At 36.0% G+C, this 72,089-nt stretch overlaps 2 protein-coding genes and 1 non-coding gene across 3 annotated transcripts; 1 reads left to right on the forward strand and 2 right to left on the reverse strand.

The window, feature by feature from the left end:
- Positions 1–42,605: 42,605 nt before the first annotated feature.
- Positions 42,606–44,215, reverse strand: LOC125232006. Its single transcript, XM_048137613.1, has one exon. The coding sequence runs from the start codon at positions 44,100–44,102 to the stop codon at positions 43,521–43,523; it is 582 nt and encodes a 193-aa protein (XP_047993570.1). The 5' UTR covers positions 44,103–44,215; the 3' UTR covers positions 42,606–43,520.
- Positions 44,216–51,726: 7,511 nt separating this feature from the next.
- Positions 51,727–51,798, reverse strand: Trnaa-cgc. The gene has a single exon. It is a non-coding gene; the product is annotated as a tRNA-Ala (tRNA).
- A 13,762-nt stretch (positions 51,799–65,560) lies between these two features.
- LOC125231977 (prisilkin-39-like) lies at positions 65,561–69,239 on the forward strand. Its single transcript, XM_048137584.1, has 2 exons — positions 65,561–65,707; positions 68,980–69,239. The coding sequence occupies exons 1-2, from the start codon at positions 65,693–65,695 to the stop codon at positions 69,172–69,174; spliced, it is 210 nt and encodes a 69-aa protein (XP_047993541.1). The 5' UTR covers positions 65,561–65,692; the 3' UTR covers positions 69,175–69,239.
- The last annotated feature ends 2,850 nt before the right edge of the window (positions 69,240–72,089 follow it).

Here is a 72,089-nt window from a genome sequence, read left to right on the forward strand (position 1 = left end):
GGGACGATATTTACTAGAAACTAGTATCTATGCAACTTTTAAAGACTAGGGACATAATTCATAAATGCTTTCAAAAGGTGTAGAGGGAAATGCTTGACAAACAGTGTTTGACCGGATTTTGAAAACTTTGGGCCAGATAGGGGTGAACATATCAAAAATCCCGTACCCCCTTGAACTGGGGCTTTGGTAACTCGTGACTAAATCGCTTAATGCCATTTCTCTAATTCGCCAAAATTTTAAATAGCAATGGTGTTATAAATCCTTAATAACAAAATGTTTCACTGTTAAAATGACAAAAAAAAATAATGACTTATTCGTAAAACCACCATTTCCCGAAATACCTAGAACTATACCGAATGAGATATAGGGCTAAATTCTAAAATAGCGTAGGTAAGTCTAGAATACCGGAAAAGCAAAATGTCACGGTCTCAAAATGCCTAATTTTTTTTCAATACAAGTGTGGCTAGTATCTTTTGATAAGCGATTACATCTAGAGGTTAAGGTCTAAGCGATGAAACTTTATGAATTTTAGGTATTTTGGTACTTGGTTGTTTTGAAAATGGGGAGTTTTGAACTAACGGTAATATCAAATTTCGTCATTATGATACGTGGGCATATTAAAATTTCGCCATATTAATAATTCGGTGTTTTGAGAAAAAAAAATTAGGCACTTTGGGATTCAGGTTATTTGACATTGGGTCGTTTTGAAACGTAGGCGTTTTAGTAACTGGGTAAATTGAAATTAGGATCTAATGAAACCAACTCGAACTGGGGAGCGGGAGGGGAGGATTTTTGCTAACTACATACTGTATTTCGACTTATTGATTCAACTTTTCTATTTCTAAAAAGCAGTGATGTAATTTCTTACTTCATTTAGTTCTACGATTTTTTTATTTTCCCCTCACTAGCTCGGAAACACGTGTTTTGTCCTTTAATACCAGCGGGTAAAAACGCATTTTATCCACTAGTGGGTAAAGTAATTTGACCTTGAATAAAGTCAAATTCACTGTTTTAAAATTGATAAAACTAGGTGAATCTAGTATTAAAGATGATTTACCACCTGTGGAACTACTTGGAAGCAGTGATAAACGCATTTCTTGCGTTGTAGTTTCCTCGCTACAGTGAGGGGAAAAGTTTTGTGTTACACTCGGGTGCAAATGTATTTTACTTCTCGTGTGTTAAAAAACTCGCAAGTTCAGGATTCTATTCTCGAACCACTCGCTTCGCTCGTGGTTCAACTAAACGTAACGTAACGTAACGTGGTTCGTGGTTTAAAGGATTCTATAATCCTTTCACTTGCTCGTTTTTCAATTCCACACTCGGCGTTAAAATACAACTTTGCCCCCTTGTATAACAAATAACTATTATCGTTTCTTTATTACTTACCTTATTTTTTCTTGCGTTACACTGATTGGCATAAAAGCCTAGTGACCGCTTTGGCAACTAATCCCAGGTGCCGTAGCCGAATGGCATTTCTGTGACGCGAAACAAAAACGAAACGCCGCGATAGGTAAGTCTGGCTCTGTCGCGCCAATACGCAAGAGCGATAGAGATAGATATCTACGAGCGTTTCGTTTCGTGGGCGTTTGTGACATTCGGCTACATCCCCAGACCGGCCCTGTTGGGATTTATTTATTACCTTTATAATATGTATATGCCATATGCACATCCTCTTCTAATACCTATATCGTTACTCATAATAAGTTCCTATATTCCACACGCGCCCTAGAGTGGCTTTTCTTGAAGTCGAATCACCTTTTTACCGCTGCGGTTGCCTTCCATTTTATGTGCGAATCCTTGCTTAAGGACACTATTTTCATAGATTACTCGAATAACACTATCCAAGTAGATACAATCACTAGTAATTTTATAATGATTTCGGGGAAATGAAGAATAGATAATAACCGGAATAAACTCAGACATAAATTAATGGTCTTATAATAAAATATTACAAAGTTGTTTAAATTACAGCTCTTAAGTACTCTAAATTTAGTTACTCAAATCTCAGTAGATATTTTTGGCATCTTAATACTTAATTATTCTATAAATTCAGTGGTATTTTTAAGTGAATATTGAAACTAAGATATCTTAAAACGTTAATGAATTGCGTATCTACTTAGTTTATATTAATTTATATCAATCAATTAAAATAGTCACGTTAACCGATAATTATCATTTGGATTAAAGAACTTTTGACCGAAAGAGTTCAAATGGGTTAAAGTCACTGTCTCCTTGGCGTTGCGGGACTTCTCGCGTTGCTGTGGGCTTAGGTCCGACTAGACTAAGTACCCAAGTGCTGGTAAATCTTTATTAGAACTTAAATTAAACAGTAATTAAGGCTATTTCGCAGTATTTAACAATGCCCGACGCGGAGGTCGGCCAGCTATTGCTCCGTGATTCTGTGATCGGGCGTTGACCAAAGACGATCAAATAGCTGTATAATCTGCTTTTGTACCGATTTTTATAATTGATAATTTCTTTATAGCATCTACCCCGCCCCTCCGTGTGGTGACGGGTTAAGAATTTCACCTCCCCTTTTCTTCCCGTAGCTGTCATAGAAGATGCGTGTGGGATGGTGTCAATGGCGTGGACGATGGGTTAGCAACCTGTCACTGCAATATCACAATTTCGTTTTCTTTTCCCATTCGCATGCTTCTTGCACTCTGCTTACCTTTTTAGGAATAAAGGCGTGCGTTCATGTATTTAGGTATGTTACAATTATAATCAGGTTTACTTTCATAGTTATGTACCACCAGGGGCGGCTCACTCAGCGATTCTATCGCGGCGCTACAAGTACATGCTGGCGGCCGCGAGTTCGCGGCCTAATCAGGGGTGACGCGCGTTCTCACAGAACGCACGTTCGGACTTTCTATTGTTACTTTACATCGCGATTTATTTTTTAAGGTTCATATGCGACGTCCGCGTGTGGAATGCTTAATGCTTAGTGAAATAAACGTCATGAATAATAAAGGACAATCTTACACAGATCTACTATTGATTAAGTCCCACGGAAAAGTTCAGTAAGGCTTGTGATGTTGGGACTTAAACAACAACGTAGAAAGTACCCAAGAATTGAATATAATAGTATAACATTTTATTTGAGTATTAATTCGTTTTAAACCATAGGCAACCCTATCGTCCGACGCAGCGCACGTGCGGCTCGTTTCTTTGTTAGAATTTTGTAGGTATTTAAAAAGGCGGCATTTCGTGAACATCAAAGCAGTGGGCCTTCTGTACTTGTACTATTATATATTCTGTGGTACCACCTAAACATTCATAAAAGCATAGGGCCCAGCGCAAACTACGTTCGACGTGTTGCTACTCTGTCACATCTGTATACGAATTTACAAGTGCGACAGAGAGGCAACACGCTGACCGTGGTTCGCGGTACGCCCTCTACTCGTCATGCCCTCGTCACGGTGTTGGGTGCGTGCTTAACGTAGTGCATTTACCTCGTGCAGTAGACGTACGAATGGGAAATTAGCTTTGAACATGTCGGTACTTATGTTAACGCACCGACTTCGAAGCTACGTATGGAACTCGTATAGCTGTAGCGTAATTGGATAATAGTAAAGTACCTAGCAGTATAGTGCCAAAGATACTCGTACTGGCAACTTTCCCTGCCTCGCGAAATTGCAATAAGCACCTAAGCGTTGCGTGAGAAAGTTGCCAGCCTGCAGCCTTGATTCATTAGCACGTTAAACGCCAGACCAAAATATTCAATTTTTCAAAAAAAATAAGTTGATATAAATTCATTCATTAGATTGATATGTACATAGATATATATTTTATTTCGTTATTGGAAGTGTAGTTAAAAAGTTATTTTAAAAAAACCTCCCGCGGCCACCGGTGGCCCCCATGGCGCTGTGAAGTCCATATTTCAAAAACCGTTACCGTGGCGCCACGCCGGTCCCCCCGCCGGCCACCTAACTAGCGCTGGAAGAAAGGTCCTTTGGCTGACAAGGAAATTTTAAGATTTAAATTAAAGACTAGAAGAGATCCAAACATGAAGTCAAGAAAAACCAGTCCTATGAAAGCAACCAGACGATTTTGTGTTCAATGTTGCGAAGATAGTGTGCAGAACATAGGCCGGAAAGCAGCAAAGAACAAAACAAAGAAGACTAATACTTGTTGTGTGGTGTGCAATGACCTCTATGGTCTACCTTGTTTCAATAAGGTACATCGTAATAAATAATACGCTCGTGGTACACAACGTACTCGTACTATTAGCGCCGGCCATCAGTGACCCCCACGGCGCACTAAAGTGAAAATGCCACCAATCCTTATTGCTACGCCACGCCGGTCCCTTTGCCGGTCATTATACTATCACAATATCAGCTGCTAAAACCGTGTACAATATAAAATTTTACAACTTGTGTCCTTGTGTGATAATAGTTTTGTGTGGCACTCCTGCTACTCGTTCAAGAAGATACGCTATTTTTGTTTTTTTGAGTTTAATGATACATTTTTTGTTAGAACTCATGTGCTAGGAGTATGTCTGCCTTGGGACATTTTATTTTTAACTTATTTTTGCTAATACTTGTATCTCTAAATAATGTTAAAATTAGTTTATATTATTTATATAATTATTTTAAGATGTAATTATATAAATTATTGAATTTAAGCTGTGATTTAAAAAAAATGTCTTGTTTTATTTTATTTTTTCAACAAATCTACTATGCCACTAACTGCACCCATGTCCCAAGCCACAATTTAACTAACGAGCGCCATGCCGGGCCCTTGCATACAGCGCATTGCTTATAACTGCTACACGCGGCGCAGCAAAGCATCTTGAAAACAGGTCTAACACGAGGTCACTGGTGCCCCCCATGGCGTGTTGGAGTAGACTCTGCGAGGTCACCGGTGCCCACCATGGCGTTCAACGTGTTAGTTGTTAAATATATTAATTATATTTTGAAATAAATGAGGAAGGAGAGAAGTGGATTTAGGATTCCGGTTTGTCGAGGGTTCTTGAGTTTCATCGGTGTCAGTAAGCGTGATGGTGGTGGCTACTAAAAGAGATTTGACAACATCCTTTACAAGAAGGTGGTTGCAGAATTTGCATATAAGGTATCTCAAGTCTGCTATATCTATATAGTATATACGAGTCAGTTAGACGTGCATATGAATTCATACGTCACTTGCCCGGTCGCCTATTATACACCGTGTTTTTATTCTTTTTCGTTAAAATCGACATGTAGCTAGGTTAATTATAAGGAACTACCCTGTACCTACATCACTTTTAGTTAAATTCGCAAAAAAAATGTAGGTATTTTTATTTTTTGGTAGTGAGATAAATATTTTCAAACTTGACATTGAATATGTATGTTTCATGTCTCAGACACTGGTTACGTAACTGCAGGCCCCGTAGCCGAATGGCATTTCTCCGACGCCAAACGAAAACGAAACGTAGTCCGGCTCTGTCGCGCCGATATGCAAGAGCGATAGGGATAGATATCTACTAGCGTTTCGTTTCGTGAGCGTTTGTGCCATTCGGCTACGCACCCAGGTTAGTCAATAAGAAAAGGTGAAATATCGATAAAATCAGAACGGGTTCTGTCGCGGAGGCGGTCACGTTACCCGGCACGGCTCCTAGACAACCTCCCGGGCATGTGCTCTAGGGCAAAAAACGTGTCCTTCGTGCGCTTTCTTGGGGAACGTGGAACACAAATTGCAGTTTATGCAAGCGTTACCCAATGCAAGTTCCTAATAAAATGTTATCTTATGCAAGTAGACTTCTCTTTACACTACCAAATATTTAAATACGCGGTGACTAGGCTCCGCCAGCCCACCGTTGAGTGCACAGAGTTTATTAGAAATGGCTTCTCGAGCAGACGTTTTACGACCACAAGGAGTTGTTTAGTTGATTATTGTGACAACATATGTAAAACCAATGGTTTAAAATATTGTAATACCTAAAATAAATGTAAATACGCACTAGTAGTAGTACATGGACATGTAATTTCAAATTATCAATAAATTATTATGAATTTAGCCGCCGCGAGGACTCCATATAACTCGAAACATGTCGTCAATGCTGTTTTGCAAACATGAGCCATTTTTTTTCACCCCACTTTTTTGGATTTGCAAATTTTTATGTGGTTTCCACTCAGAATCGCGAGCTCTTTCAATCCTAATAGGAGAAAATAAGTGTCTTAAGGTTTGTTTTCCATTTCGTTACCATTTTTTCATACATTTTGTATGGCGGAAATGTATGGGGGTAAAAAATGCGGGCGGAAAAAATGACCCACATAAGTAATAGTACATTACGATACGGTTGTCTATTGTTTGCCCGACAGTCATTTAACATAATATTCATTTGCCCGAATCTAACTTGCCTGAATTTCATTTGCCCGAATGATTTGTTTACCATAAAAATCATATGACATACTCGTTGTTTATCCGAATATTATCTTCCATAATCATACAATGCCATACTATTTGTTAGCCATATTATTAAGTGCAATAATATGGTTTCATAGAATATTCAAACGCCATAAGCAATTATTGCCATATTAATTGTTGCCCATATTATTACCTAACCTAACCTACTTTCTGATAGCAGTTTCATTTTCCAGGGGTCACAGTTCTAACCTAACCTAACCTACTTTTCCAGCAGTTTCATTCTCCAGGGGTCACAGTTCTAACCTAACCTAACCTACTTTCTGATAGCAGTTTCATTTTCCAGGGGTCGCAGTTCTAACCTAACCTAACCTACTGTCTGATAGTATTTTCATTTTCCGGGGGGTCACAGTTCTAACCTAACCTAACCTACTTTTCAAGCAGTTTCCTTTTCCAGAGATTCACAGTTCTAACCTAACCTAACCTACTTTCTGATAGCAGTTTCATTTTCCAGGGGGTCACAGTTCTAACCTAACCTTACCTATTTTCTGATAGCAGTTTCATTCTCTAGTCCTTCTAGTACATATTATAGTAGTTTTCGATTCTGCCAAAGCACATTATGGAAATTGACTTTTCTGGATGCTAATTTGTATGACAAATGATGGTATGGAATGTGGTAATTACGGATTTCGATGATTCTGACAAATGACATTATGGAAACTGACTTTATGGGATACAAAGTTTCTGGCACTAGATTAATATAGTAAACAATGATTATGGCATAAGATGTTATGAGAAACAATATTATGATTGTTGAATAGGATGGCAAATAAAATTATGGCAAATGAAATTCTGGCAAATGGGGGTATCCCACCTCTTTGACTTGTAAATGAAACCAAGACACAATATAGGAACGTTACGCAGCTGACAACTGTCAGTGTCAGTATTCCGTCCATGTGAACGTAGTTTGTTGATAAATACGTTTTTCCAACCTGTTTTACATTAAATAATAGTGAATTTTATCAGTGATGACGTAACTGAACATGTGATTAACCATCAAAGACATTATTTGTTAAAATATTCAATGAAATCCCGAAGGAAATATGCACCAAAAAGCCGGTCAAGGAAAAGTTGATTCGCCGTAAGTTCCACATGCAATAACGAGTCCATCTCCTCGTCATAGACGCTTGTTCTGTTACACGGGGCAAATCTCGACTGGGGGGCAAATATAACTGATCCATTTTTGCCATGTTTTACAATGTTTGCATTATTAAATAGAGTATCCACCGGCATATGGTAGGCATGTTCAGTGGATAAATGTAGAACTGAACATCATAGTATATTAATGGAAAAATGGATTAGTTACAATTGCCCCCCAGTCGAGATTAGCCCCGCTGTACCTTACATTAAAATATTATTTTAGGAACACCTTCCGTCCTGTGACGAGTATGGCAAACATTCTTTAAAAACGTAGAATTAGGTTGTCTATTTTTGATTACCTACCTACTTCAAATTGTCGTTCATAAATTCTTTAACTGACTATAAATATTTTTAATGGTATCAAAAGTTATGCATTGTCGGCGAACAGCTTATAATTACAACTTGCGATTCAAACTCTACATACTTATCAAATATTCGGTTGGCGAACTCTATTGGTAAGGCCGATACGGGTACTTTGTGTCAGGCCTTTTAGTTTTTATTCATTGTCAAAGGCGTTTTGCGACTCCATACATTTGAACCTTGCTACTTGCATTTAGTAATAAATTCAAAAATTCATAAATATTGATATGTATTTATACAATAAACAGTCAGCATTAAACAACGCATCAGAGGTGTCTTCCATTCAGTAACCTCTAAACAAAAAGAAAGCGAACTGTTCTGTAGTTTTACCTATATGTATTAAGAAAACTTTTTCAGGATGTGAAATAGCTATTTGTTTTACAAGGGGGCAAAGTTGTTGTTTAACCGCACGTGCTAATATTGATACCCGAGCAAGCGAAAGATTCCAATATTGAACCGAGAACTACGGCTCAAAAAGTGGAATCTTGAGTGTTGCGAGGGTTTCAAGGCACGAAGGTTAAACAAACTTTGCAACCGAGTGAAACACAATATTTTTCATCACACCAACACGAACAAAATACTGACTATAAAACATCAAACTAAATAAAATCCATCAATTTATTCAATATTTATGACTCAAAATCATCATTTCACTTCTTCTTGCTCTTAGCGACTAGGGCAAATCGTATATCATTTCCGTGTAATGTAGGGACGTGTTAATCGTTTCTGAAAAAATCGTTGTACCTTTTCATACAAAAATAACGATTTTGTAACAAAATAATGTTTTTTTTTTATGTATTTAATTGTAACAGCCTATGGGCATTATGGGCCCTAGTCGCTAAGAGCAAGAAGAAGTATTGCATAGAATTCATCGAGGGAACCGGCCCCTTACCCTTCTCTTTGTAGGGAGTAGTCACGTGCGATTTCATGACTATTGGGATAAATCGGATCAGTTTGACCCAAGGAACAATTTTGCCAAGCAGCATCGCCACAGGCAAAAGTGCAAAGTCGCTGGCCTTACTTATCCTACTGGTCACCAAACACGAATATGGCAAAGGGAAAATGAGCATAGTTTGAAAATTATAAGTTCTAGCTATATACTTCCAAAGACAGTATTGTAGAGAATTTTATAGAAAATATACTTCTCTTAGACGTTATTGTTGTAGCTTTTACGGTTTTCATGGAAATATAAAAAAACTGAAAACAGGCATACAAAAGTGGGGAGAAGGAGGGGAAACATTGACACCTCGGCGTGTTTCTACTTCAATTTTTTCTTATAACCTTATAAGCTATATACATGCCAAGTTTCATGCTTTCTGCCAGACGGGACTATACATTCATACTAATGCTCTGTTAACGCTCCGCACTATTCAAGTATTTTCCCATTAATATGAACTATCAACGGCGTGGTCATGCGGCCCGAAAGATTAAAATGCACAAAGTGAGTCTTTTTGAGATTTAAAGCTAAGCCATTTCATGCGAACCATTGACGCCGTGGCTTGCGTGGGCGACGGTTGCGCGATGGTCGCGCGACGGTGATGCGACGCATACGAAATCAAACCTTATCGATATGGAAGTAGACGATGCGATGAGACGCGACGGCGAGTTATATAATGTCTTTGGCTAGAAGTATAGGTACTCTAATGAGCATTATTTTATTTAGCGCCATCTCTCGGCAAAATTTACTAAGTAATTTACGCGACTTGAGACTTGTGTGAACCTTTAGGCATGGAAAGTCACATGAAAAGTTGTCGAAACTAATAATAGATGACGCTGCATTTGAATATCTTGACTGATAACTCTACTAAATTGAATATAATCTAAGGTAGAGCAGAGTCTAACTGGGGAAGTACCTCCGCTTTACAAAAGACCGCAGTCAAGTAGCACTAGACCTTACTCAATGTTGTGTTCCTGCCGGTAAGTAAGGCAGCCAGAGCTCAACGAGACAATAGATTGTCCTTTGAGTCGTCGGCACCCAGGCTCCTTCTAAGTACAGGTTTGTACAAGTTTCTAATGAGTCGGCAACGCACATGTGCCACTCCTTGAGTGGCAGGCGTCCATAGGTTACAGTGACCGCTTTCCATCAGGCAGACCGTATGCCTGTTTCCCACCTACGTGGTACAAAAAAAACTGTCGACGAATTCACCTTAAACATTAAAAACTAAGTCAAAATCGATTGATTCGTTCGGGAGCTATGATGCCATAGACAGACATGTCAAGCGTCAAACCTTATATTATTATAAAACACTCCGTCGTTTTTGCATTTTTTATGAAAATTGGTCAAGTGCGAGTCGGATTTCGACATTTCCATACAAACAGGTCATGAGCGCCTGACGAAATGTGATGGCAACGTACACTAAATTTCGTACTTAGATTTCGCGTATATTTCGGAAACGATAAGAGATAAAGCAAAATGGACTTCTGATTTTGGTTGTCGATGGCACAATTTTTTATTTTCGTATATATACACCTTTTTTTGGACCTATGTGGGCAATATTATGGTCAGTGAAGTTCTAAATGGTCTTAAGCGCCTCCTTTTTAGTAGGAACTTAAGTCATTTTGGAAAATGATTTTTTTTTTAACAATTTCTATAACAAACGAAACAGAAATTAATTTCTTTATACCTGTCCAACGCGATTACAACATTTTAAGACGTTTAGTAACTACTTGCAGCGGCAGTGAGTGAAATTCGTAATCTGAGTTTTTTTCTCTTAAGTCCGACTTACGCTTGACTGTAGATTTCTAATAGGTTTTCCTGTAATCTACAGGTAGAGGGCTATCTCGTGTATTTTTTTGAAAATTTTACGCTAAGTAATTTCGGAGATAAGGGGGGGGGGGGGGAGGGAATGGTCATTTTTTGCGTATTTTCTTAAATTACTTCTAAATTACCAAAATAAAAAAATAAAAAAAATATACTTCAAATGCTTATAAAATGCTCTTTCATTTGATATGTAACACAATATAGTTTTAATAACTTTGAGAAATCGGCTGTGACAGAGGGACAGACAGACACGCGAGTGATCCTATAAGGTTTCCGTTTTTCCTCTTTGAGGTACGGAACCCTAAAAAGTAACACAATTATGTACTCGTACTTTTTTTTCTTATTCTTATGAACTAAATACTTTATTTACATGAATATATTTACATAAGTATAAGATTAAACTTAAAAGCTAGCTAATGTCTAAAATAGGCACTTGAGGCATTGTACCAAGGATACTGGCGACAGTTCCTCGCTGTATCGCAATGCTGATACGTTGTGCGAGGAAGTCGCCAGCTCTTCGGTCACCAGTTACCTCAACCAGACGCTTCGCGATTTCTGTGAAAAACTTGTTCGCGCTGGGACCCCATGGATCCAGAGTCAAATTAAGTAGGTACTATAAGATCACTGTAATTAAAATATACATATTTACAGGTATTTCGTCAATACCCGTTCACTTTGACGTCGGCAAGTAAGAAATGTGACTGGCCACGTGAGTTTTATTTTTAAACCCTACTTCTCCACAAAACGTGGCGTAACAGGCCCCGTAGCCGAATGGCATTTCTCCGACGCCAAACGAAAACGAAATGTAGTCTGGCTCTGTCGCGCCAATACGCAAGAGCGATAGGGATAGATATCTACTAGCGTTTCGTTTCGTGAGCGTTTGTGCCATTCGGCTACGCACCCAGCTCTGCTTCGCGGGTTCGCAAGGGTAAGCGGTCTCGGTCGATTCGGACTCGGAAATAAGGATAATTTCATTTTGATATCATTCGACCACCTTTGTCGTGCATAACGTTTGTATTTTAGTTATTGCATTGAGTGAAATTTTCTGCGTTGGAATAGTTTTGTTGTTCATAAATTGACAAAAAAATATCTGATTTTTTATTGGAATGTCAAATGGAAAGGATCTTATTGAAATGAAAACAAAAGAAGGGTGCTATTTTTAAACATTGAAGCCAGATATCGTCCAACTTTTCCCTTTGCCAGTTTGAGTTTACCACCTTTTTTTCTATGCTACGTTTTTCTAATTTATATGGTTCTCCTGGAAATTTCTTAATAAATATGATATCTTCATCTCGCATCTCCATTTAGTAACTATGATAGTTCAATCCAGATTGGTATGCTATACTCTGGCTGATATCGATAACCAATCAAAATTAGTTGTTCTATGTTCGAATGTGGCTTAAGAGGGGGTCGTACGAAATCCTCGAAAAGTGCATTCGGCGTTTAACAAATGCTCCTCACATTTCTAAATTAAATGAAATAAAATAAATGTAGTTATTATCTTAAAGAGTGTGTCTACAACTTTTGACTATTCACAAGCTCCAATTATTAACGGTGTAATAACTAAACCCACACAAAATTGGCCTAAAATGAGAAAATCGTATGTCGCCGTTTAGTAAACTTTGTTAAAAAAATTCAATACCCTAGTTATAACATTATGTGATTCTGAAAGCCAGATAAATGGACTACAAGTTTTGAGGTTTTTTATATTTTTCCTCTCAAAGGCAACAAAGAAATTTTACCTTAAATTTAAACTATCGTAAAATTTCCATACATTCGCCATTGCTGTCAGAATTCTCCTTTCGATTAGATGGCGTGAGCGGCTCATCGGAGGCAGACGTGTCGCCGGTCGCTCCGCGTTGACAATTAAATTTGACAAATATTTTGACAGAAAATAGTGTACGTACACGAAAAACCATACCAGTGTAAAACTGTGCTCAAAATAAATAGGGTAAGTCGATAATGTCAGGTGGAGATCCAATCTCATTTAAAGTGTAAAGGTGCATGGCTTGTGCATCAAAAATAAATAAAAATATATCACATTATTAAAGAAAATAACGAACACAACCGAATGAGTATAAATGAGGAGGAGTGGAATTCCTTGCCGGCGGCTATATTTCCGAGCTCATATAACCCGGCAACCTTCAAATCAAGAGTGAACAGGCATCTTCTGGGCGAGCTCACTCCATCGTAGGCCACGTCTTTGCCTTTGGCTAGTCTGTGGTCAAGAGTAAGCCCATTTATAATAAAAAAAAAAAAAATGATTTCATTCTAGTTCGGTTAAATTGAAAAGAGTTTCATGTTTTCTTTTACTCATTGGAATACATTTTCATTACGCTGGTATTAACAGTACGTCATTTTAAATATATATATGACAGCACCTACGTCAAATTCTGTCAACCAGGTTGTATGTAAACAATTATAATTTAATTTATTTTTACATATTTAGATACTTATTAATCGATTCTTACTTAGAATAGAAGAAAGGGAAATGCGGGCGGGTATATAAGTACCTATTTATTAAATACAATATTCCGTATGGTGTGCTTCTGGTTCAAATTTTTATATAAAAAAATGTTTCAATTTCATTAAAGATTACCCTGTGCATACCACGAACACGTAAGTAACCGTAAGTTCATCGTTGTTTAGAAAGTAACGCTCGTTTTGAATGGCACTTCTCCATTCAACTAGACCAGATGTTCATGGAACAGTCACCAGCATACGTATATGACTATGAACGGCCGTGACAACATATCCGATTCTCTATAGGGGCCATAAGTATATGACGACATATTCCCGGCAAAAAATTGTGATGCTTCGTGACCGGCAAAAACATAGTCTCTCTTTCTTCTAGCGTCTCGCGAGCGTAGCGTCGGGCCAACTGTATGGAAAAAGACGCCGCGTCGCGTCGGCGCGGCTTAGCCATACAGTTGGCCCGACGCTACGATCGCGAGACGGTAGATGTGGGAGGGTCCTTATCCGTATAAATATCTTATCGGGTCGCTTAAAAATATTTGTTTCCTTATAAAAATCTAAATTACACTCTCACTCGCATAATTATCTATCCATTGTTAAAGCAAATATATATCTTACGGGCTAGAAATCATTAATATGTAATTAAAGTGCAATAACAAACCCTACCTTAGTTGCCTTAGAGCGGTAAATTGTATGAGGTGATTTGACATCTCACGAAACACGTGCAGTATTATATTGTCGTTGCATATGTCTGTCTCATCTGTTCTTAAACTATGACAACTAAACTTATTACAAATCTGATATCAGAAGTCTTTTTACAAGCTTTTATTCAACTTGCCTTGTTAGTTTGGGTCAAAACGTAGAAGCTAAATTTGACCCACTTTCCGGTTTCCAATTGAGCTGAAATTTTGCACACATATGTAAATCACGTGACAATGCAATATTATGGTATCATGGAGGTGATCTGATGATGGAGCAGAAAGGTGGTCAGGGGATCTCTGTTATGAAACGTCGTACTCGTATCCCCATTGAGTAAGGGGTTTTTAGAAACATCTCGGAAAGCAATAGATGATTGTTGAAAGAAAGGTACAGTCGGCTAAGGTAAAGCTTGTGCCAAAAATGAAATTTTTGCAAAAAAAAATTATTATAAATTGGGAGGTGTAATTTTTTATTATCTCTGCATTTCATTGAGAAGAAAAACCGGCCAAGAGCTCGTCGGGTCACGGTCAGTGTAGGGTTCCGTAGTTCCAGGGAAAATAATATATTTAGGGGCATGAAAATGTCTGTCAAAGTTGGCATTTAAATTTATTGTATTATTTACTCATTTTAACTTTATTTTTGTGTGAAATTTTGCTCAGAATTTGTTTGTTATCCTTTTGAATGTAGTGTATACCTACACTTCTAAAGTTTATGTTCCATACATACATACTTACTACAATTTTCTTTTCATTGACAGACGATTTCAATTTCAATTTGATGGATGAAATATCCGCGGCCTGAGGGGTGAATAGGAACAGGAATGGGGGGAAACGGGTCGCAAAGGGGGTGAATAGGTTTACGAAGGGGGTGATTAGGGTCGGAAGAGGGGTGAATTGGGATGTGTGGTCAATGGTTGTCAAATTGTATAAAAGATATATAACTTACCTAAAGTGATGTTTTTATGAATGACCTCTCTGTATATGGACGCAATTTATACGTCAATGTATTGCTTCGTAGTTAGACTAGATACAAGAAATCAACATTTAGAAATGTTAATTACACTTCTGTCAACCTCCACGTTTCACCCATGATTGCTATAATGTAAATGGATTACTTTAAAATAAAAATCATAAGTATGAAACTATACAACTAGGGAAGAAATAAAATTATTTTATTGAATAATTTTTGATTTGTTCTTTTTCAAGTTTATATAAATAATAAATTCTCAATTCGCTCAAAGGTTGAAAGAGACACCTCATAGGGATAAGTTCGCCTTTGTATACCATAACTATACTGTATTTATATGTCCTAACTTGTCTTATGTACAATAGGTAAAGTGTTCACATAACTACATACATACATAAATTGAAATAGATATCATACACGAAAGAAAAAACGACAAGGCCTACTGATGGCCGAGCCGGGAACCGAACCCGGGTCTACAGCTTACGCAGCTAACGTCATTACCACTAGGCCACCCGCCCGCCGTGTGGTACCCAACGAAATTTCTCTAGTGTATGTTATCTCTGATAGGCACATTTTGACCACCTCGTATATGAATCTTATAAGGCCCATTTGCACCAACCACTTAACTCAGGGTTAGTGGGCTGTCAATTGTCAAATTCCATGTAAAATAGTGGGTTAACCCTCAGGTTAATCCTCCATCTTCGTTGGTGCAAGTGGCACTTAGAGGATTACGGTATAGCGAGAGACATAGCGGGTTCGATTCCCGGCTCAGCCACCAGGGGGCCTTGTCGTTCTTACTTTCGTGCGTGATATCTATTTCAATGTATAAGCATGAAAACGGTTATGACTTTATTTTCAAATAAGTAATTTTTACTGATAAACTTTTTTTTTGGCATTTAATTTTGTAAGGTATGCTCCCAGCCGAAGATCAGCGCTGATGAAGAGGCACCAAAGAAAACACGTCCGTTCCATACAAGATTTATTAGCAGAGAGCGAAAATATAAACCTACCCACAATCAGTCGGTGCCTATAATTACTAAACTACCCACATATGTCACAAATTTATTTCAAAAAAACTTAATGTATGTATGTATGTGTGTATAAGCTTTATTGTACATAAAGGAAACAAAAGACACACAGTTACAGAGTCAGTAATATACAATGTAGGCGGACTTATCCCTTAATGGGATCTCTTCCAGTCAACCTTGTCTGAATGTCATTATCAGTTTGCCTTTAATATTTGTGGGGTTTGAAATTGGACCAGAAGTGATATTAAAAAAAAAAAACTATACATTTATAACCTTTTGAATTTTGGAAGTCGGTTAAAAAATCTGGCCAAATGAGAATCTTTTTTCGCACAATTGTAAAACTAAATTATCTTTACGAGTTACCTCTAAAATACTAAATGAAATGACATCTATTGCGACTTAAGTAGTTTGCATAAATTAGTAACCCAATTCACCTAGAGACGGCGCTGCACTTTGGGCTACTTAGTACATCGTTTTCTGAAGATTTTGGGTTCATGGGGTCGGAACGGGTATGAACTACCGTAATTTGTGCTGAATAGGACCAAAACCGACTTTTGAACGTGGATAGCACTTTTTTATTTGTTCCATGCTAATTTTTTTACACAAAAAATCTTCCAGCGGTGTGAACTTCGGTTTGTCTTTGAAAATATCGTCGCTGCGCGTGCAAATTTCGCTATGTGTTTTTAACCTACTTTACAGGAGACACAAAAAACTGTTTATTTCGGCAATTATTGAACATAAATAAATCAATATTTTTATGGCATAAGTATTTTCACTTTTGCATACATTAAGAAATAACTTGAAATTTTATTTCAGTTATTATAAGGTTAAAAAAATATTTTTTCATAAATATGTTACATAGCGATTATAATTTGAGTCATAAAAAACCGGTATGTGTCTTACAATCAGTTAACTAGATTTTATTCTTAAGGAACAAAATACAATTTGTGCACTTTATCGTCACATGGTTATTTAATCATATGATTTGAATTAACTATGTTGTTGTTTATTTGTAATTTAGCAATTCATTTTCGAATTAATTATTTCAGAAAAAACATGATTTAATACTATAAGCTTAATACACAATACTATAATAAAAAACTCGATTAAATTAATATATTACTACCAATATATTACAACTATAATAATATATTTTTTCCATAAATTTTTATGAATGGAGGTTATTTCAGTTACAAAGTTGCTTAATGTGGTATTATGTAAACATTTATGTATTGAATAAGATTTCATTATACATTTTTTAACTTGAAAAAAACTGGATAATGCTAGTCTGGCTCGAACACCGAAGGTTACGTGTATATTTTACTATTTTTTTCTTCTCACAACTATATTAATAATCATGTATGGTGTAATATGATTTATTTTCCAAATTTCATAGTTTAGGTCAACCGGAAGTACCCTATTAATTTTGACTTCCTTGAGAGTGTAGATTTTTTTTCAAGGTATGTTGTATTTACTTAGAAATAAGGTTTTTTTACAGCTTCAAGGAACGGTACAGTACACTTGAGTATAGGGTTTTTCCGAAATAAAGAATATTGACAAATTGATAAACGGATTGACAAGAAAGTACATAATTGTATAAGGGTTCCATTTTTCTTTCTTGATCCGAAAACGATAAACAATCTTTGTCACTCAAAACTTTGTGTGATTTCTCAAGTCATCTTTTTTTCATTTATTAAACATTTTATTTTCATTTATTTATTTTAAAATGTTTTCAGAAAGGATAGATAGATCTTATCACACAAAATTTCATACAAAACGATGTCTTACCAATGCAATGTTAAATCACTTGCTATGTTTTTGAGTTACTTAGCATAACTTTATCGTATTTCGATAGTTTGTAATATACGTTTACACGCACTGAACCCTACACGAAATTTGTCAATAACACTAATAAATTTCTGACAGTTAATCTTAAAAATCAATTTGAAATGATTTATTGTTAACAAATATTAAAAAATAACTATTCGGTCAGAGTGAGTACTTTCAGACATAGTCTAAATAAAAAGGGAAACTACACTCTTCTCATTTATAGAGGTTATAATTGACTACAAACCCACCTACCTTACACCATTTAAACAAGTTTTAAGAGAGTAGGCTAGATTTTTATAAGAAAAGCCTGCTATGTGACGCAAAACACACGATCTGGAAACATTCACGATTTCTACAAATAGTACAAAATTATCGCTGTGTATGAGATTGTACAAATCGGGCACAAACATCTAACACATCTTTTTATACAATATTTCCGAAAATATAGCTATGTGTCATAATTCACATAGCAGGCGCAATTCCAAAACTGCTGTTATAAGAAGATAATGTAGTTATGTGATTTATTGCAGTTAGCGATTATAGGAGGAACATTCAATGTATGGGCATCACATACCTACTTTTGATAAAACCTGTAATACTGAAATGAGCTCGACGCTGTTTTTGGAGCATATGTATTTAAAAATAAGGTTTAAAATGGCATTGAAAACGAAAAATCGTTAAAAATCACATAGCGAATTTTGCACGCGCAGCGACGATATGTCGTTTTACTTAGTAATTTTCGCTCACCCTAACGTTGGGGTGAATAGGGAAAAGTGCTAGGGTTGACCCTTTTGGACTACGAACAAAACCTGACTAATTAGTATGTTATGAGTAGTCGGTTATGTATTAATACAATAAAATAAATTTATCGAAATCTACACATATGATAACCTTAAACCAACCTTTATAAATGGTGCTCTGACGCAGTGAACAAGTAAGTATGGTCGTGGGCAGTGCGGATAACGTGTTAAAATATAAGCATAGTTTGTTGCTATTTTTCATGTTTAAATAACTTCTAAACTAACGTAGTGGTATTCAAGTAAAAGGTTCACAGTGAATATTAAGTAGCTTGCCAGAAATGGGTTTCTGCTTAGCTATACCAGAATCAGAATCAGAATCAGAATCAGAATATTTTTATTCGTTAAACATAGGTAGTACAAAAATTTGGTCTTATAAATAAATATGTCAGTAACACTATGTTTTGCCTGCTGGCGTACGACTATTTCCTTATATTAATCATGCGTAATTACAAGATATAATTCATGCTTAACAAAATACTACACAACCAGAAATTTATGCAAACGATATTGAAGTGCTAATACAAAAAACAATTGCTTCGTCAAATACAGTATTCAAATTTAATAAATATATGAATATATAAAAAAAAAAAAAATTAATAATAATAGTAATTACATGTCAAAAGATTAAAAATAAATTTAGTGTAATAAATTATAAGTCAATATCATTTAGGAATTGTTGTACACTGTAATAACATTTTCTAATTAATAACAATTTAAGTTCTGTCTTGAACTTTCCAAGTTTTAATATTTTAATATGGTCTGGTATTTTGTTAAATATTTGTGGGGCCATTCCCAACAGACTTTTTCGTACTAAGGCTGTGTGACAAGCTTTATTACGCAATGCATTTTCATACTGAGGTCTTACCGGGAGTCTTCGAATGTCAGCAATTTTTTCATATAATTGTGGATTACATTTAACAAAAATAGCAATTTCCAGAATGTATAAACTGGGCAAGGTCAGTATACTTAGCGATCTAAAATATGGAATGCAGCTATCTAACACTTTTAGCCCACACATTGCCCTTACACATCTCTTCTGTACTATAAACGCTGTATCTTTATCAACTGAATTGCCCCAAAATATGATTCCATATCTTAGTGTTGATGCAACAAGACCGTTGTAAGCTACAAGTAAAGATTCCTTACTTACTATTTTCGAAAGCTTATGTAGAGCGAATGCTGATTTGCTTAATTTTTTACAAATTTCACTTACGTGATATTTCCAGGTAAGTTGACTATCAATGTATAAACCCAAAAATTTAGTAACTTCTACCGTATCGATTTTGGTACCTTCATAATTAACATTAATGTCTTTCGGAGTAATTCTTTGATAAAAATGCATTAAATTAGTTTTTGTTAGATTAATTACTAGGTTATTATTGTTAAGCCACATTATTATGTCATTGATTACAGTATTAATATCATTTTCATAATTATCAATATCATTACATTTTATAATAGAAGTACTATCATCCGCAAATAAAATCATTGGGTGATCGATGGCTGTGGGCAGATCGTTTATATAAATCAGGAACAACAAAGGACCCAGGACACTTCCCTGTGGCACTCCATATTTTACGCATCTTGCATCGGATAAGTAAACCTTGTCTGTTTTACTTTTAATACAACTTTGAGTTACTTCAGTGTATTGTAACCTATTGGCAAGATATGATCTGATAAGATTTAATACATTTCCTCTAATGCCGTAACAATTAAGTTTGCGAAGTAACGTGTCATGATCGACATGGTCGAAAGCTTTTGTCATGTCTGTAAATACAGCACATATCGGTATTTTCTTATCAACGCATTCCATAACATTATGTATCAGATCATATATCGCCATGTTTATATTAGTATCTTTTCTGAAACCTTTTTGTTCTTTACATAATAACTTGAAAGTGTCAAAAAAACTATATAATGATTGATAAACATTGAATGTACGTTCTTAGAAATTGTACACTTTTGGACTTCGTACCACCATTGTAAGTATTGAGTTTTGTATCATAAAGTCAAACTAGGCATTTATTACTAATGATTTACTCTGTGGGGTGCCTTTGATCACTTGCATGGGGTAACATTGACCATAATGACACATAGTTGATTATTGTCTGATTATGTCACGGTACTTGTTGAGTTGAGGCAGATAATTTGATCTCTTCGTGTGATAAATATTGAAACAATTGCAAATAAAGTTGGTTTTTCGAAGATGGTAGGTAATTTTTATTTTTGATCAAAGTAACCCCAAAATAGCGTTAAAGAGTTGTAATATTTGACTGTGCGAACCGTTTTTTTATCTTTTCTTGAGATAAAATACTTTTGCAAGGGGTTACATTCGATTACCATTTAAAAAAAACATAGGGTATCAAAGTAACCCTAATGTCAGTTTAAGTTTGATCTCATAGTTTTTTTTTCTGCGTACATTATTTTGTTGCTTTTCTAGATTTTTAGCAGGAAAAGACTAAAAAAGTTGATGGTCCCATTTTTTTTTCTTTCTTTACATTTAATGGATAAAAATACCCATTAAATGTAGAAGCTAACTATAGCTACCCATTACCATGTAGAAGCTAGAGAAGTTTAAATTCCCAAATTGGTCAATGTAACCCCAGTTTACGGTAGACACCGTGAATCTATTCTAATAATTCTCTATTTATTTGAAAGAAAAATCGTTACGATACTAAAATGCAATCTAAGATAAAAATGCTTATCATATATAGTTACAAACTAAGTTCAGAATTTTTTTTCGTACAACTTTTACAATTAAATTGGTCTACCTATCAAGTTCAAAATAATTTTCCTAGAAAGTTTTTATAAAGTCCTGCTTTTGAGATTTTTTCATATTTGAGAAAACAGCCCTCATTGCCTGAAATACGGCAGTGATATTGACATTGACATTTGCTTTTTCGTATTTTGACTGCACTGTTGTATTTTTTGCCATGCTAATTTGAACCTTATCTCTGAGCGATGTTTTTTAATTTTCAGTCACGTCACAGATGTTTATGACATAACATCTAGGTATTTAGCCATTTAAAAGAAACTACAAGGGACTTTACAGACGTGGCGACTGCAACTGGTACAGGGCCTAAGCTATAATTTAAAATTATATTGTGATTTTTATATGTTTTTTTGTGTTTTATTTATTACCAAGTATGAGTTTCAACATTTTCAACTCAAGAAACTGAAATTTAGAGAAGAGACTCGGAAATTGGGTAAGATAAAGAGTCTGATGAAGATGGCGATGGATATGCGTCGATATTCCCTGTCTTTCTTTGTGTCTCTGACTTGACTGCTGCTAGCTGTACTCTATTCATTAGGTTTTTATTTTATACACATACTTTATTTTGCATCAAACTAAATGATAAAAAAACCTAACGACAAGAAGAATAAAGAAAATATCTGATAGTCTTTAATACAACCCGCATATACGTAATGCACATCACAGGCCTCTGAAGACCTGCAGGGCAATCATAGTCGCGCGATAAATGATAAAACATCGGACCGTCCCTATTGCACTTACAAATAGTGCGATAGGGCTGAATGTTTTATCATTTATCACGCGACCATAATTGTCTGCCTGGAGGTATCGGCCTTCACACACGACTTTGAATAATGTTTGCGGGGATAGGCAGGCTGACGATTTTTAATCTAAGTATAGAAAAGTAACGCAAAATGAAGTGCAAAGTAATTTGAAATACACCTAGATACACAATCAACTGAGTAAGGAACGTTATCTACATATTTAGGTAAATTTAAGTCACATGAGACATGAACAGAGAAGGAAAGCTAGATGATGCGTATTTTTTCTATGTCTTCTTGTATGCTACCTTTTTTACAGTTTAATTTCTCAAAGGAGGTCAGTAGTTGACTACAAACTCAAAATAACACTCTTGAAAAAAATTAAGGGTCACTGACCTTTCACAGTAAATTGAGGTAGTGTGAGTGAAGGGTGTTTGTGTGTGTAATGGGGTAATTTGACAGATTCTGAAAATTCTCCCTGCTCTACCCCCTCTTATTAATTCGTAGTAAAAAGTTTTATTAAAATTTCCCTGTAGCGTTTCAGTTAGAATAATTGAAACAACCCATTTTTAACCCCCGACCCAAAAAGATAGACCCAGATAGACACGTCAAACTTATGACGGGGTGTTATAAGTTTGACGTGTCTATCTGTCTGTTTGTCTGTCTGTCTGTCTGTGGCATCGTAGCTCCCGAACGGATGAACCGATTTAGATTTAGTTTTTTTTGTTTGAAAGCTGAGTTAGTCGGGAGCGTTTTTAGCCATGTTTTATGAAAATCGGTCCACTATGTCGGAGGTTTTTTCAAATTTTAATTTTGTGGTCATGTTATGATGTTTGAATTAATTGAAATGTGACAGAAATTAAGTCAAATAAAATAGAATAATAATTTATCATATTTTACTGACACAAAACATGTTTTCATGTCCCATGAATGAATTCCTTTACTAATGTAGTAGGTTCTAAGTTTGCTTACTATACCTAGATAAATATTATATTGACAAATATAAGATAACATCAAACAGTTCTTGGAAATCATATTCTAAAATAACAACTTGAAGAAAGTTGTTTGTTTACATTAAACAAATGAATGTGAAAAGCAATTTCTTGTCATCACGTCTTTATCTGGAAAAGTATCCGATTAACACCCACTGATCTACGCCGTAGCCGCTTCGTCGCTCGTAGAGGGTCTACGATGTAAACATGACTTCGGTAAATGAAAACTTCGTGTGTAAACATTACATTGTTGTTGTATTCCCCAGAGTGCTACTCTTTTCTCTAACACAAACATAGTATGTGTGAGTGAGATGACTATATAATAAAAAAAATTGATTGAATTTAGATTGAACATAGATTAACGTAAACAAACGCATGAATAGGTACCTACTCTTTAGCGTTGGCGTTGATTATGGATTTCGTTATATATTTTGTGTTTATGAACTTTTGTGATTAGGTAGATGTATTTTAATATATTTTTAAATTAAAGGAAAATGGAAAAAATCAAACCTCCGGCAGGACGAACAAGCGACCTCTGGCCTTGCCGGAATATCCATACTAATATTATAAATGAGAAAGTGTGTGTGTCTGTTTGTTTGTCCGTCTTCACGGCAAAACGGAGCGAGAAATTGTCGTGAATTTTTAAGTGGAGATAGTTGAAGGGATGGAGAGTGACATAGGCTACTTTTTGGTCTCTTTCTAACGCGAGCGAAGCCGCGGCCAAAAGCTAGTGTATTATACGTACAAAGCGTCGAATAGTCTCGTCGATGGTAATAATCAATCGAACAAAAGATTTATCAATTGTCATACTGAGCAGGAAGATTTATTCAAAAACCTGTTTTTTTTAACCTGAATTGAATATTTTATTGTATTTCATTAAATCGCCCACCAAAAAATAGAGAATACCTCGTCATCGACTCAAAAAAAATTAGAAATGGTAATTTTCTAAAAATGGAAAGCGACAAAATTATATTTCAATCTATAAACAAAATGAAGCAATAAACGTGAAAGAGTGATGAAAATACATAAGGACTGATTCGTAACAAATTTGACAAATTCAGAATGCTTTTTCTTGGATAATTTCTAGTTTATTTTGTATTATCATTCCACCATTAAAATTGCCAGAATCACAAAATTATTATATTTAAAATCATTTTTAAAAGCAAATTTCAACTAACTAGATAAATAAAATTAAAGTGAACGCTGAAAATAATTCAGCGACAAACTGCTATCAAAATCTTGATTTCTGTTGACGAAACTTGCATTTAAATAATTTTCAACACTACCTGGCAACCAAGATTATACCATATCCGAAAGGCAATTTCTTTACGATTCCCGTGAAACAATGGAAATGAAGACGTGTGTCCAAATATCTACTTTACCAGGAATTAAGTTGATGCGGTATCAGTTACCTGGCATTGGTTACTTTTCGATAGAGAAATCTACAGCAAAAATTGCTGAAAGAATCTGTCAGCAGATTTTATTTAATAATACAATCTTTCAACTTTATTTTGACAATAGCTGGATATCATCCATGATATTTATGAAGGCAGCAGCTTGCTAAAGCCAGTGCTCTCGAAATCGGGACGAAAGACTTGATTTAACGAAGTCCCACAGTATTGATCCATTAACCGTTATAGGATGTAGTGTTCAAGAAATTCGTTCATTAAAATGACACCCACGATGAGCAACCAAAATATTTAAAAGAAAGGTAGTCCTTAAGTAAGGATGTGTCAAAAAACACTGTCGGATGTATGATGGAGGGCATACAACAAAACTTACCACATGAGCAAGGAGAAACGGAGAATGATGAATTTACTAATAAATAATAATTTTTGAATACATTTTTAACACATAATAGAAAAACAAACTTTGATTCGGACGGCTTCGGGACCTATAATACAGTTTCGAATTTGTCAAATTCGTTATGAATCAGTCCTTATTTGATAAGAATATCTTGTAATCCTTTGAATAGGAAAGGATTATAAGATAATATTGTATTAATAATAACGGAGATTATTGTTACTCATTTAGGATAACGTATTGTAACAATATTGTTGAAGTTTCGTAATTTGTAAACAACCTAAATTGGATTTATCCTGCCAAGCAAAGTCTGGAAACATCTGTTTTGTTCGGCCTACTAATAACTTCTTTATTCTTGTGTTGGTCGAGTTCATTCCTTATTTGTAAATAGGTAATTTTCAAGTTACTGAAGTCAGGCCAAGATAACTTGGCAACGATTTTGGTAGCCTGTCTGTGCAAAGGTTAAGTAAACGTCAAAAGTTACTATGGGTACTATATATGTATATGTATTTATATATTTTCAGTTAGTTTATGTATGTATATTGATGATGCATATAGTATTTAGATAGTGACTTATATCTATTTAAATTTCTGTTTTATTTTCCGCAACAATTGTAAGTTTCTGTTTGGTCCAATGGTTTGGAGAATGCCTTAAGGCATTAAGTTCGCCATTTGTACTTTATGTTGTGCAACAATAAAGGTTAAATAAATAAATAAATAGAAGTTTAGAAGCTTGAAGTTTCAAATTTTGACGGATTGTTTTTCAAATTTTTAAGGGATCGTTCGTTAGATAAAATACAATTAAATTCTTTAAGAAACTGCTTATCGAGTTATTAAGAAAATCAAAATAATTACTGAACACGTGTGCGACAGCCTTTACCACTTCCCAATGTTATTTGTTTTGACATGTAACTTCAATATTATTCTTAAGGGTCTCTCACACTAATTAATTCATTTATTATGTATGAATACGATGAAAAAAAAAATTGCGAATTTAACTAAAAGTGATAACTGATAATATCACTTTTAGTAAAATTCGCAAAATTTTATTATACAAGATGGTTCCTAATATCGTTATTAGGAACCATCTTGTATAATAAAATTCGACATGTCGTTAGGTTCGTACCTAACGACATGTCGAATTTAACGGGAAAAAAAACACGGTGTATATTAATTTATAGCTATACCCTATACAGGCTTACCTGTCCAATATAGTAAACAAACGAAACGTCAAATATGGTCAAAGACAATTACTAGTGATTGGAAGTGTCGATAAAATGATGTATTAACGATGATTTCGCTGCTGATGTCATCAGAGGATTTTCAATTTTACGTCACACAATATCTATGTTAAAACCAAAATTTAATTCGTTTTCGTCACATTGCAAATGTCAAAAAACAATCCTGTGAAAAAGGCTAGTTCAGTATTTATTTTATAGTACCTAGCATTAACATTAATACAACAACAAATATCAAAATATAGGTACTGATAGTTAAATATTTATTGTAAAGGAAGGGTAGGAAATAAAACGTTTTAACACACTTTTATTGCTCGACCTGTATGTAACTATGTAATGGAATGAAATGGAATGGAGGTAACTAATTCAACCATCTTCCAAGGATCGTAGGGTAATGAAAAATGGCAGCTGAATGTAGTTCTGATGACAATACAACAATATTAGCCGAAGTACTCCCAGAGCATTGATTTTTTGGAAATTGTAAGGATTTTTTTTCCATGAATCAAATATGTGGTGTTTTACGAATACTTTTATAAGTACTAAACTTTAAAGGTAGTTGGTAGTTGGTAGTTGCATATATGTATATTATGTATATATCTTTATATTATTAAGTTGACTTAGTTTAATTTAGATTAGTTTTTAATTTAATTGTATTTTATTTGTCTTAAGTTAACTACTAATATGTACCTTTTAAATGCTTCAGATAAATGACTAGCTATTCTTTAGAGGTGCAAATGACTCTAGGGCTGATAGTCCACTATCATACGTTTATAGTACTAAACAAAATAACTAAAACATTAAATCGATTCATAATGAGTATTTTACTTAATTTTGCACTTAAATTAGACTTCTGCCATTTTTAACTCATATAAACTCAAAACGTCTCAATACTGAACCACCAACCTACATTTCTCGACTCTTAAATTTTCTCCATCCTTATCCCTGATCCCATAAATTCCAACGCCCAATTCCTGACCCCTGATTCCTCCTCTCAGCTCAAAATCCTGTCTCCAATCCATCAACTCACCGCCCTTTCAACCCTGACTTTGTTATAAAGACGTTAGTGCATATGTTAGTGGTAAGGCTACAATTGCGCTACATCGAAATGGAGGTTTTCCGAAGGAAATGCTTCGGCTACTGTAGTAAACTTTTAAATCCCCATACACGTGTCATTCAAAATGGAGGAGTTCCCTCAACTCTTCGGGACTTCATCATCAGAACAAATTATTATAGGACTATCTTGGAGGTAGCTTCATTCGAAAATAAAATAATGATTAAAATCGGATCACGGGTCATCGGTGAACAAAGTACATAATAATTTTTAAGAAAAAAAAACAATACAAACAACATACATAAAATCACGCCTGTATCCCATGTATGTGTATATATGGGTGCTAAGCGACGATATACATACTTAAATAGATAAATACATACTCATATACATAGAAAACATCCATGACTCAGGAACAAATATCTGTGCTTATCACACAAATAAATGCCCTTACCGGGATTCAGCAGGCAGGGTCACTACCAACTGACCCAGACCGGTCGTCAAAAATAAATATATATTGCGGAACACTTTACACATATCAACATAGCCCCAAAATAAGCAAAGCTCTATGGTTGTTAGGCGACGATATACGTACATATACATATAGAGGCATAGAAAACATTCATGGCTTAGGAACAAATATATCTGTGTTCATCACACAAATAAATGCCCTTTCCGGGAACCAGGGCCATCGGTTTACCAGGGTCACTACCGAATGGCCAGACCGGTCGTCAAATATTATATCCTTCATAAAGTCAAAGAGTTACATATGTCTTTGATAAAGTCGGTTTTGTTTTTGTAAAACTTTTTTAACCAGCCGATTCAGAACGTACCGTCTCGGGGTGTAAACACTGCCCACGTATTTGACATCAAAACACTAATTAATTTCATTCCAACAAAATTGAGAAGGGAATTGCGATGCAAAAGTCACGTGTTGGTTTTAATTGATCAGTCAGGTGTTCGATGACGTACCCGTTAGAACCTGAAAGATTACAGCCATTGGAAACTTAACGTCCAATGCTTTCTTGGTATCGTGCAATGTTTTAAAAATAGTTTTAACTTCGGGAGAATTTCATACCCTAAACATATGTAGGTAACCTATTTGGTAGTTATACATAATATTCGGTTTAAAGATACGTAAGCAAATCTCGTCATTGAATAACCTAACCTAACCACAAAATTAAAATTTTGAAAAAAACCACCGACATAGTGGACCGATTCATAAAACATGGCTAAGAACACTCCCGACTAAGGCCTGATTTAGACGGCGTGCGAACTCGCATGCGATTTTAGTTACATTGCGGGCTATTGAGGTTACTTACAATTTTGCACAACCATCAAATACCGCAATGTAATGAAACTCGTATGCGAGTTCTCGTACCGTCTAAATGGGCCCTAGCTCAGCTTTCAAACAAAAAAAAACAAAATCTAAATCGGTTCATCCGTTCGAGAACTACTATGCCACAGACAGACACACACACAGACAGACAAACAGACAGACAGACAGACACGTCAAACTTATAACACCCCGTCGTTTTTGCGTCGGGGGTTAAAAAAAGTGGCACATAGATTGTGACTCTTAAAAAGAACACCTTAAAAAGTTGAATGATTATGTATTCTACCGCAATCCCGTGATATTCATGCTAGTTCTATGATCTCGCGATGAACGTGTTTTGCGCTGATGAATACACATTTTATAACTTCAGGTTTTTAACGACACCATCAACTTATGGGATAAGGAACATGTAAAATATAAGTAGGGGGTGTCGAGAACTTCAGATGGGAGTTACGATTGCTCCGCTCAAAACCGCGCTCAGTGTACAAACGTAATAAGCTCATGACTTCGCTTATTCAGTTCCAAAATGTATGGTACCCGTGTGCGGACACCATTATCATAGGTACCGATATAACCGACCCTTTTACGGTTGCACCAAACTAAAATGTACGGGAATTTCCATAGACTTCTGCAGCGTGACGTTGATGTGTCTGTTACACTGTGGTTGATGCAACTGGCCCTAAGCGGATAGCTCACAATTTAAATTAGCAAATGATATATGTAGGTACTAACTCGGTGTGTTACCTACGATTCAAAAAACTTACTTCAAGATTCACACCTTACGTTAACTTCATAGACTATATACCTATGACATCACATTTTGCGCTTACATTTAGAACCGTAACAATATTTTAAAACTACTTAGCTATTAGATAAAAACTATTTATTTTGGTACCAAAGTTGTAACAAATAAATTAAATCAACTTGTGATTTCATTGGCTTCTTGGCGAGCATAACTTGTGGGCTGAAAACGTGCTTACCTTCTATTAATAATGCTGCCAAATTAAACAAGTGAAGAGGTGTATGTGGAAAATATATAAATTGATCTACTTGACCTACTTATCCACGGCTTCTAATCGACCCATTCATTCATCATTCACGCAGAGTGGTACGGGAGGGGTCCATGATGACGTCACTATTGGGTTTAAAATCATACACACCCCGCACGGCACAACCGAGCTGCAGCCCCCTCTTGTGACCTACTAACCCAAAATGGGATCCAAGTGACGTAGGCAATTGTACAACCTCGCTAACGTGTTGTCCTCTCAAGCACAAGGCTCCGTAAGGAAGAAGGATCAAAACTTTTGTGCAGCGCGCGAGTTGCGTTTTCAATGGAACATTCACGAACAAGCGTACAGTCCACTACATAGATTGTAGATGTGTGCGTTCCGAGTTATATTTATTTTGTTCCTCTCAGCAAGTGACCATGGCCTGATATCAATGTACATGTAATACCAATATAGATACCACCATCGCAATACTGTTCAATTCCAATGAACTTAAATTTATGAAATGAAATTAGATTTGGATTACAACAAAATTACCTGTATTTACTGAATTATGTATTAAGTTATTGATTACAGTCGAATACAAACTACCAAAGGCATTAATTTATGCATGTAGATTATTGTATATGTTATGTCTTCAAGCGGAATTAGGATATATTTAGCCTGTATGGATGTTGTATTCCTAATTTCCTAACATGAATATATTATATCTGCATAATAATGTAATTTGCAATGCATGACGCAAGCTTCGATTCATCTTATGTCATCTATCTAAATTGAAGTCTAAAGTCGTCTAAACTATTTAAGGTACAGCGGGGCAAATCTTGACTGGGGGACAATTGTAACTAATCCATTTTTACCATTATTACACTATGATGTTGAGTTCTACATGTATCATCCACTGAACACGCCTACCATATATAACCGATGGACACTCTATTTAATAATGCAAACATTGTAAAACATGGAAAAAATGGACCAGTTACATTTGCCCCCCAGTCGAGATTTGCCCCGCTGTACCTTATATTCAGACATAAAAATATATTAAAGTACCTTAATGAGAATGAATAAAATATAATTTGATGAAGGGATCAAAAGACCAAGGAACAAGAAGGAAAATTATATTTAAATGATTGGGTAAATGTAAAATCGTTGGACCGTTGGACATAAAAGCCTTTGTAAGATATAGTACTTATTAATTTGAGCTGCTATTTAGCGTATCAAAGAGCAGTTTAAATCATAATATTGGTTTTATGTTACATCAGTCCCAAGAAAGTACCAGCAGTGGCCTATTGATGCCTATAAATCCAGTTTTAGTCTTTGAGCTCTGGCAACCTCAATACTTACTGACAGGAACACAAAAGAATGCCATACGGAAAAATGTATCTGACCTTTAAGCTTGTCCTAATTGCAGTGACTACCTGAGCCTGTGTTTGACCCTTAAATGCATGATGATGTATATATGCATCGTATTTTTGATGGCCCGTGGCTCAATATGTAGCTATCCAAAATCACATTTATTACTTAATTATTATTCATTGTTTATTAGTATTTAATAAATAATTTAAAAAAACTTAATAGTATTATGATTTACTATTTATTATTTCTGGATTAAGATGAAATGGGAGAAAAGTGTGAAAAAAACAGGATTATGGCCATTTTTAGTTATGTGATTTAAACTGATTTTTTTCAGAGTAATTATTTTAAGCTTACATATTTAATCATAGGGGGTTTACAAATAGTTTACCTTTCTAATAGTATAGTAAAACTTGTCATATAAAATTTTCCAATAATGACATATTTGTATAAATATGATTTAGCCTATTTAACTTCTAACACTGATTTAGTATTAAAATCGATGTTAATTTTATTTTTTTATTTTTCCCAGAATTAGAAAACCATTGTCTATCGCATGTATTAATTTCGCGTTAAAAGAAAAAAAATCATGCATTTACGGGTTAATTATTTAACACCAAACGCGAAAGTACCAGGGTGGCTAGCCGAATGGCACAATCGCTCACGAAACGCTCACGAAACGAAGCGCTAGTAGATATCTATCTCTATCGCGCTTGCGTATTGGCGCGACAGAGCCAGCGGCGTATCGCTTTCGTTTGGCGTCGGAGAAATGCCATTCGGCTACGGGGCCAGGTAGCAAATGTCTGAAGTCTCAAAAGCATCTAAGACAATAAGCGAGGGTAGTACCCGTATTTACCTCATTAAGTCATTACCTACATTTATGTATTTGAGAAAAAGCTTAATAAAATATTTGAGAAAATGCCAGTCAGTCAGTCAGTAATAAAATGGCAAGATATATTGGCGATTATTTATAAGTATAATAAATAGTACTTACCCTATTTCTTGTTATTTTTTCTTATACGAAATGTGATAACATTCCTAAATATTTTTAGCTCAAGTTAAGAGCGCTATGACAAAAAAAGACGATATATTGTAAAATGCACAATATTTATCGACAAAATTGTACACTTTACTCATACTAAAAGACAGTGAAAGTACTTGTTTCCGTTAGAACATCTTATTAACTGTCGGTTAAATAAAAAACATATGAAAAAAAAAGCTTTTTCAATTAGTAATGATTGTTTTTCTGATGCTCGTTTAGGAAAAACCGCGTGAAGCACAGAATTCGGAGCTCTTATTATGTATAATTTGATAAGATCACTCCATAAATGAGGTAAATTTAAGTTCCAAATATTTTGTACTTAAGGCCCATTAAACAATATTTATCATTTAATCCTTTGAAATTGAGAAATTGAAAGTAAAACGAACTCAATTTTGTCTTGAAAATACATCGAAACAAGTGATCATTTCTCCGAAAATCTACATGTTATCGAAGTTATTTTAGTATATAAATAATCTGCACAATGTGCTTAAACTGCTGTTATCCATTTGTCGTTATAATATTTTATCATGATTTTTTGCCAATTTTTTGAAAACTAGCCTTCCTGTCGCTATTTTACCGGCGACGGACGCCTGCGATTTCAGTGCCGCGCCGGAGCTCGAGCAGGTAAGACGTATGTCGCTTTGGTCTCCGAGTTTTCATCGCAAACGTCGAGAATATTTATTGTTGTGTGGGTCGGACGCCTTGTTTCTACACGGGCTATCCTCGCATTGTGTGTGTGTAAACAGCGACCAACGAATTTGATCCTAGATCCGTAAATATTTGCTTTTGTAATACTTTGTTATGTTTGAATGTTAAAGTATTACAACGTTGTGATGATAAAAATGTGAAAATTACAATACGGTCAAGATGATAAGACACATCAAGATGGTACTCGGGATCTGATGATGGAGCCAGAAGGTGGTCACCAGTACCAGTGAACCATGTAAGTAAACGACTTCGTGTTTAGGCTCGTTGGGTTCGTCTCAACAAGACCTTTGACAAGAGGTGGTACTCAGGGTCTGATTATGGAGCCAGATGGTGGTCACCAGTACCAATGAACCATATAACTAAACCCAGAGATGGGGAAATCGTAATCGATTCCGGATTACACGATTACTTGATTTTAGTTTGTAATCTGACACTACTGGGTGTCAGATTACTTGTAATGTAATCAAGTGAAACGGTAAATTACCATTACATGTAAAGGAATCACTAATCATCTATACAATCATTACTATTACCAATAATTCGGAATCATAGTCGATTCAAAATAACTGAAATTATTGACTTGATTACTTTCAGATTACGAATATGTAGTACCTCAGATTGCTGACTGTCACTTTGACACAAAAGTCATCATGGGTGTCGTAAAATAGGTTTTAGGGGGTGCTGATTCCAAAATTAATGACCAATGTGGAATCTGACATTGCTGACTGTCACTTTGACACAAAAGTCGTCATGGGTGTCGTAAAATAGGTTTTAGGGGTGCTGATTCCAAAATTAATGACCAATGTGGAATCTGACATTGCTGACTGTCACTTTGACACAAAAGTCGTCATGGGTGTCGTAAAATAGGTTTTAGGAGGTGCTGATTCCAAAATTAATGACCAATGTTCAATCTGACATTGCTGACTGTCACTCTGACACAAAAGTCGTCATGGGTGTCGTAAAATAGGTTTTAGGGGTGCTGATTCCAAAATAATGACCAATTTGGAATCTGACATTGCTGACTGTCACTTTGACACAAAAGTCGTCATGGGTGTCGTAAAATAGGTTTTAGGGGGTGCTGATTCCAAAATTAATGACCAATGTGGAATCTGACATTGCTGACTGTCACTTTGACACAAAAGTCGTCATGGGTGTCGTAAAATAGGTTTTAGGGGTGCTGATTCCAAAATTAATGACCAATGTTCAATCTGACATTGCTGACTGTCACTCTGACACAAAAGTCGTCATGGGTGTCGTAAAATAGGTTTTAGGGGTGCTGATTCCAAAATTAATGACCAATGTTCAATCTGACATTGCTGACTGTCACTTTGACACAAAAGTCGTCATGGGTGTCGTAAAATAGGTTTTAGGGGTGCTGATTCCAAAATTAGTGACCAATTTGGAATCTGACATTGCTGACTGTCACTTTGACACAAAAGTCGTCATGGGTGTCGTCAAATAGGTATCCGGAGGTGTTTGAAAACTAATGACCAATTTGGAATCTGACACTGTCGACTGTCACTTTGACACAAAAGTGATCATGGGTGTCTTCAAATAGGTTTTCATGGGTACTGATCTCAATATTAATGATCAATTTGGAATCTGACATTGCTGACTGTCACTTTGACATAAAAGTCGTTATGGGTGTCGTCAAATAGGTTTCCAGGGGTACTGTGCAATGTCAGGTTCCAAATCGGTCATTACTTTTTAAATCATTTCATTAATTTTGGAATCAGTACCCCCTAAAAACTATTTGACTACACCCATGATTCCTTTTGTGTCAAAATGACAATTAGCACTGTGAGATTCCAAAATAGTCGTTAATTTTGGAATCAGCACCCCCGGAAACCTTTTTGACGACACCCATGACGACTTTTGTGTCAAAGTGACAGTCAGCAATGTCAAGATTCCAAATCGGTCATTAATTTTCAAATCAGCACCTCCGGAAACCTATTTGACGACACCCATGATGACTTTTGTGTCAAAGTGACAGTCAGCAATGTTAGATTCCACATTGGTCATTAATTTTGGAATCAGCACCCCCTAAAACCAATTTTACGACACCCATGACGACTTTTGTGTCAAAGTGACAGTCAGCAATGTCAGATTCCACATTGTTCATTAATTTTGGAATCAGCACCCCCGCAAACCTATTTGACGACACCCATGACGACTTTTGTGTCAAAGTGACAGTCAGCAATGTCAGATTCCTCATTGGTCATTAATTTTGGAATCAGCACCCCTAAAACCAATTTTACGACACCCATGACGACTTTTGTGTCAAAGTGACAGTCAGCAATGTCAGATTCCACATTGTTCATTAATTTTGGAATCAGCACCCCGCAAACCTATTTGACGACACCCATGACGACTTTTGTGTCAAAGTGACAGTCAGCAATGTCAGATTCCACATTGGTCATTAATTTTGGAATCAGCACCCCTAAAACCTATTTTACGACACCCATGACGACTTTTGTGTCAAAGTGACAGTCAGCAATGTCAGATTCCAAATCGGTCATTAATTTTTAAATCAGCACACCCGAAAACCTATACTCGTGGTATATGCACTTGAAATGTGAAAGTGAAAATGCTAGAATGACATGCAAACCACGAAGTTGTATAGTCATATTGTTCATTGGTATTGGTGACCACCATCTGGCTCCATCATCAGACCCTGAGCACCACCTTGAAGTAATTAGAATTGTATTTGTCTTATTTTATCATCATATTAATATATACTTTACTCTAATACTTATCATATAACAAAAGCAAATATTTGGGATGGGATCTACTTTTATAATTATTACTTTAATTTTTTAAATAAATTTTAACATAATTGATATTATTTCGCGCTATATTCTCGTATTTTCGTACAAAATAATGTTTATTAGAAACCAAAAGTTTATATCGAGATAGTAGATTGTGGTTGTTATCAAAATTCCATAGAAAGGATCAAGATTGTTTTGTCCATTATTGTAGTGCGAGCGAGTGATAAGACGTGCTAGAAAGGGTCGGCATATTGGGCTCGCGCGGCGGGTAAAATACCTAATTTCGCCCGACGCCGAAATGTTATAACGCTCTTAAACATCATAAGAAGTGTATAACCAAACATAATCTTGGCTTATACTTATATTGAGTCACTTCTTGCGATATAGGATGATATTCTCGTAACATAACGAACCGCCCGAAGCGTAGGTACTTGTTGAATATGATCTTATGATCCATACATTTTCTAATTTATTTAGCTTTATTAAGAACCGTTTTTTTTTTTCAATAAGAGTTTTAGCAGGTAAATAGACAAGATTGCTATAGCTTACGCTCTATACTCTATAGGAACTAAACGCCAATGCCTAGGTCGCACTAACATGGAAGAGAGATTGAGACAGGATGATAACCTATCCTACGCTATGGCTATGGAGCGTAAGCTATTAGTATGTTGGCTAGGCACCTCAAATCAAATAATTTTTGGCACTGATACATGTAATCCTATCGTATCTAGAACTTATTTTTAACTTAGTTATATTCAGATTGGGTTGGGATCGAATATGAGACTTATTTATTTAAGAAAATATGTCTACCTCATCTTGGCATTAGTTGTCACAGCGGACCCCAGGTTCCCATGAGCCGTGGCAAATGCCGGGATAACGCAAGGAGGATGATGATGATGATGTCTACTTCATGTAGGTAAGTATACAACTCCATACATAGCTACATTCGTTTAAATAAATAAATATATAAATATTATAGGATGTTCTTACACAGATTGACCGAGTCCCACGGTAAGCTCAAGAAGGCTTGTGTTGTGGGTACTCAAACAACGATATATATAATATACAAATATTATATATGTAGAAAACATCCACGAGTCAGGAACAAATATCTGTGCTCATCACACAAATAAATGCCCTTACATTCGAACCCGGGACCGCGGCTTTTGTTTTATTCGGTCAAATTGAAATCAAATGGGTATTTCGAAGGAAAACTATATAATATCTAAACATGTATGACAATAGATTTGATTTGATTTATGCTATTGCTTGGCAAGTGAAATTGGAACAGCAGCCCAATCCAGTACCCGGACGACGAACATACTCGTAGGTACTCTGAGGATAAAGATTTAATTTTGTTTAAACTTGAAGCTTGGATGAGGTTTCTCGATTTCTAAGCGTATGTAGGATACATCAATATATAAAAAAATATTATAAAATGATGTTTCCCACCGCATATGTCAGTATGTTACTGTACTTACTCAATAGATTTATAAATTTTCACGAGGATTTCACATGTCAGTAGAGTGAATCATAGATTTGGATTACATGTAAAGTTTTTAGGGTTTTTACAAAGAAGTCGTTTATTACAAATTATTTTAAATTCGGTAATGAAGAACACATTTTTTTAAAAATCTGTTAATTAAAAGTGAAATCATTTAATGAGAACTATACACGGTTTAATTATTTGCGTATTATATGTATACGCCAATTACGCAAGGAAAGATCAAAGCCCTCCTACGTACATACTGCCATGATTGTGACCGAGTCTTTAAGAGTAAATTTGGCCTGGCCAGCCATATAAGACCTCATATGAAAAATAAACTGATTGCTGAGGTCGCCGTCATCGAAATCGATGTGGAGGACTATAATAATATGTAGAAAACACCTAGTCTATATACTTATCAGTATTTGGATAAGTACATTTTTTTTCAAAAAATGTAGAAAATTTAATTCAGTAGTTAAAAATTCGAACTTTTAACAATTTATTACCTCGCGTTCATATCTACGAGCATGAAGCAAGCAATATCAATATGACATAAGCCCGAATAGGCTCCCAGCTCGATCAATAGGTGCATCCCCGGTCATTGACCGCTGCACGCTGGCTCCAACCGACTTGTAATTCAAACTTAGCCGCGCTCCACTAACCTAATATAAACAAATGTATGCATACTGCAGTGCGGATAGTATGTAACTGCCTAACATATGTACGTCTACAGGTACATGTTAAATGTATGGGTAATAGCTACACATAATTATAATAATTTTTAAGAAAAAAAAAACCGTCGCCTTTCGGGTTCTGGTGAAAGTTACTTGCGAATGTTGGATTATGTAGAAATGTGTAGGTATTTTTTAAAACTGCTTTTAATGCTTTAATTATTACATGGCAACATAAATGAATATACGTATAACGTTAAAGTTTGAGGAGTTTCCTCAATTCCTCATGAATCCGATATTATATTATAAGAAATCGAAGCTTGACAAACTTTGACTTGAAAACTCAATATGCTTAACAAACATAACTAAATAAATAAATGTCACTGTTCTGAACTTAAATGCAAGCTTTTCTTGCAAAAATACCAAAGTCACTTATGAGTGTGCCGTTCAGATTTGAGGAGTACGGTTTTGACTATCATCAGCAGTTCCACTGCACCAAATGTCACTGTTCTGGACGCAAGTGCATGCTGTTCTTATAAAAATACCAAAGTCACTATAAGCGTGCCGTTCAGATTTGAGGAGTTCGGTTCTGACCATCAGCAGTTCCACTGTACCAAATGTCACTGTTCTAGACGTAAGCGCATGCTGTTCTTATAAAAATGGCAAAGTCACTATAAGCGTGCCGTTCAGATTTGAGGAGTTCGGTTCTGACCATCATCAGCAATTCCGCTGCACCAAATGTCACTGTTCTGGATGAAAGTGCATGCTGTTCTTATAAAAATACCAAAGTCACTATAAGCGTGCCGTTCAGATTTGAACAGTTCTATTCTGGCCATCATCAGCAGTTCCACTGCACCAAATGTCACTGTTCCGTACCTAAATGCATGCTGTTCCTTTAAAAACACAAAAATCACTATATGTATGCCTTTCAGATTCGAGGAGTTCCCTCGATTTCTCCAGGATCCCATCATCAGAACTGGGTTTTGAGAAAAATGGGACCAATCTGTATGCATATACATTCAATTAAAAAAAAATTCAAAATCGGTCCAGTAACGACGGAGATATCGAGGAACAAACATTAAAAAAAAAAAAAAAAAACATACAGACGACTTGATAACCGTCCTTCTTGAGATATGAGGCGACGGTTAAAAATACATTTAATAGTACATTGTGCAATGTGCATGGATGTCAATTCACTACACCTGCAGGGTGGAGCTATAACATCTTAGGCTTTTTTCAACGATCTAATCGATTATAGGCCTTTTTTGAGCAAGTGTCGTAAAAAAAACCATATACTATGACTAAACGCATTGCCATAGTGCAAAACTGGAACGGCATTGCTGGGAGAAATAGCTGTTTCCCCTTGCACACATAGAACCTATGCTGTCATATACACTACTGCTGTATAGTATAACGCTCTAATAAAGAATAAAGACCAAATTAAGTAAGATACCAAAAAGGCTACATTTCCTACGCTCAAATTGTATATCCACTTATTACTGGGACCTATAGGACACTGAACCTTGCCCTAAAAATAGCCCAAACCTTACAACCTATTCCGCTTCTTTGCAGTCAGACTGAATTATTCATGCCCTTAAAAATATTTGTTACCTACATCAATATACGGACCCGATTGCAAGTTTAAGAAAATATTAAGACACGTCAAATATGAGCTTGAAATACGGTATGAGTCGAATATGTTTGTGTCATAATGAGGTTTTTGATTAAAAGATAAAAAGATAAAAGATAAAAATTCATTTATTCAAGTAGGATCAAATAGACCGCTTTTGCATCGTCAATATCTACATTATATCTCAAACATGCACAATTACAATACAGAATAATTATATTATATATGTAAGGAAAGATGTCAAACAGGAATTGAATTACTGAACAGGTACTAAACTAAAGCTAACTAAGAATTAAACCATGCGCGTAAAGTGCCTACCTATTGGTAATTATGTCATTTCATAATAATAATAAGTAGAAAAATAATTAGATTTCATGCAACATCAAAATATTTACAAATTATACACACCTAGAAAATCAGCAAATTTGCATCGTCAAACAAAATATATAATACAATCAACAATTTTACTACATTTAAATTATACAATTGATTCCAAAAAAATGAATAGAAAGTTTTGATTGAAGTATAAATAGTTATTTTGACACTAACATATTATAGTGCTAATACATATTTGACGAATCTTAGCATTATTCTAAAGTTCAAATCGTGCAGGATTTGGGATTGAGGCTTGCAAGCGGAGCACGTACTGCCACGTATCCGATTTGACAAACGGTTTATGTAAACGATTATATTAGGGTTTGAGATGCGATGCGTGATGTGATACGACTATTTTTTAATATAGGTATTATTTGTTTTGGAATAGTAAAACTGTATTCAAAACGCCTAAGTAAAATAGTTCTATAGGTAGAATTCTTTTGAAGCGTATCTGAAAAACGTCTCCACCAAGTTTGTTTTATATGAGTAAACAGTTTCTTAATTTATTTCCTATAGGTACATGAAACAATATGAAACATACCAAGGGTTTAAAACTTATAGGATTTGATAATTGAAAAGCATGTTTTAGAGAGACAGAAAGCTCTTAAAAATCGGTGGGAGAAAAATATCAAATTATAATTTTGATGTGCGCCAGAAATTAACTCCAGATGCACCGGTTACCGACATTTTGTCAAACAAAAACATTTATGAAATTATGACACTGACTCATATCGTTTGACATGTATCAAATTTCGAATAGGGCCGATAGGCTACTTACAAATATCATGAAAAAACAGAACTATTCGTACTTCCAAGAATGATTTATATTTACAATCTTCATAGTAAGAATCGTACCTCAATTTCTTAGCGTCACCTATTAGATACTATCATAACTAGACTGATGATGGCTACATTTTTTTTGTATTGACGTGATATCATGATATTAAAATAAAGATATACTTAATACTTATGTCATTTGTTCTTATAAAAAATAAAAACACTCAAAAATATTTGGGGAAAATATTATTTTGGCCACTTTGGATTTTGGCTGCGTGAGATGATATGGAACGAATGTAGGTGACTAATGAGATGACGTCCGATAGAGATGTATGGAAGGAAAAGACATGCTGCGCCGACCCCAAGTAATTGGGATAAGGGCAAGCGAATGATGATTATTTTGGCCACTTCCAGGCTGCGAAACAGTGCCATCTAGTTTTAAGCCTAAAAGGCCCATACATTTCAGGGGTACGCTTTTTGTATGGGCTTTGTCAGTCTCGTAGGTACTCGTATTATCGTCGTTGGTACTTCAAAGAGGATGCTTAAAATAAACGGTAGGCACGTACAACACGTGGTAGCTACCTATATTGATCTCTCGCGGGAATGAGTATTTATTCAGATTGTTAAAATCAGTCTAAATCTGCTCGGCAGCTAACGAAGCGAATTAATTGTGATAAAACTAAGCGTGAGTAAAAACGTTTCGAATCACGTTTGGCGTCGCCGTAGGCGTGTCCTGCAGCTGACTGTAGTCGGTGTCGGCAGTGACGATGTGTGGGAGGACAAAATATTCCACGGCCTGATTCTATATATTGCGGGATTTTAAATGTATCAGAGGGATTGGGGAAGGGTCAGTCGTCTTATGTCTTGGGCGTGGATGAGACTTGGTGCATTGCGTTGCTTCGAATACGTTGAAGGATTGCCATTAAACTACATAATTGTAGTGAACATTTCCAAATTTAACTCTTTTATGCTATCTAGCGTAATTGCGTATTGTACAATATGCAATTACGCATACTCTAAAATGGCTCGAAAAAACATTTTGGTAAGTATGTGTCTTTTGGGACGAATTTTAACAAAATGTACACCTTATCTACTTTTGTATTACCGACAACTTATGTAGCACCTACAACTATTCAACTTTCGAATGTAAAAGTTCGTTTTCCAGGCTTTATCCTACAGGCTCAGATTGCACGGCGTTAAACTTCCAGTCCTGAGGAATGTCATCCGACTTCGAACTAGTGCGAAAGTGAGAGACGGGGGCGGTATCATTAGGTACCTACCTACCGAACTTAAATAAAGTTGGGTGGGACGTTTTCACAGGCCCCCGGTGAAACATAATGCTAGGTGGATTAAAAGTCTCTTGTAGGTGGATTCAACTGGCCAGTTTAGCTAAGGTGATGATCGCGTTCAATACGAGAACGAAACACTTTGTGTCGCTATCTATCGCTCTTACATGCGATATAAGAATGACCGCTGAGCGAGCGTAGATTGGCGTGTTGACTACGGGGACTGGCGTTCTGAGTTTGCAGGGGCACCTATGGATAATAAGACTAGCTCAGGACCGGGTTAGTGTAGACGAAGAAAGGCCCATCCTCAGTCGTGAGCTATTGAGAGGTTGAATGATGATGAGATATAACTCATATTAATATGGTTTTTGCCCTGTGCACTTGAACAAGTAGCCAAATATTCATGCTTCATAGTAGAGTATCATTGCTATCTGTATCTCTATACTCTTCCATATTAATTTAATAATCTAATTTTGAATGTACAAATCTTGTTGATATAAGGAGAAACAAAGAGGCACAGCAAATGCAATCTCTCCCAGCATGTAAGCAATAAGACAATACAATTACATAAAAGAGGAAATGCAGTTAAGAAATAACGAGCTTATTTGGTTTAAAAAAAAAAACGTGATATGTGTGATATCTTATAGTGATTGTTTCGTCCGGAGGATCAATGTGTGTAGCCGAATGCACAAATGCTTCACGAGTCCGAATCGTGAGCGACTCGTGAAGCGTTTGGACACTCGGCTACGCACACAGTACTGGAAGTCACCAGTATCAAAGTAAAATATGATCAATAAAATAATAAAACATAAAAAGAAGCCTGTGTACTTTTATTATATACTATGCATACTTTTATCCTGTGTATTTATGTTTAACTGATCATGAATCAATATTTTCTAATTATTCTATTTCTATTGATCCTGATATGAAATTGAGTCGTTTAGCTTTAAACTTGAATTATCCAACTGTCGTTTTGGCGATTGTTGTACAGATATTATGGATAATATCAAAGTTTGAAGTAAAGCCACTCTTTCAATTTAAAATTGTGGGTCAGTTAATGTGAACTGATGATGGGATGGGAGATATGCAATTGATAATACAGAAATATTTTGTAATTCTTTTATTTTTATTAAATACGAAAACCTAACTTATAACTACAATAAAAATGACTTAAAGTGTACAGATGCTATATTTCGACTACCTATGTATCCCTAGGTCGATAACAATTGTTAAACGTAGGTACTGAGTATACTTTATAGACAAAGTCTACTTATGTACAAATTCGATCCTATTCACAGCGTTAGGGAAATACAATAATGTAAGTGCCGACGTTCAGTGTTTGTACATAAGTACACAACACCAGGTACAATGTTCGTGATGGTTCTAGTAAGGTAAATAATACAGCGGTATAATTATAGTCTACAGGTTTTTTCAGTAATTTATAAACGTGAAAGGCACTATGCTTGAATAATAGGAAACATACAAATATGTTAAGTAGGTACATCATGTTAATTTGACTACTCGATTCAAAAGTATATAATAATATTTGGAGAACTGGTGACTAAATTTATCATTGCAGTGATTTAAATAATTTGAGTGATAAATTTTTAGCCTAGGGTTAATTCACTTGGTGTTCTACAGTGCAAATCTGTAATCATAAATACCAGAGAGTAGCAATTGAAACATTACATAATTATGTTTAAGTTACGGACCCACGAAATTCAAATCGGTATGACACAGTCTTATTTTTCCTTATCTACTTAGTGAGACGTGTCACAGCACGAAGTACTCCTAGCGCGCGGGACCCACAACACAGAGGCACCTCGGTCGCCTCTCCCTTGGTCCTCGGTGAAGACAATAACGTCGGCCACCTCCTTCAGGTTTCAGTACCCAACTACTGATATGGTGAGACATGTCTCTCTAGTGGTATTTAGACTACCTACTAAATGTTAACCAGTCTTGATCTCCGTCCGTGTTCACTCCATTATATGGTACACAGTCGATTAGCACTTCTTAGGGTTTACCGATGTAGTCCCGCTGAAGGGCTGTAGACGGCATGCCGGGGCACTCTCTGTGTCGGCAGGCCGGAGAGGCCGCGTACGTAGGTGTAGGTGACAGGGGGACGAAGAATGCGCTTCGGTTGGGTTTGCTTTTTGGGTTGCCGCTGACGATCGGTCGGTGAACTTGACTGTGATCGTGATGTTAGGTTAAGGCTTTGGAAGACACGGCGGAGCGAGACTGTAGAGCGATGACGGCGGTGGTGGTCGGAGCCGTCGCTGCCGGATTCGCTGGCGGAGCAGGATGAGTGGTCGTCGCCGACACTCCTGTTGGGGTCGCAGCTGACGCTGTCGCTGCTGCTGGAGCTGGCGAGCGATTCGGCGTCGGCGGAGCGCCGCGTGAGCCGCCTGCTGAGCGCCCGCAGCAGCCTTCCTCCGCGAGGCGCCGGAACGGGTTCCGACATTTCTTCCATTGGCGGGCACACTATGATCTTCGGAGTCACTGATTCGCGCCGAGGGTTCTTCGAGCGCTGATCCACTAGTTTTACCGGCAAATCGCCGACAAACTTCTCACTCTTCACAATATTAACTTCTAGTATTTTCATAAGTTCGTCAATTTCACTACTTTCGACGTTGAAACAAATTTTTTATGTTAGGTGAATGTTGTGATGATACGAAACTTTTCCGATGAGGGCGTGTTTTGCAGAGCATAGGTCGCTTGACGAGATGTGTTTGCGAACTGCTCGGCGAGAGGCAGGAGAGCGGCTTATAATCTTTTCTCCGGACATGCGCAGTGGCGGGCTCGAGGAAGCCTGCAGATGCACACGTCCGCCACGAGCCTCCTATGCTGCTAGGCAGGACTCGAAGGACGGCTTTGCGAGTTTAAACTTTACAAGGATTTAAGATAATCATAACCATCCAGTATGATCTTTTCAATGCTATGTAATATATTAATTGGTATATAGGCAAGTATTACACAGTGCGGTGTATAAGTTTAACTATGTGAGAGTTAGGAAATATTTACCTACCTGGTATGAAAGACTCTATTTTATATACTGGTAAAGTCAATATTTAGGTATAGGTATATCCCTTGTTTCAGTTGTTTCATTAACTACAAGGTCAATCATACACGATTTTGTTTACGTGCTAAGAGTGTCATCTATAATATCTCGTTGTTATTTGAGTATCGAATGTTTTTTTTTACAAAAGTGTAAAATAACAGTGTACAGTTAATATGTCTAATGGAATCTATTAGCTTTTTAGGAACCAATGGAGCTTTTACCACGCAGTTGGTTATTTTGGTTTATTAATTGGGTAAAACTAATTATAAGAAATACATAAGTATACTAATTTTACTTACCTTCTATTTCTTTCGAATGAGAAGGTTTATAATGAAATAAAGAATAATCATCTCGAATCTATGTTTATACGTTTGAGTCTTACGAAATTTATTGATACATTTACATTAAACCTGCTGCTTTAACTTCTTGCATTCAGTAACAGTGAATTTAATTCAAATGTATATTATCATAAAACGGAATTACAGAAACATTTTTTAATTTTAAATTGACACTTCTGATTTACATATAAATGTAATTTTCAACTACAATACCCAATTATTACTTTAATTAAATGCCACTAATTAATACATAATAAACACTTAATTACTTTGAAACCTTTTTGTTTGTTCCATCCGTCACGGGTCACGGCCATCTCAAACTTACCTTGACTAGGGCGCGTAGACAAGTTGTCAACCAAAATCAATTTGTATCAGCAGAAACGTTTGCAAACTATGTTATGAAGCTTAAATTTTAACGTGGCAAAATTTTGTTTCTTTGGCGGGAGTTTAACCCACGACCGACGAGCATTTTTCATTTCACGCGCTAACATGGAGTCACTAACAATTTGGGCACTTGTCACGCGCCTAAGAAACTTCGTCTTTAATCCGGTGTCACGTGCACACGTGATACAAACTACTCGTACTTTAAAGAAAACGCCTTCCAATTTATATAGAGCAAAGACGCCTACGTCGAAAACTTCATTCAATTATTGACAGGAGCTTTGTACAAATTATCAAACATAACAGGGCCATTGGTTTGAAAACTTCGAAGGAACCATACTGCTGAATAATAAACACGGAATATATTGTAATTTACATGTTGTTGAACCTATTATACCTAATTCTGTTAAATTTATAATAGTGGCCATTTTAGCCGAAAATTAGAGTGGTAAATGACAAATTGGTTCTTTATTAAAACTGAAAACAATTTAATAGTGAATAACATGTACGTGAGTACTTTAAATACAGCTAAGGAGCAATTCCCGTTAAGTTTGTACATTTGGATCACGTCTCCGAATTTGATAAAAATTGGTAGGCGGCTGATAGACTCCATGATGCTGAGCAAGATCCACTAGGTTTCCCAAAATGTCCTATGTAATTTGTATGAAACCTTCCTTTTTTGTTACCAGTTTTCTATACATTTTCGGTAACAAAAAAGGACCTAGGAGATTTTGGGAAACCTAGTGGATCTTGCTCAGCATCATGGATTCTATCAGCCTACCAATTTTTATCCAAATCGGAGACGTGATCCAAATGTACAAACTTAACAAGAATTGCTCTAAGATTCTGTTGGTTTGGAGGTTAGGTTAGGTTAGGTTAGTGCTAAGAGTGCCATCTATAATCTCTCGTTGTTATTTGGGTATCGAATGTTTTTTTTTCACAAAAGTGTAAAATAACAGTGTACAGTTAAGTCATTAGCTTTTTAGGAACCAATGGAGCTTTTACCACGCAGTTGGTTATTTTGGTTTATTAATTGGGTAAAACTAATTATAAGAAATACATAATTTAATAGTGAATAACATGTACGTGAGTACTTTAAATACAGCTAAGGAGCAATTCCCGTTAAGTTTGTACATTTGGATCACGTCTCCGATTTTGATAAAAATTGGTAGGCGGCTGATAGACTCCATGATGCTGAGCAAGATCCACTAGGTTTCCCAAAATGTCCTATGTAGTTTGTATGAAACCTTCCTTTTTTGTTTTTTCTTAACAAGAATTGCTCAAGGATTCGTACGTTAGCCGGAACATATAGGAAATGTTCATTGGCGTTTATATCCATATCTCGTTCATAGAGCCAAACTGGAGCCAAATCATTAATATGCAGGTAAATAATATCATGTGCATAACCTATTGATTTACCTACTTACTGACTATTTACAAAAAAAACAGAAATTAATTTTTACCTGCGAGCTGCGGTGAAGCTTACTTATGAAGCACTCACTTTTTAGTTTTACACAAATAAAACTTCAAAACCTAAAATAGGTTAACGATGTACAATTTGTAATCAATTTCTGACGGAAAATTTACAATAAAAAACAAAAGCCCAGCGGAAAAAAAAATATTTTTTTACAACCGGCCAGCGCGCGTACTAGGTGCACTATGCAGGTTCATAAAAAAATAAATTAAAAAAGTAAGTTTAATGTAAATTTTCCAAAATAAGTGAGTATTTATGTTACTTTGTGAGTATGTACAGTATTTATATGTATGTATGAACAAGTATTGATTAAAGCTAGGAAACTTGAATAATAGTATTAGAAAAAATAGCTCAGACCAGCATACTATGCAGCAAAAATCAGACCTATAATAATTATATTAATTTATATTAAAAATGTTGGCAATTATTGACCTATAGTTTCCTTTCACCTTTAAAAAAAAAGTAAAAGAAACGTATGTTTTCCAGAACGTGATGAGAAAAGTCTCCCTGCAAGGCAATCCAAATATAGCGCTCACTTGTTACACTTGTGAGCCTTCGTTGATACCTTAAGTCGATGAAGAAAGGTAAAAAGGATTGGTTGTTTTTTTTTGTTTTTAAAAGATTCGATAAATCGAATGAGGGTGATGACATTGTGACACGTGTTAAGGAAAATATAAATATGTCTAATGGAATGTGTTAAAAATAAAAAATATCTGCTTCTACGGGCACTTTAAAGCAGTTTCATTAAGTTGTTTTATTTTAAAAATAAAGCATGATGAAATGAATTTGAGATCTTATACTTATAATTATGATTTTTTGATGTTTAATTTTTTGACAGTTTGAGATTTAGGCTGGGCTAATCGTATGACGACACCATGAACACAAACATTTTTGTCATAATATCGGTTAAAGGTAATATAAGGGGACGGACCCAATCATGGACAGTTCTAAGTAAGCGTGTTAAATATTGAATGTCCTATCCTTCTTTTACATTTCAAGCGTATTGCAGAATAAATACTGCTATTGGTTTCCTCATAGAGAACAAATTAAAACTAGGTGTTTTTCCTCCAGTCATGGACCTCAGTTCTCCAGTAATGGATTCCCCAATTATGGACAGTGAAATAAGCTTAAAATTTTACTTTTAAAGCCGACTGATACTCAAATAACATTTTAACATAAGACTGTTGTTGTTTGTTGGTTTCGTAAATTGTTCCTTGTCCATCATAGGAGGTATTCAATTTTCCCACTCGCAAAGTAACACCTTTTTAGGGTTCCGTACCAAAAAGGTACAACAGGAATCCTTATGGTGCGACTCTGTCCGTCTGTCTGTCCGTCTGTCACATTGTTAAATATCTCGAGAATTACTTATGCTATCGATATGAAATTTGGAATAGTTATAAACATTGTGAACCTCTACAAGTTGAAAGATTTTTTTTATTTAATTAATTAATATAAATGATAGAAAATGGCCAAAATGAAAGGGGGGAAAACTGAAAATTTCAAGTAACTAGGTCAAGTGGGGTATCGTTAGAAAGAGCTCAAACTGTACATATCAAAACTATTAATTTTTTTGTTTTGGAAAAAAAATGTTTTTTGAAGGAAAATGTAAAAAAAAATACCGTTCCCCCCCCTTATCTCCGAAGTTTACCAACATAAATTTATGAAATTTTCACCAAACATGGCTATTATAATGAACATTACAGGAAAAATAAAATCGTACACGTATCTTGAAAACTTTTTTTTTAATTTATAAAAAACCTTTCAGATTTACATTTTCAATTTCAACACCCTTGCGGGTGTTTATTGTACCTGTATTTTTTAACAAAATAACAATGAAATTACCTGCTTTCAAATAGAGGAAAAATGGTTAAAATCGGTTCACGCAATAAACAATTATTCCATAAAAATCATCCTCCATACTAGCTCGCGCGCATTAGTTTACTCAATTTGCCGATAGATGTCGCTGTACGTTGAACGCTCATTTCCTACATTGCGTTTTTCCTGATATAATGAGGTCGGTTCAGGAGCGTCCTTGCGACATGTCGTAAGTCGTAAACGATTGAAGTCGAATAGTCTTGATTTTATTTGGACGTTGTCTAACAATAAAATTCTATATTAAAATATTACTTGTTATGTGGGAAATTGAGTCTTGAGGGATTTAGTCAAATCTGTAGAGTTCTATGAATAACATTTTGATGATTCAACTATTGAAAGTTTGTACGGAACCCTCGGTGAGCGAGTCCGACTCGCACTTGTTTTATATAATTATGTGGAGTAACAAACTAGTATGTTTTATACCATGTGTCATGGTTAATGCAGTAAGTAAGTAAAACTCATTCAAGTCTACACTGAGTATTATTTATTTATTTTTTAATACATGAACTCGCCTCTCTTAAATATCACCTTTACTAAGAATTCTTCCTTTTTTTTTTCAGTAAACTGATGACATTTATCTTGCCGACAAATCCTTCAGAAATAACAGAATTAAATGAAACGTAAAAATTAAGCAGTTCTATGACTCTTGTTTATGGTACAATGCCGTCAGGTTTTAGAAACTAATTTTAGATACTTATTTTTAAAGATTTGTGTTTTTTGTCCATAATGGCATCACCGTCCATTATAGGGTATTATGGTGTAGTTTCTACACGACAGTATGCCATGGCAACTAATTTTGTAGTGGTTATTTTAAAAAATGCTAAAAAAAAACAAAGATTTTTTTAAATGATATGGTTGGCGAAATATAAATAAAGTAATCTTTCTAGCAACTTGTATCAAATCGGATGGATGTTTCATTAAACCATTGCGGACCATTGTCCGCAAAATTCCGCAATCTAAAATCGCATGCTAAGGTACTTACACGCCCCTGTTTAAATGAGCCTTAATAGTAAAGTTATTTGTTTTACAAGGGGGCAAAGTTATTGTTTAACCGCACGTGTCAATATTGATACTCGAGCAAGCGAAAGATTCCAATATTGAACCCAGAGCGTAGCGAGTGATTCAAAATGTGGAATCTTGAGCGTTGCGAGGGTTCCAAGGCACGAAGGTTAAACAAACTTTGCCACCGAGTGAAACACAAAATTTTTCACCACACCACAAACACCACACACGAACAAAATACTAACTATAAAACATCAAACTTAATCAAATCCATCAACCTATTCAATATTTATGATTTAAAATCATCATTTATAACTAAATTCTACCAGCCAGCTTAAGGCCGTTTTCACATTATCCGATCCGATAACGGATGTCGGAAGGATTTCAATAGAAAAAATCCAAGATGGCTCCTGTAATGTATGGGATATCGGTCTGACATCCGATATCGGATCGGATAATGTGAAAACGCACTAAGACAACAAGTTATAATTTGTATGAAAAATTACTTTGCGCTATTGTAGATAAAATGCAATTTTGATATCTGTTTTCGAATAGAAAAGATTACCAGTTGGTGTGGTGAAAAAATAATTAATGATTTCTCAACTGATCCTGATTGAAGTAAAGTGTTACTACAGAATATTATAATAGTACAAGTACAGAAGAATCACTCATTTGATATTCACAAAATGCCGCCATTCTAAATTCTTACCTACTAATTAACAAACGGACCGCACGCGATCAGCCGATATTGAATTCTATTGCGCCGCGCGAAGGTCGTCACCACTGAATGGGACGAACTCGCGGCCCCCGGCATCGATGAAATCGCGGAGTGAGTCGCCCCTGGTGTTCCTAAAAAAGTTACTTAGTACGGAAGTCGGAAATAACCTCTCAGCTAATTAAATTAAATTTTTAAGCATGTTTATATATGCAAAAATGTTTTAGATGGTAATTTCATAATTAAGCGGTTTGCTATGGTAACAATAAGACAAAGATAAGTAAAAGATAAAGAGTTTCAGCTTTTATGAAGAAAAAAATGATTTTAACTTATAATGATGTGTTTGTTTTGTTTACGCAATATTATTAAATAATACTTAAATGGTTATAATTATGATCTGCTACTCGAAGGCTGTTCTAGGGCTTTTTTTTTTGTTTGAATTTAAGTTTTTGTGGATAGGATCTGTGAGGGAATTGATACTTATTTAAATATTTAATATATAAAAATTCCATAGTTAATTACCGTATCACTCAAACTTGTAGGTTTCATAATCGCTTACAGATATAGTGCGAAAAGGGTTTCCTTTGTAATTTTTCGGAAACGTTCGTATTTGTCATGCTAGTTCAATCAACTTCAGTACATCTTGTACTGAGACATCGTTCGTACGTTTCCGTAACAATACGAAGGCAACTAGGGAACAAATCAAATTATTTTATTGAATATTTTTTGATTTGTTCTTTTTTTAGGGTTCCGTAGTCAACTAGGAACCCTTATAGTTTCGCCATGTCTGTCTGTCCGTCCGTCCGTCCGTCCGTCCGTCCGCGGATAATCTCAGTAACCGTAAGCACTAGAAAGCTGAAATTTGGTACCAATATGTATATCAAGCACGCCAACAAAGTGCAAAAATAAAAAATGGAAAAAAATGTTTTATTAGGGTACCCCCCCCTACATGTAAAGTGGGGGCTGAATTTTTTTTTTCATTCCAACCCTAACGTGTGATATATTGTTGGATAGGTATTTAAAAATGAATAAGGGTTTGCTAAGATCGTTTTTTGATAATATTTATATTTTCGAAAATAATCGCTCCTAAAGGAAAAAAAAGTGCGTCCCCCCCTCTAACTTTTGAACCATATGTTTAAAAAATATGAAAAAAATCACAAAAGTAGAACTTTATAAAGACTTTCTAGGAAAATTGTTTTGAACTTGATAGGTTCAGTAGTTTTTGAGAAAAATACGGAAAACTACGGAACCCTACACTGAGCGTGGCCCGACACGCTCTTGGCCGGTTTTTTTTCAAGTAAACACACAAGTCACACTACTATATATAAATTATAAATTGAAATAGATATCATACACAAAAGAAAAAATGACAAGGCCCACTGGTGGCCGAGCCGGGAATCGAACCCGGGTCTTCAGCTTGCGCGGCTCACGTCTTTACCACTAGACCACCCGCCCGCCGTGGTACCCGACGAAATTTCTCTAGTGTATGTTATAGAGATAAGAGGATAAGGCTAGGCGCCTTTTGACCAACTCTCTGATTGATTGATTGATTGATATCTATTTCAATTTATAATACGAAGGCAATTTTTTTCGCACTGCACCTGTAAGCGAAGTAGAGTTATACGATACGAGGTTGAGTCACACAATCCTCGATTTGCGACTTATAAAATAAACTGCCGATTTTATTTACCCAATGTGGTTTTTTGCCATATTTACACTGTAACCTGTATTGAGTCTAAGTAGAACATCTGCGCCTGTTTATCCTGGCGGGATGCCAAGAACAGGTTACTTGTCACTAAGTGCGTGATTATAGGTTTGCTAGAACTGGCTAATAGTTTATTTTTTCCTGATGGCCTCATAAGGATTTTTTGTTATTTTTATTTTTCTTTTGTTTTTGATAAAAACAAAACACTTCAAGAATAGGTAGGTTTTTCATTCCCTATGTATGATGTTGATAGGTAATAATACTTTTCTATGTTCTTTAGAAATGCCTTACGTTATCTTAAACGGGATAGAATAGAACTATACAAAATATTTTATCATAATATTTATTTAAATTTTACAATTGTATATACGTATTATTATTATTTTATATTATTTTCTTAAAGAATCAAGTCCGTTCGATTCAATGGGAGCGCAAGGTACATTATTTATTTATCGGAATCCATCCCTTCTAATATAGGTACCCTTTCGTTTGAAAGGTATATTAAAAATATAATGTACTATTTATAGCATAAAAGAAACAATTCTCAATAATAACCCCGAGAAAATATGCATCGAGTATCCTTTCAGATGTGTAAGAGAACAATATTCTAATATATTTTTTGCCACCTTAAGCCTTGTAAGGACCTTTTATTTTTAACAAGCAGAAACGTCTGCTAACGATTCTAAACATTTTTCGTTACAAGATGTAGGTAATAGTCTGTCGGTAGATGGCGCTAGACGTCACCCCAAGACGTGTGTACATAAGGAAAGGCATGGAAAGATTTGCGATGTCCGGCGTGGCTTCCGTAGCTCAATTGGTTAAGAGCCTTGCACGGATTGCAAATGATGCGGGTTCAAGTCCCGCCGGAAGCGTAAATTTTTCCATTTTTTCCTTTAATATAAAAATGTTAAGGACCTTTTAGGTATGAATACCACATATTCGCTAACATATGCGTAACCTATTCTCTATGCACGTCTCTCATACTGACATCCAAGTGCGAGCGAGATGCAAAATAGAGTACGTATACGTTAGCATACAGCATTTTATATGCATGTTATAGATCCATGTACTATTACAGTCTGTGCGAAAAAAGAAGAATTACAGAATGTATAGGGCTTCATACCTTTCACGACTCTTCTCTTTCCGAACAGCCTCTAGTTACAAAACATTATTTAGGGCATTTTCAGAAATTGGGACATAAAATTAGTGACAGCTGTTAACAAAAATAAAATTAAGTAACTCGATGTCAGTTTTGTGACGATAATTAAGATTTAAATTTGTCTAAGGCACTGGTCCCTGGTGGTGGTAGTTACTCGCCCAGCGGTAAGCTATAAAAATCGCCGTGTCTCTTTTATTTGCACGGGAGTGATTATCTTTTTTTCGTTTTTATATAGCCGATAGCTCATATCTTACTAGCTCGCGGTGGGGTGGGACCAGTGCCTAAAAACCAACTTTTTTCATGTTCTAAATGTAGATATTATAGTTTACGGGATTAACACAAAAGCAATATTTTTATTCAAGTGTTAATTCTGTGTTATGCTTATTTTTCGTCACAAAACTGACATCGAGGGTCCCATTTTTGATAATGCCCTTTAACAAGAATAGTTAATTGTTCACAATTAGTTTACATAATAACTGTTATCTCTGTCAAACAATGTTTAATAACTTTGCATGAGGGTCGACTTTGTTAGCGGAAGTATACAGCATTTGTGGGTAGGCTGGAGTAAGCTACATGAGCGACGGGGGCCGTGTAGGTGACTGGCGAGACGTAAGAAGCCACGGCTCCTGGGTACAGGTAGTCGAGTCCGGAAGAGTACGCCACCAGTTGGGGCTTAGGACTGGGAGCGGCGAAGGCCACGGCTAGTAGGGCGAAGAAAGCGAACTGTAAACAAAAAAAGTGCAATCTGTAAACAGCACTGTAGGCCTCAATGTACCTACACATAAGTATTATATTATAATTTATCATGCGCTAGAATTTCATTCGATTTTTTTATGAATAAAGCGGCATTCCTCTTTAGGTTCCGCGCTAGTCAACTAGGAACCCTTATAGTTTCGTCATGTCTGTCTGTCCCTGTCCCTGTCCGTCCGTCCGACCGCTGATAATCTCAGTGACCGTTAGTCCTTTTTCACATTATCCGATCCGATATCGGATGTCGGAAGCATTTCACTGTGTAGTGTGTGTACCACACCTTACCCACACATGTGCATAGCTTAGTATATATTGGCATGTACTTGTTATTTAAGACACATTAAACGTATACTCCATACGAAGTAGTTATCATTTACGCTCCACATCACATGGCGACCCTGCCAGTGCGGCCTCGCGCTGCACTGGCGGCGCGCGCGCCGGTCAGAAGATGAAAATTAATTATTCATAAATTATTGGACAATTATTGTGAAAAAGTACAGTGAAATTCCAATTAAAAACTGCAACAACTGGACAAATTAACCTAAATACCTACATTAAACTGTGGTGATTAAATATAATTATAAGTTAAAATAACTGACTATGACACACTCAAAACTTAAACAAACTTTGCGCAATCCAGTTTTACTACGAAATAATATTTCTTTGGCAGTGAGGTATACAAACTACGAGTATGTGTCAGGACAAATAAAACAGCCAGTGAATGTAAAAGTGCATTAAGCGAAAATGGACTAAATGAAACAACAATTGGAACTTAGAACTTTAGTGATGATAGTAGCTGATGGGGGTTGTTCGTGTCGCTGGGAAAGGCCTCGGTCTGAGATTGCTGGTGTCCTTGGCCGTAGTTCGTGCACCTGACTCCAGGTGGAAGGACCAGAAGCTATTCCAGTGGAGTGGTACATTCGGAGTATAAAGGACAGCTTAGTGTGATAAGGTTGTGTTTAGTTTCTTATAGTGTTTTATAAGGGAAATTAAAAACATTTTTTAGTTTAACGCTAATGTGTCCTTCCTTATTGAGTGATAATTAAAATAATGAGTGTCATCGAGGAATATTTATAAGAAAAAATAAATGTGGTAGTTATTCAGGTAAAAAGTAATTTGTTACTTGAACTTAGCTGGACACGCTACCGCGCTACCGCGTGTCTAGATTTTTGAAGAAAAGTAAGCTTTTGTATATCTTATTAGAAAATATTAGTGAGAGGTAATTAATATTTAGCGGGTAAGGTTGACTAAGTGTATAAGTTGTATAACCTTTATACAAATACATGGGTATAATGGAAATTTGTGTCTATTTTAGACAAATTTTATATATTAACCTGTAATTTTTTTTTTTTTTTTTTTTCTTAAGAAACAAACAGTCTCATATTATGACAATTATTACAGTGTAAATTACTAATATTGTAGACTTACAGTTTCCTTAATTTAACTATCTTAACCTAAACATTATCAGTTAAAAGTGTTATAACATTCAATATATTGTTTACTGGTGTTTGAGTGGTATCGGTATACATCGCTAAGTAATACAAGTGAAAATATCTATATATTACAAATAGTGTGCTTGTTGAATACATTGTAAAGATAATCGTTTGAAGCTACCAAGTGTTTCGTGAAAAATGTCTAACTCTTGGAATTTTTCATCATAAAGCCTGCATGCTCTCCTAATGAAACCGTTTTTAGAATAAGAAGTACGACTACGAGATATATGAAAGAGGGGTTTTTTCCTACACGCTCGCTCACAACGCCGGGGTACTCGAAAACAAAGTGTCTGCAATAACGAGGGGGCATCAATGATGTTGTTAATAATTTTGTAGAGGATCAAAACATTAATACGATCTCGACGAGAACTTAATAAAGTGGAATTTTGACTTTTTAAGGAAGTTGTATAATCAATGTATTTGTGATTAACGCGAAACTCAACCGCTTTCACAAATTTTCTTTGCACGTTCTCAATTTTGTCGCTGTGTATTTTATAAAGAGGATCCCAAACGGCGCTGGCAAATTCTAACCTGCTACGGACATAGCTATTAAATAAAACTTTATAGGTAGAGAGTTTACTAAATGGTTTTCCTATTCGAAGTATAAAACCCAACAGCTTAAAAGATTTAGATACTATGCTATCTATGTGAGGAACGAAGGTAAGTTTAGAGTCCATAATTACACCGAGGTCACGAATCTGGTTAACACGAGTTCTTTATTGCAAAGCTTGTACTTAAAGTCTATGGAAGTACGCTTCCTACTGAAACTAATAACGTAGCATTTGTCTAAATTTAGAAATAACTTATTTGAGGTACAAAAAGACTGAAAATTATTAAGGTCATTCTGCAAAATAGTGCAATCGTCCGTATTTTTAACAACTCTGAATATTTTAGTGTCATCGGCGTATAGTAGCATGTTTGAGTTTTGTATACAATTGGTAATATCATTAATATAAAGCATAAACAAAAGAGGTCCTAAATGTGACCCTTGCGGCACGCCGGAAGTTATAGGTCTATAATAAGAAGTGTGCCCTTGCACAGCTACCGCTTGGGAACGATTCTCAACATAAGATTTTATCCAACGGAACAGGTCGCCGTGTATACCGAAGTGCCAGAGCTTCAAAAGTAAGCGCTCATGACAAACCTTGTCGAATGCCTTAGCAAAATCAGTATACACAGCGTCCACCTGATAATTATTATCTAGAGCATCCAATATTGTTTCTGTATAAGATAATAAATTCGAGTCAACACTACGACCGCTGAGAAAACCATGTTGGTTTGGGATAATATGTTGACGTATTGCAGAGGAAAGCTGGTCAGTGACAATTTTCTCAAGGAGCTTACCGAACTGACATAGTTTTGAAATAGGGCGATATTTTTCTATCTCGTTACTAGACTCTCCTTTTGGTATCGGTGTAACTAGCGCACGTTTCCACAGAGATGGTACACACCCCTTCTGAATGGACATTTCAAAAAGTAAAGTGATAGGTACGGCTAAGCTGGAAGAGCAATTTTTTATCAATATAGCTGGGATGCCATCAGGGCCAGACCCTTTATTAATATTAATGCGATTTAGATATTTGTAGACGAGATCTTTAGATATAAAAATAGTATCCATGTCGAAGATAGTGTTATTTACGGGAGCAAGGTTGTTTAAATCTATAGAACTGTCGCTGGGAATTTCAAACACGGAGTGAAAATGTTCATTAAATAAATTGCAAATCTGTGAACCAGTAGAAGCTGATATTCCTTTATAATTCATAACCTGTGGAAGGCCACTTTTGGCAAAAACTGATTTTATGTACGACCAGAAAAATTTTGGGTGAGTATTAATTTTTGTTTCAGTAAAATTTATATAATTCTTATAATATATAGGTTCCAATTTAGAAATTCTCTTTTTCAAACATTTGTAAGTATCTAAGTCCAGAGGGTTACCATATGTCTTCCACAGCTTATGATATTTCTTTTTCTGATTTAACAGTCTCCTAAGAGGTCTCGTATACCACGGAGGCCGAGAACAAGAAGTGCGCTTAGGGACTTTTGGAACAAATTGATCGATTAGTTTATTTAAAATCTCATAAAAAATTATTACACAATCCTCCAATCCGCGGCCTAAAAAAGTTCATTCCATTTATTTTTCGATAATTGATTGTTTATTTCCTCAAAATTTGCCTCACCATAACGGTATACAAATGAAGGGGCCGGTTCGAGGGGACGAGTATACAATATATGCAATTCAATTTGAATGGCCTTGTGGTGCAGATCTTCAGATGTTAACGGGTCATAGCCAGCTAATACTGTACAATTTTTGTTGCAAAAAATAAGATCCAATATGCGTTCATTCATATTACAGCAATTATTGTATTGGTCTAAACCTGAAAACGATAAAAAGTCACGTAGCAATTGTACAGGTAAAGTATTATTAGAACTGTCAAGGATCATTTTGGAACAGTCACTTTTAGACCACTGAGCGTCCGATATATTAAAATCGCCTGCTATCAGAAACACATCATTAGGATTATCAATTATTAATTGACTACAAATTTCAAAATAATTTTCTAACGTGTCCCTGTATAAAGTTCCGTGCGGAATATAAACACAACAAATATTAATATATGTTTGTCCTTGAATGGCGTGTTTCGACAACGGTAAAGCAATCCATATGCACTCGGAGGATGCAGGAGAGGGGCGGGGCCAGTCGCGCAACGTCGGCAGGAGCTCGCGGCGCACGGCGACCGCCACCCCCCCGCCCCGTTCCGCGCCGCTCGACTCAGCCATGGGGTCTCATCCGGAACAGTGCAAAATTATTTCCAAATAGAAATCATAGATGGCGCTAAGTGTCACGATTGACGATTATTATTTTTTTATCAAATAGATTTAAAGGTATTTGAAGCGTCATAAATTAAGTACATTATAAATTAAATACAAACATCGATGACAACACAAATTTAATGCATTATTTTAGAAATTTTCAAAGAAATAATATCACGTAATATATTGCTACTGACTATGACGCAACAACGTGAACAACCTGCGCGCGACAGTATCGAGCTACCTAAATTTTATTGCATATTGTCACTAGATGGAGCTGTCACTATCTACAGTATACTGCCAACGAAACGGTGCGATTGTGTGCGTTCCGTTCATTGAGATATATGTACTACGTACTATAGGCGACGTTGCCAGACGGAAACTCTGCACAAGCTGACATGCGCGGAGTGCGCGAAGCGGTAATTTACGCGTAGAGTAGTAAGTCCACCATCAGATGTGACACATTATTATATTCCGCCTGTCAAAATTATTTATTTATTTATTTACAACTTAAAAAATACAAAGTAAGCGATCACTGCCGCCCATGGACACCCGAAACACCAGGGGTGTTGGAGGTGCGTTGCCGGCCTTTAAGATGGATGTACGCTCTTTTCTTGAAGATTTATCTTCTTCTTTAAAATACAAATATATACTTATATATAATAATATATATATATATATAGTGCGGTCAGTTTTTTTGGACAAAGCGTAGGTATCCATTGTTCTCTTTTTTCATGACCAGGCCAAAGAAAACAGCAAAAAGTGAGCGTGCTAAAAATACAATTTTACTCAATAACTGTTAACAATCAATAAACAAATTAACTTTTTTTTTTATATTATAGTAACATAATTCATAAAGTAGTAAGTAGTTACCTAATAATTTTCCAAATTGAAATAAATATATTTCGCAAATCTATTAGAGGTGAAACACATTAGTAGGAACAATGAAAATGGCACATCTGCGCGGTTAACTTTTTAGTCTATGATTGCGTCACCAAAATCGCGCAGCCTCGCTCCCGCTCGCGTGTTCGTAGAATATTCAGCTGTCAGCCGAAAATATTTGTTTGTGTACGTTAATAATGTAGGTATACGTTTGTAGTAGTGTGCGTGACAAAAATGTCGTCTATTTCTATTAAACAGCTTGCTGCCAATGATCGAAATTCAAATTAGTTGAACAATTTCCATTGAAAAAAAAAGTTTGTAATGCATCGGTCCGAATTGTGGATACTAGTTTTATCATCTTTTAGTAGATACAATTGAATGTAAAATTATTTATTTTGCCTGACACTCTTGAGTATTTTTTATGCCGTTATTTTAATTTTACAATATAATATTTGGAATATAGTGCTTATAATTATTAAATATAAAACATTTTTTAAATACTTTTTGATACAAAATCATACTTCATTGATTTGGAACAATGCTTTTTATCGGACCTACAGTCAACCAATTGGAACTAGAGATGGGTAGGGGTGAGTAAATACTGAGTATTTACCCGTAATTTACTCAAAGCACCGAGTAAATACTCGTATTTACTCATTTGGGTGAGTAGAAAACTGTTACCTAAAAATTATTTAAAAAATGAGATTTAAGTAATTAGTCGTGTTTATTTTAACTGTGAAGACATGTTTAAATTATATTTCTATTATTAGAAGCTTATGGGAGTCTTAGTTTGTCGAAAAAGAGGTAATCATTGTGAGAAAAAAATAGTGATAATGTTTAGTTAGCAGTTTTGTTTTAAAAAAGCAGGTATTTACAGTAAAAGTATGAGACTTAAATTAAATTGATGTTCTAGATAACGCTCAGCTGATGACGTTTAAAGTACTAGTTTTGTGTTTTGTATTATATGGACAATAATTTGACGGTTTCTGGATATTTTTCCAACAACGAATTCGAAAGTTATAAAGGTATAAACATTATTTCGGCCTTAATTATCGTTTTATTCCAAAACTGTTTATATTATTAAAAAACTTTTTAGAAACATTCAATTAATTTTTAAAGACCTATCACATGATGTATAAGACACTGGTAATTTCTGAATTTTATTTTTGTGAAAAATAGTTACATGTATGGAGAGCACGTCTTTAAAATAAAATTCATATAAATTTGATTACTTAACTTAGTAGCCGATAACAAAATACACCAATATTTCTAATTTGTATTTCCAATTCAGCACGCTAAATAGTTTATACCCACCAATTTGAGTAAAAACGAGTAAATACGGGTATTTTGAGTAAATACTGAGTATTTACTCGATATTTACTCTTGAATATTTACTCACTACCCATCTCTAATTGGAACCCTAGGCCACTGTAGAACTATGTCATAGTAACGTTATAAATCAGATTGTAAGAAACCTCTTACTGCTTGTCATTTTGACATGGTTGTAGAGTGGCCTAGGGTTCCAATTGGTTGACTGTACATCCGACACTATCGGAAGCGTTTATCGGATGTAGGATGTCGATCTGACACCCGATATCGGATCGGATAATGTGAAAACGGCCTAAGCATTAACCGTTAGTGCGTTTTCACATTATCCGATCCGATATCGGATGTAGGACCGATATCCCCTACATTGAAGCCGCCATCTTTGATTTTTGCCTTTGAAATCCTTCCGACATTTGCTACATGCACGACCGATGCGATGCATGCGAAATCAAACCTTATCGATATGGAAGTATGAGACGCGACGATTGCCGACTGGCTAGGATTTCCGAACGCACACGAATGCGCGCTCGGTCGCCGATTTACGGCGGAGTGGGCCTAGACCTCGACGCGACGCCGCACTTGCGTCGCGCGAAGCGCAACAGCATTTTAAAACATTATTATTGTACAAATATAATTATTTATTAACCACATCAGCCCCCCCAACCAAACCAAAACACACTACATTTTTGCATTTTTCCCCTCGCTAGGTCGGAAACACGCGTTTTGTCCTTCAATACCAGCAGATAAAAACCCACTAGTGGATAAAGTAATTTGACCTTGAATATAGTCATATAGTGAATCTAGTGATGACGATATGTTTTACCACCTGTGGAACTCCTGGAAGCAGTGATAAACGCGTTTTTTGCGTTGTACTTTCCTCGCTATAGTGAGGGAAAATGTTGTTGTGTATCGTGGTTCAACTATAGAAAACTTTCGCTTGCTCGTTTTTCAATTCCACACTCGCCGTTAAAATACAACTTTGCACTCTTGTATAACAAATAACTGTGTATTTTATATTTTTGAATATATTTTTTCAGACTGGCACTTAAAAAGAGTTTAAACGTTTTTTTTTTCTAAAAACCTAAATTTTTCATCAAAGGTTTTACTTTTCACTTTTCGACATCTATCAATGAGAAAGGACCTTTTGTAGTAAGAAACAATACGATTTTTTTATGTAAAAACGATAATGTAAAAACGGCCTAAGGGTTACCAAGGCTCGATCGGCGCGCCTAGTGGACGCCAGGCTTAAATTGTCTGGTCTTGGTGTTTTAATAATTTTATGTGTTTATAGTCGTAATTTATTTGCGAAGTATTAATTTTATATCTGTATTTTTAAATTACACTATGTTGTGGTACCGGGAAGCATATTTTAACTTAAAAGGACGTAATGACAACATTTCATACCATGTTTCAGAAAATAAATAGTTTCGGAGTTTAAATTAAGTTTGCAGTGTTTGCACAATTTTATGAATAAAAATATTACTCTCGAAAATGTTTTATCAAATACGTACTTTACATTTTGTTCATTATGTTTACTACATGTACATTCTTAGCTATTATACTTATGTATTTCTTACATAATAATATTCATTTCCATATTTCTAATTAACTACGCGCCTGCTTTAGAGTGCTTTAAATTTTAACAAATCAATGCATCCTTTGGTCGGGGGCTGGGGCCTCTCAACTCAAGGTCGCCGGCGCCGTGGTCGCAGGGCGCGGGGCGTGGGGCGCGGGGTGGGGCGCCGCGGATCTCGTTCATTCAATTCCGCTTGCATGTGTTGCGGACAGAGCGAGTATATTATACGTACGCGGCGAGCACACATACAAGCCGCACGGCAACGCCATCTAGTAATGTTCGACTTTAAACGTCCATGTGACGTTATAGGTTTAGTGCGTGAAAGCTAAAACAGATGTCGCAAGATGTTGCAGTTTGATGACTATTTCGACATAGGATACTGATAAGAGTTTTGTTGGCCACGCGTGGCTACTGGCGCCATCTATCTCTTTGAGTGTGGATTAAATTTAGCCTACAGGTCTAGAATACTTAGGACGGCGCCCATTTTTAGTATGGGATTAGGTATCTGTACTAGTATTATTTGATCTGTGACTCAGCTGATCTATCGCAACGATAAACAATGTACCTGTGATCGAATACTTCCCTATCATAAAAATTATCATTTAACCAACTTTCAGTGATACAGATGAAGTCGTAATTTGACAACGCGACTTGAGAATAAAAACTATGTGTCTTTGTACGAAGTCCCCTTACGTTTTGATAATAACCTACTAGATTATTTGACGAAACAGGTATAAAATATAAAATTACGAGTCTTTTTATATTTATTATGACAGACAGAGGTATGTATTTTTATATAGGATTGACGTTGTGAGTAAGATGAGAAATATTTATACTTTCGTTTATGAAAAGATATCAAAACGGATTCATTAGCGATGCAGGTGAAAAGTTCAAACAATGCATATTGCAAAACAAGTATAATTACATTTACAGCTCCTTTAACAAATTGTACAAACAATAACATTAAAAATAGTCACTTAATTTTGTTAAAGTCGAATTTCCAGTCAATAACCATAACCTTGGACGTCTCCGTTTTTCGAGCGAGGATTTTACAATCTCGTATCCATAGGTAAGCGATTTTGTTCTCCTTTTTAAGCTCCCGCGCTCGCTTGAGTAACATCTTACTGGCCGGTGTGAGGTGGTCGCCCAGGTACAGGTTAACAGCCGGCCCGGGGAGGCCGATAGATGACGTAGTAATACCCTTTCGTGCACGTACCGCCGAGAGAAGTTCATCTTTATGTAAACGCCGGGTAAACTTTACAATCACAGCCGGTTCACGTTGATTCGATGACCGGTCGTAATCGTTATCGCCGCCGTCGTGCTTAGTTACACTATGGAACCGCCGCACACGCTGGACACTGTCTACATATTCCACCTCAAATTTCAAGCCCACCACGGTGTATATATTCTGTAGAATGCTGATAAGGTTCTCCCCTTTTTTGAAAGGCAAACCAGAAATCTCGATATTATTCAGTCTAGAATATTGCTCGCGAGCCTCACTTTCCTGCTGCAGGGTGGAAATAGTGGCAGAGGCTTTATCTAAACTCGATTGCATTTTGGCCAGGAGAGTAGACTTGTCTTCTAACTTGCTTAGCCGGTCCTCTGCCGTAGACAGCCGGGGCTCAAACTCATTTAATTTAGTCTCAATATTATTGACACTATCCTTACAAGACTGTAGGTCCGCCCGCAGGCTGCCAAAATCGGCTCGAAATTCCTTAATTTCTGCCAGAACCGAATTAAAACCCTGTTCCAGCTGAGCCGGAACACTGGATTCATCAGGACCAGGAGAAGTGCTATTAGTTTTCGCCGGGAGTGGTTGTTTTTCTCCTTTTACATTTTTTGCATTGGAAGGTGTCGGAATACTACCGCTCGCGCGGCAGGTCGCACAACGCCAGCTCGCTTTTTTGTCGCTTGTCATCTTGCGATAAGTGGTCTCCAGGAGACCAGCACACCCGAAATGAAGAGTTTTAATGCAACCACTGCATGAAACACCATCAGTAACTCCGAGATCACACTTTGGGCAAATCATCGCGTAAATAATTTATTACGATACCACAAGTCAAAGACAACTTAGTCACTAATATCAGTTAGGTTTGTTTTTGCATGAACGAGACACGTTCGTACGGCGTAAACAAGTGAGTTACACACGGTAGGTCGCGAAACAGCCGATCGGAACGAGCACTCGACGCTAACTGTAATTTTCATTTATTGAAAAATGTATGAGTAACTCTTTAAATTCAATTTATTATTCAAAATATTCTTTCTTTCAACTTCAAAGTATTTTTACTGTACCTACCTAATACTTGTATAAAAAAAGATTTAATTTTGTATAATACATACTTTCACTAAGAGCTTTTGCTTACATTAGATAGTCTTCCTTACTTTTTACTTTGTGTAATTCTTTTTTTTTTAATTTAGAAAAAAAATATTCCTCATAGTATAGAACAATATTTTTTTTCTCTGAGGGGAAAGGTGTAGTGTGTGTACCACACCTTACCCACACATGTGCATAGCTTAGTATATATTGGCATGTACTTGTTATTTAAGACACATTAAACGTATACTCCATACGAAGTAGTTATCATTTACGCTTCACATCACAACTGGAAAAATCCAAGATGGCGCCTGTAATGTATGGGATATCGGTCCGACATCCGATATCGGATCGGATAATGTGAAAACGCACTTAGGACCAGAAAGCTGAAATTTTGTACCAATATGTATATCAATCACGCCGACAAAGTGCAAAAATTAAAAGTGTAAAAAGTATTTTATTAGAGAGATTTTAATGTTTTTTTTTCAATCAACTTACAAATTTAGCAAACATGTTGAATGCGAGCGTACAAACTGAATTCTACCTTGTCCGAACCTTAAGCTTAAGTACCTAAATTTCAACCTTGATATTTACAGTATATGATCTACTTATTCTGACGTCGGATGACAACATGACAAAGCAAGGGCGTCTACAGGTTCATCGCACTCGATTACAATAGAAGCTCAATACATCCTGAATCGCCTAAAATGTATCAATCTTGTTTTTGAGCACCATCAAACGACATTTGTATAGATCGTGTCATCCACAATGACGCGCAGATTTGTCAAATTTAACATGAAATAACATGACATTACGAGTCAAAACGTGCGTCTTCGTAAATGACACCATCTATTGTCATATTGTTTTGAAAGAGTGTTAAGAACATTTGGCGTAGTTCATACTTGGTCAACATTAAGTGTGTGCTAGATTTGGCAACGCTTAAAACTGTTTTAAATTTTACATTATCCTTGTCCAGAGTACATTTATTTGTCGTTTGGAATGCAACTGCCATAAATAAAACGATCCATTTGTCCAAACAGAGCACCGATTTGCGGACTTAAGGATTTGTAGAATAAAATTAACAAAGGCGTCCTATTTGCTCATGCCAGACTCGTCTTCATTGCGTTTGTATGAATTCATTATAATTTACATTTGATGTCCACTGAGACGTTACACGTATTTCTGTTATTGTTCCAACAGTCCCAAGGACGGAACTGCCTATATAAATGTAGTCTGAATAATAAAAATAAACAGTTTCGATTTGAAGGCACACTAGTGTGATCCCGGAGGACCGTGTTTTATAAAAATAACTTGAGTAATACTAAAATAAAATATGCTTGCTAAACTGGTGAGTACTTACATGTTTACATACTGTTCTGGAGCCGTAACATGATATTATTTAAAGTTTGTTCTCACACAATGATTACGTAGTACCTAGGTATGCTACATAACAATATCATACAGAGTGGGGCCTGTAACAAAGGCGAAGAATTGAACTGTAGGCTATTCTCTTTATACTGATCAACATTTGTTCAGTGACTTTTAAAAATTATGAAGTCTTTAAATTTTTCATACAAAATAAATATTAGCTTCAATGTACGCCATTATTGTTGTCATTGACGTTTCAATTTCAATTTATTTATTTCAATATAACAATATACATTGTGTGTGAACTTTACCTATGGATAACTTAACCTATACACATATTTACATCAAATATTAATCAAGTTGTCTGTCACACTTTAGACTTAACAGAATTCGCAATACATTACCTCTTAGAAAAAACTTTCAAGGGTGATAAAAATCAAAATACAAGTTATTTTTAAAAGTCGCCGAACAAATGTTGATCAGTATTAAGGAGAATAGCCTAGAGTTCAATTCTTCGCCTTTGTTACAGGCCCCACTCTGTATACCTACCACATACCTAGATGAGTTTCTGAATAGACTTCGAATCCTGAAAACAACATTATTCCGAATGTTTTATTTTTCATTCTTCATTATGCAATTGCTAAACAAATGGCCCTGACTGAACTTTGTCTCATATTCCCTTCTACCAGGGGGATGCAATCCAGAAGTTTTAATTCCATATAATTTGAGCAGTGGGCAACTTCAATTCATATGTGTTATAATATACTAATACTAAGGGCCAACGAAAATTCAGGGTTAACCCGAAGGTTAACCCACCATTTCATATGGAATTTGACAGATGACAGCCCACTAACTCTGAGTTAAGTGTTTGGTGCAAGTGGGCCTAAGGGTCACTTGCACCACCGAAAATGGAGGGTTAACCCAAGGTTAACTCGAGGTTAACCCGAGGTTAACCCACCATTTTATACGGAATTTGACAGTTGACAGCCCACTAACCTTGAGAATTAAGCGGGTGGTGCAAGTGGCCCTTAATGTATTCCTTGATGTTTTAACTATCTACCTACATACTCGTAGTTATAGATAGGTGGGAGTAACAAACATCCTCTGTTGCGGTTTGCTTCTGAAATACAAATATCACATGTTATGCAAGTATTTGATAACTTATTGCTCTATCGATACATAAAGCAGTATAAAAAGCATGAAATAAATTCTTTATCGACAACAGCAGACTTATGTTTTAACGAAGTTCACCAGAAATCGTAAAGATTTTTTATTGTAGTTGTTATAATTATGATCTCTTTAATCCTTTTTGTCATATTGAAACATTTATTTAAAACACAGTGAGTTACATTTTAGTCTGGTCCTCACACTAGGCACAGCCTGTCCTGTGGTGGACATAGGGCATAAACAGTGTTTACAATTTAAAAAATGCAAGATTAACACTTTCGCTACCAAGAACCCGACTGTCGGGTACACCGCTCGTAGAAGCGTAGCCGATTACATGGGTTTCCCCGTATGTAGCGAAAATGTCGTAGCGCCGCGTAGAGCCCGGTTTCGAAAGTGTTAAAATAAAATTAATGAATAAACTTTTGAAGACAGAAAAAAAAATCACAAAACAAAAAAAAAAACAGAAAAAATACAAAAATATAACAATTTACAAGGTATTTTGCAACATATTCAATTTAATCCTCCACATGAGTATTATTAATTATTTTATTCAATCTGTGGTCCGTTTTTCGAAAGAGTATAAGTATTGTCAAGAATTAACAACAAGAATTAACAATAATATATAAAAAGTGGTGTAGACACCAATATATTAACCAGGATGTAGTTTTTTATACTCAATTATGATGACAATGACAATATACGGTCTCATGGATGTCTAAGTAACAAAAAAGATTAATCGTAATGACAAAGCTTATTAATAATAGCTCTAACAGTAGCTCTGAATCAATTGCTTACTTTTCGATATATACGAAGGTTTGATGAGTACTTAATGACAATGATGATGACGTCAAATGTCTGACAAAAAGTACGGAACCCTAAAAAAGAGTAAAATTTTACGGGACTTGAAACTTCGTCAATAATAACAAGGATTATTTATATAGGATTTACAGACTTCATAAGTTCATACTAAGAATCGTACCTCGATTTTTTAGCGCCACCTATTAAATACTATCATAACTTCACTGATGATGCCTACAAATTTACTTCTTTCAAAATGTGTATTGATGTGATATCGTGGTTTCAAAATAAAGAAATATGTCATTTGTTCTTATAAAAAATAAAAACACGCAAAAATATTTGGGGAAAATATGATTTTGGCCACTTTCAGGCTGCGAAACAGCGCCATCTAGTTTTAAGCCTAAAAGGCCCATACATTTCAGGGGTACGCTTTTTTGTATGGGCTTTGTCAGTCCAGTATTAAATCGTTTTTGATAATAAATATGATAGTTCATTACTTAATAAAAACTGTTCTTAGCTTTTTCGACAAATTACTCGTATCACCTAAAGAGGGGATAAAGAGGGAAGAAAGGTTAAGCTAAACACTTCTTGGGCCCTGGTTGTTATTGTCTGGTAGAATTTACAGTTATACATTTTGCATGATAAATGTTGATTTGGTTTTTAGTTGGAATTGATTTATTTATGATTTACACTTGGTGCCTATTTTACTACATAGATCTACTTAGTAAAATTAAACTTCTGCCGTGAAATCTGGCAAAGTGTAAATTCCCATTATTCAATTCAAACCACTCTCAATTTGGAATCTTTCGTTACTTTAAGTATGTTAGCATGAGCGTGTGTAAAACAAATCACTATGGCTATTTTCATGAGTTTTCAAATTTAAATTCATAATTACACCTATATAAACAAAAATAGGGAGTTATTACGTAACAAAATTATAGACCAGGCCCCGTAGCCGAATGGCATTTCTCCGACGCCAAACGAAAGCGATACGCCGCTGGCTCTGTCGCGCCAATACGCAAGCGCGATAGAGATAGATATCTACTAGCGCTTCGTTTCGTGAGAGATTGTGCCATTCGGCTAGCCACCCTGGGTGGCTAGCCGAATGGCACAATCGCTCACGAAACGCTCACGAAACGAAGCGCTAGTAGATATCTATCTCTATCGCTTTTGCGTATTGGCGCGACAGAGCCAGCGGCGTATCGCTTTCGTTTGGCGTCGGAGAAATGCCATTCGGCTACGGGGCCAGGTACGTAAATGATTTTACCAGTATATATTTTGTTCTAGATCTTCGTGTTCGCTCTGTTGGCCGTCGCCCTGGCCGCTCCTCAGTACTACTACCCCGGGTCCGGCTACGGGTACAGCGGGTACTCGTCAAGCTACCCCGGGTACTACGGGTACTCCGGCTACTCCCCGCTCTCCTACAGCGGCTACGGCGCCTACCCGGGCTCCAGCTACAACTACGGATACAGCTATTACTAAGTTCATTGTTTAATTTCACGTACCTTTTGTTTATATAAATATTAATATAATTATATCAGTTTAAATGCCGGTTTTTTATTCGTATAACAGTAGTACATAATAATAAAAACAATAAAATAGGTCCTTAAATAAAACTACAAACTAAAACTAAAATCTAAACTTATAAATAAACTATAAATAAAAGATTTGCCCCAAATCGCCGTCCACTGGCAACGTGCCCAGAAGGCTGGCAGCATTGCCACGTTGTATGGCTATGCTGATCCGCTGTGCCAGATATCACCCAGCCTTCTGGTCACGTGTCAATTCTACAAGCTTATATATCAGTTTATATATTGCTTGTTTTTCTTCTCACCTTAACTTGTCTATTTGAAGAACTTATGAGCAGTGATGTTTGTGATATTGCATCTTTACACTTCAATGCATAATACTTACTAACAAAATCGTGAAAATAAATTGGCTGTCCCATGTCCCATACAAATCAGCATTACATGAGCCAGATTTATTAACACATTTTTTTTCTTTTCTGCAGTGGTCCCATAATAAAAGTTGACCAGTAGGCCTAGCACATTATTGCCGCGAGAGTATGTCGCCGCGAGATAGATGACACGTCTTCTTCTAACTGCATTAATGACATAAGGACGGGCACTCTCGCGGCAATCATGTGCTAACCCTGCAGTAGGACCTAAGTATAGGTAAATCAATAAGACAGTAATATATGGCTAATAAAAAGTCATTATGGATAGGATGAATCACGGATATTGATTGTCCAAGCAGATATAGAAGTTTGTCCTACGAATATTCGATTAGTTTGAAGATTAAGGACATTTTTTGTGACTAAGACGAAGTACCTGCGTGAGCCGGGCGTGGTTGTTTAAGTGGTATATAAACCGGTGTCGGTGTTGGGACCATTATCACTCGTTGATAGTACAAGTTTCAAACACATCAATCATGTTCTCTAGAATCGTAAGTTCTTTAAAAGCTTTTATCTATCTTGTTGTGTCTTACCAATTAATATAAAATTAAACGCTTCCAACGTGCCATACAAATGAGAAAACATGTTTATAAATAAACATAGTACCTACTAATTGTACCATTCATAGCTTTTGGAATTCCTTGTATAAATAATTTACTAAATTAAAAAAAAGAGATGTATAGAGTCTCTAAATGCCAAAGTACATTTAAAAATTAAACATAAAAAATAACTAAAATAACTTTAGAATTGTAAAAGACTATAGATGACACAACTAAAGGTAATAAAAATACTTAATCTACTTATTTACATAATTATGTCTTACAAAAACAGTAATGATCCGATAAGTAATATATTCCGTAATAAAAATTGCATCAAAGTCTGCAAACTTTTCTACAAACCAAAGCCACATTTTTGGGTTAAAAAGGTTTATTTCCTACTTTTTCCTTCTCAGAACTCGATCCATACTAATATTATAAATGTGAAAGTGTGTGTGTCTATTTGTTTGTCCGTCTTTCACGGCAAAACGGAGCGACGAATAAACGTGACTTTTTATTAAATGAAGATTAGTTGAAGAGATGGAGAGTGACATAGGCTACTTTTTGTTTCTTTCTAACGCGTGCGAAGCCGCGGGCAAAAGCTAGTATAAAATATTATTTGGATAAACGTTCGAGTACCCAATGAAGGGGTCACCGATATCAAAGATAGATTTTTCTAGTTTTTCAGTACTTACTCCCAGTAGCACAATAATATGCAACTGCTCTTTTTAAACACATTACGTTGTTGGTATATTATGTAGGTACATATTGTAAACCAACGCGCGTAGCACAATATCGTTCGTTAAACTTTATCGCATCGGTGCGTCCCTATCGCCCTTAGGTACAAATAGTGCGAAAAGGACGGCCTGTCGTTATATCGTTTATCATGCGACAATCGACATTATTGTCTGCCAGATCATTCAACTGTTCATTTAACTTCAAGTCCCCATCATCAAGAGGCCAAGTAAAGGTCAGTTTCACGCTTAAATAACCGCTACGTCACACGAGTAAAAATAGCGAAGCACAGTGACGTGGAGAAAGGGTCCGCACTTCGCACCTCGCTGAAGCCAGGATTCCGCCTCGGTGGCTGACATTTAGCGGGGGAGTTCGGCCGGACCGTCCTAATATGCAGTAAATATAGATTGAATGCTCGTTATCTGGGTGAGCGTCACTGACACAATGTTTGAGATTATGTAACTGACCGAGGGGAATGTAGGTATGAAAACTACCTCTACCAACACTGCATATTACAAGTACTTACTCATAGTTTTCATACTAGCATTAGGGATGATATCAAAAAGGTGTTCCTTTTTAAGATAATCACTGCTTCGATTACATAATAAAAATACCTACCTATAATGAATCGCAGGAAAAATTATATAGGTATTATTTGTAAATTGGTAGTCCGTTTCAAAAATTCCCTAACCAAATCTGTCTTGGATTAATTTCAGCGAAAGGTTTTATGAACTTTTATGTTTTAGAAAAAAGAAGAGTCTCAAAGAAACAACCTTTGCTAGCTAGAGCTTTGACCATTGCTAGGTAATTAGGACGCCCTCTTCTATTTCTATAGCCATACTTAATAAATAATATTTATTTCAGTTTGCCTTCTTCGCCCTCGTGGCCGTGGCCTTCGCTAGCCCCAAGCCTGAGCCCAAAGCCGACCCCCAGCTGGTGTACTCCGCCCCCGCCGTGGTGCCCGCGGTGGGCTACTCCGGCTACTCCGCGTACTCCGCTCCGCTAGCCTACTCCGCGCCACTCGCCGCCGCTCCGGCCTACCCGTACGCCTACTCCGCTGGTTACTTAGTCCGTTAAGAATTGTTACCAAAGACTTGTGAATATGGACTCCGAACTGCATAACGATTTTCAATAAAGATTATTTTTGCATATTATGCCTGATGTGTGTTATT

The sequence above is a fragment of the Leguminivora glycinivorella genome, chromosome 12 (assembly GCF_023078275.1).
Source record: "Leguminivora glycinivorella isolate SPB_JAAS2020 chromosome 12, LegGlyc_1.1, whole genome shotgun sequence".
Taxonomy (NCBI): domain Eukaryota; kingdom Metazoa; phylum Arthropoda; class Insecta; order Lepidoptera; family Tortricidae; genus Leguminivora; species Leguminivora glycinivorella.

Coding starts and splice junctions, on each gene's coding strand:
- LOC125232006 (XM_048137613.1), bottom strand. CDS start 44,102: ATGAAAATACTAGAAGTTAATATTGTGAAGAGTGAGAAGTTTGTCGGC.